Source organism: Coptis chinensis, chromosome 9, assembly GCF_015680905.1.
Source record: "Coptis chinensis isolate HL-2020 chromosome 9, ASM1568090v1, whole genome shotgun sequence".
Classification (NCBI taxonomy): domain Eukaryota; kingdom Viridiplantae; phylum Streptophyta; class Magnoliopsida; order Ranunculales; family Ranunculaceae; genus Coptis; species Coptis chinensis.
In genome coordinates this window covers 41,394,406-41,466,494 of record NC_141464.1, presented here as the reverse complement: position 1 = coordinate 41,466,494, position 72,089 = coordinate 41,394,406, and the positions used below count along the sequence as shown (strand labels likewise).

The 72,089-nt window shown below is 36.5% G+C and overlaps 3 protein-coding genes and 2 long non-coding RNA genes across 9 annotated transcripts; 4 read left to right on the top strand and 1 right to left on the bottom strand.

Moving 5' to 3' along the window:
- Nucleotides 1-16,688: 16,688 nt before the first annotated feature.
- Nucleotides 16,689-18,335, bottom strand: LOC147476061 (uncharacterized). The gene is made up of 2 exons (XM_086585620.1): nucleotides 17,790-18,335; nucleotides 16,689-17,492 (listed from the first exon to the last, which is right to left on the bottom strand). The coding sequence occupies exons 1-2, from the start codon at nucleotides 18,333-18,335 to the stop codon at nucleotides 16,689-16,691; spliced, it is 1,350 nt and encodes a 449-aa protein (XP_086441746.1).
- A 33,590-nt stretch (nucleotides 18,336-51,925) lies between these two features.
- On the top strand, nucleotides 51,926-53,719 carry LOC147476060 (amino acid permease 5-like). Of its 4 annotated transcripts, none has more exons than XR_015207467.1 (5): nucleotides 51,926-52,111; nucleotides 52,590-52,741; nucleotides 53,123-53,261; nucleotides 53,390-53,472; nucleotides 53,583-53,715. XR_015207467.1 is itself a non-coding variant. In XM_086582088.1 (5 exons), exons 3-5 carry the CDS (start codon nucleotides 53,139-53,141, stop codon nucleotides 53,660-53,662), a joined length of 252 nt encoding a protein of 83 aa, XP_086438214.1. In that variant the 5' UTR covers nucleotides 51,926-52,111; nucleotides 52,590-52,741; nucleotides 53,123-53,138; the 3' UTR covers nucleotides 53,663-53,719. The 4 variants fall into 4 exon arrangements, 1 of the variants encoding a protein (XP_086438214.1); XM_086582088.1 differs by having other exon boundaries at nucleotides 53,424-53,472; nucleotides 53,583-53,719; XR_015207468.1 differs by lacking the exon at nucleotides 53,390-53,472 and having other exon boundaries at nucleotides 51,927-52,111.
- An 87-nt stretch (nucleotides 53,720-53,806) lies between these two features.
- On the top strand, nucleotides 53,807-54,598 carry LOC147476059 (uncharacterized). Its single transcript, XR_015207472.1, has 4 exons — nucleotides 53,807-53,823; nucleotides 53,973-54,054; nucleotides 54,157-54,233; nucleotides 54,532-54,598. It is a non-coding gene; the product is annotated as an uncharacterized LOC147476059 (long non-coding RNA).
- Nucleotides 54,599-54,881: 283 nt separating this feature from the next.
- Nucleotides 54,882-60,618, top strand: LOC147476058 (uncharacterized). Of its 2 annotated transcripts, none has more exons than XR_015207469.1 (5): nucleotides 54,882-55,775; nucleotides 55,870-57,286; nucleotides 58,124-59,650; nucleotides 59,759-59,841; nucleotides 59,925-60,618. It is a non-coding gene; the product is annotated as an uncharacterized LOC147476058 (long non-coding RNA). The 2 variants fall into 2 exon arrangements; XR_015207470.1 differs by lacking the exon at nucleotides 59,925-60,618 and having other exon boundaries at nucleotides 54,889-55,775; nucleotides 55,870-56,265; nucleotides 56,727-57,286; nucleotides 59,759-59,847.
- An 8,722-nt stretch (nucleotides 60,619-69,340) lies between these two features.
- On the top strand, nucleotides 69,341-69,868 carry LOC147476057 (uncharacterized). Its single transcript, XM_086585619.1, has one exon. It carries the CDS (start codon nucleotides 69,341-69,343, stop codon nucleotides 69,866-69,868), a length of 528 nt encoding a protein of 175 aa, XP_086441745.1.
- Nucleotides 69,869-72,089: the final 2,221 nt, after the last annotated feature.

The following is a 72,089-nucleotide window of genomic DNA, read 5'->3' as shown; positions in this document are numbered from 1 at the left end:
AGAAATTTATTCTCATAAAAGAAATATTTTGTGGAAGGGACTATGCTATAGCTAATACTTAATTTGGGAGTTCAGTTGTGATATGCCTATCTCACATCACTCGTAGCTCTAAGCTTACTGATTAATTGGTCAATTGGTTAGCCTAAGATTAGCCTGTAACTAAGTATCCCTAAGCAATCTGATGATGTGCTCCACTAGCTACAATTCTAGTATATTCTCTTATACAATCCTATAGATGGCATATGATGTTATCTTTTATTATAGATTGTGGCTCACCGAATAAAATGACATATGATGTTATTTAGTATAAAGAGTTTGTACCTACACTATCTATCCCTATTATTTTGTATCCATCACATGTGAAACAAAAGAATAGAAGTTTTGTTCTTATTTTCTCTTGATAGAAGTGGGAGGTTATATAACTTATTTATGCACCTACATGGGTAAGAAACAAATGGGAAGATAAATGTGGGGTTTTTTTATCTTGTACGACAAGTCAACAGAGAGAGAGAGAGAGAGAGAGAGAATGTAGTTCTGGATTACTAGAAGATATTGTTGGCTTGGAGAAACATTGTCAAAGAGCTTTGGAAGGATTAATCAAAAGGCTTAGCAAAGGAGATTATTTGATAAAGCACGCTTTGAAAGTAAGTTTTTTTACTTATGATTTTATATTCTATTACATACATGTTGAAAGCATACTCTATATGTGCAAAAGATATGTTTTAGCTTTGGGGTTGTTTACATAGGTTGTTTAATTTTTAATCCGCTGCGTTCTATGTAACATCCCCTTACTAACAGTGGTATCGGAGCATTGGTTAGGCTTTCATTACTTGATGTTAATTTGAATTCGTTTTTTCAATTGAGATATGATCAATCCTGAAATTCATTTTCCCATGAACACTTGCTAGTATTTTGATTGTATCTTCTTCGTTACTTATCCGTTTTTAACGAATGAGTACTCGAATCGAAGATGATTCAATTATCTAAGTAATGGTTATGGTCTCATATTTTTTCATGTGGTATGGTTTTTTAATTTGTTAAAAAATGGTACAGTTCCTTGTTTCTTGTTTGCAGTTTGTGTGTTTGACATAATGCTTGTGAAAGATAAATGTTGTATCTATTTTACAAGGAATTGTAGTTTGATACTCAGATATAAGTGACCATGTTTTGCTCATCTATTAAATCTATGAGATTAGTTAAGTTTGAATTAAGTGTTCTAAATTATCACTGTTGTTAGCTTTGCACATCTTTAGAGTTGTTTGGTAATATATGTATGCATGAACTCAGTAAGAAGTATCACATGTTATGAATGTCTTTGCTATGATAATAAGATTATTCATGTATAGAAAATTTCCTCAGTTTTAATATTAAGTGTATATGAGGCCACGGGATACGTCCCAAGGCATCATGATCTTCCGTTGTACACAACACAAGTGAGACAGTGAACTTGTGAGTGAGATACAGGCCAAAGCCGAACTTGATCCTTTATTAGCTCTTTCACTTGTGATTGTGATAAGTTCAGTGTGATGAAGTGGGAGTATTAACACTAAAGCGTGGACTCTCATTCTAATCAGTTTTTTAGCTTGACAATGGGTGGACACTTAACTAAGAGTTATCATACAATAATGCCAAAGCATAGGTGTGCTAATTCTTAGAGATCATGACAGAAAATTGAGTACTCAAAATCAGTAGATGATATGATCTATTGATATATGAGTGGATAGTTACTATTCAGCTAGTTAACACCGTACCTTTTATTGGCCAAAATCTAGATTGTATGAGCAAGTAACTAAGCTTTTCAATGCCTACCTTTTATATGTTTTGAGGGTGTTATATTTAAGGTAGCAAACTGTTAGTAAATGAATACCCACATTCTAGCAGTTTTATGTATGTCACAATGTACTTTTATTTTATTGATAAAATAGATATGGTGACCGGAGTCAGCTCTCTTACTGAAATTCTCAAGGATGAGGAACTTATTAGCACTAACTACATTGATTGGAAGCGTAAGCTTAACATTGTTTTGACTGCTGAAAAACTGGACTTTTGCCTTAAGACTGTTAAACTTGTTCTTCCTCGAAATGCTAGGCCAACTAATAAAGATGAGTTGGAAAAATGGGAGCGGTCTAATAAGTTAGCCAAGTGTTTTATCTTAGCTTCTATGTCTACTATATTGCAGTGCCAACATGAGAAAATGGACAATGCAAAGGACATGTTGTTTAACTGCCTTCATGAGATGTTTGGTGAACAAAATGGTTAGCTCACCAACAAAGCTTAGAGACTTCATGAACATCAAGATGGCAGAGGGAGCACGTCATTAAGATGATGGGCTTCATTAATGAGCATGAAATTCTTGGTGGTGAGATTGATAGTGTCACACAAGTTGACGTTATTCTGCAGTCACTCCCTCAGTATTTCAATTCGTTTGTGTTGAACTACAACATGAACAAATCTGAAATTAATCTTAGTGAGTTACTGAACTCACTAGTGGCTGCAAAAAAATTAGTCAAAAGGAACACTGAAGCAGTTGCTATGGTTTTTGAGGAGTCTGGACCTAGCAAGAACTCAAAGAAAAAGTGGAAGAAGAAAAAGTTTAAGGCAAAAGGAAGTATAGGAAAAGGGAAGGCAAATGTTGTTATTCCATTTGGACCAAATCCAAAGAAACCTAGTAAAGGAAAATGTTTCCATTGTGGGAAAGTTGGTCATTGGAAGAGAAATTGTCGACTGTACTTAGCTTCTCTTGAGAAGGCAAAGACGTACTGCTGAAAATTCAGGTATTAGATATCTTGAAATACATGTTATAGTTGAGTCTAATTTAGTTGATAGTCCTTCTAACTCATGGGTGTGGATTCTGGATCCACGATTCATGTTTGCAATTCGTTGCAGGGGTTCAAAAGGACAAGGTAGCCGAGTGAAGTGGAAAGGAACTTGATAGTTGGTTCATCTGCAACAGTTGCAGTGAAGTCTATTAGAACTCTAGTTTTATCTTTAGCTATGGGAATAAATTTAGTATTAGATGATTGCTATTATGTACCTCAAGCACGTAGGAATTTAATATCTGTTTCAAGACTTATGAATTCTGGTTATTCTATTTCTTTTAATTCAAGTGTTGTTATTAAAAGAGATTGAGTGTTAATTACTTGTGGTAGTTTAGTCAATGGTCTATATTTAATTTTTCCCATTGCTAGTGATGAATGTTTACTGACTTCTATGTCCAATATATCAAAAACCAAACGACGTCATATCGTACCGAATCTACATATGTATGGCACTTGCGACTTGGTCATATTAGTCTTGATAGGATCAAGAGAATTCTCAAGGATAGGCCACTTGATATGATCACAGTAGAACCATATTCTACTTGTGAATCATGCCCTGCTGGAAAAATGACCAAGAAGCCTTTTCCTAAGAAAAGCACAAGGGCCATAGATATATTGGAGATCATACATACTGATGTATGTGGTCCAATGAACATTACAGCGAGAGGGCATTGGTATTTCATCACATTTACTGATGACCATACACGATATGGATATGTTTATTTGATGAACTATAAATCTAAATCTTTTGAAAAGTTCAAGGAATTCAGATTAGAGGTTAAGAAACTAGCAAGCAAATCCATTAAAACTCTTCTATCATATTGAGGAGGTGAATACTTTCCAATTTTTCGAATATTTGAAAGATAATGGAATTATCTCTAAATGGATTGGTCCAGGTACACCCAAAGCAAAATGGTGTTTAGGAAAGGCAAAACCGAATCTTATTAGATATGGTGCGCTTCTATGATGTGTTTAATGTGATACTCCTATATTCTTATGGGGATATGCCTTACAAACAGCTATATATATATATATATATATATATATATATATATATATATATATATATATATATATATATATATATCTATTAGAACTCTAGTTTTATCTTTAGCTATGGGAATAATTTAGTATTAGATGATTGCTATTATGTACCTCGCTAACGAGGGAATTTAATATCTGTTTCAAGACTTATGAATTCTGGTTATTCTATTTCTTTTAATTCAAGTGTTGTTATTAAAAGAGATTGAGTGTTAATTACTTGTGGTAGTTTAGTCAATGGTCTATATTTAATTTTTCCCATTGCTAGTGATGAATGTTTACTGACTTCTATGTCCAATATATCAAAAACCAAACGACGGCGTCATATCGCATCAATCTACATATGTATGGCACTTTGACTTGGTCATATTAGTCTTGATAGGATCAAGAGAATTCTCAAGGATAGGCCACTTGATATGATCACAGTAGAACCATATTCTACTTGTGAATCATGCCTTGCTGGAAAAATGACCAAGAAGCCTTTTCCTAAGAAAAGCACAAGGGCCATAGATATATTGGAGATCATACATACTGATGTATGTGGTCCAATGAACATTACAGCGAGAGGGCATTGGTATTTCATCACATTTACTGATGACCATACACGATATGGATATGTTTATTTGATGAACTATAAATCTAAATCTTTTGAAAAGTTCAAGGAATTCAGATTAGAGGTTAAGAAACTAGCAAGCAAATCCATTAAAACTCTTCTATCATATTGAGGAGGTGAATACCTTTCACTGAATATTTGAAAGATAATGGAATTATCTCTAAATGGATTGGTCCAGGTACACCACAGCAAAATGGTGTTTCGGAAAGGCAAAACCGAATCTTATTAGATATGGTCTGCTCTATGATGTGTTTAACAGATACTCCTATATTCTTATGGGGATATGCCTTACAAACAGCTATATATATATATATATTATGAATAGGGTACCATCTAAATCAGTAGCAACTACTCCATACGAGTTGTGGACTGGACGAAAGCCTTCGTTACAACATTTAAGGATATGGGGTTATCTTGTGCATGTACGCAAGCTTGAACCTGGTAAGTTGGAATTTATAACAGAAAAATGTATTTTTGTAGGCTATCCCAAAGAGACCAAGGGTTATTATTTTTACTCCAAAAATTATCAAAAGGTGATTGTAAATCGCAATGCCTATTTTTTGGAGGAAGATCTCATTCTTAATAAACCCATTGCTTATTTCCTTTTGCTATGGTTTTTGAGGAGTCTGGACCTAGCAAGAACTCAAAGAAAAAGTGGAAGAAGAACAAGTTTAAGGCAAAAGGAAATATAGGAAAAGGGAAGGCAAATGTTGCTATTCCATTTGGACCAAATCCAAAGAAACCTAGTAAGGGAAAATGTTTCCATTGTGGGAAAGTTGGTCATTGGAAGAGAAATTGTCGATTGTACCTAGCTTCTCTTGAGAAGGCAAAGACGTACTGCTGAAAATTTAGGTATTAGATATCTTGAAATAAATGTTACAGTTGAGCCTAATTTAGTTGATAGTCCTTCTAACTCATGGGTGTGGATTCTGGATCCACGGTTCATGTTTGCAATTCGTTGTAAGGGTTCAAAAGGACAAGGTAGGCGAGTGAAGTGGAAAGGAACTTGATAGTTGGTTCATCTACAACAGTTGCGGTGAAGTCTATAGGAACTCTAGTTTTATCTTTAGCTATGGGAATAAATTTAGTATTAGATGATTGCTATTATGTACCTCAAGCACGTAGGAATTTAATTTATGTTTCAAGACTTATGAATTTTGGTTATTCTATTTCTTTTAATTCATGTGTTGTTATTAAAAGAGATTGAGTGTTGATTACTTGTGGTAGTTTAGTCAATGGTCTATATTTAGTTTTTCCCATTGCTAGTGATGAATGGTTACTGACTTCTATGTCCAATATATCAAAAACCAAACGACGTCATATCGTACCGAATCTACATATGTATGGCACTTGCGACTTGGTCATATTAGTCTTGATAGGATCAAGAGAATTCTCAAGGATGGGCCACTTGATATGATCATAGTAGAACCATATTCTACTTGTGAATCATGCCTTGCTGGAAAAATGACCAAGAAGTCTTTTCCTAAGAAAAGCATAAGGGCCATAGATATATTGGAGATCATACATACTAATGTATGTTGTTCAATGAACATTATAGCGAGAGGGCATTGGTATTTCATCACATTTACAGATATACACGATATTGATATGTTTATTTGATGAACTATAAATCTGAATCTTTTGAAAAGTTCAAGGAATTCAGATTGGAGGTTAAGAAACTAGCAAGCAAATCCATTAAAACTCTTCTATCAGATTGAGGAGGTGAATATCTCTCCAATGAGTTCACTGAATATTTGAAAGATAATGGAATTATCTCTAAATGGACTGCTCAGGTACACCACAGCAAAATGGTGTTTCAGAAAGGCGAAATCGAATCTTATTAGATATGGTCCGCTCTATGATGTGTCTAACAGATACTCCAATATTCTTATGGGGATATGCCTTACAAACAGCTATATATATTATGAATAGGGTACCATCTAAATCAGTAGCAACTACTCCATATGAGTTGTGGACTGGGCGAAAGCCTTCGTTACAACATTTAAGGATATGGGGTTGTCTTGCGCATGTATGCAAGCTTGAACCTGATAAGTTGGAATTTATAATAGAAAAATGTATTTTTGTAGGCTATCCCAAAGAGACCAAGGGTTATTATTTTTACTCCAAAAATTATCAAAAGGTGATTGTAAATCGCAATGCTTATTTTTTGGAGGAAGATCTCATTCTTAATAAACCCGTTGATTTGCAAGAAATCAATGAGAATGACCCGTAGTCAGGATGAAACCCTAATGACTTAAATGTCATAAGGCCATTAAGAAGGTCAAAAAGAGTTTCCAAACCACCAGAAAAACTTCAAGCTTATTCATTTAATAGTGAAGTTTATCTAGTTACCCCTAAAAAAGATGACGAAGATCCTTCAAATTTTCAGGAAGCCATATGTGATGTGGATGCATCTCAATGGAAGAAGGCCATGCTTTTTGAAATGAATTCCATGTATCAAAATGGTGTATGGACTTTAGTGAACAAGCCTAAGGATATAAATTCTGTAGAAAATAAATGGCTTTTCAAAAGGAAGAAGAGCGCCATTGGAAATGTGGAAACATTCAAGGATAGACTTGCTGTGAAATGTTACACTCAAATTAAAAGAGTTGATTATGAGGAATTTTTTTCACCAGTTGCTATGTTAAAATCAATTAGGATTTTATTAGCAATTGCCGCATACCATGATTATGAGATATGGCAAATGGATGTCAAGACGCCATTTCTTAATGGAATGTTGAATGAAGATATCTATATGCAACAACCGGAAGGGTTCATTGTCGTTGGTCAAGAACATTTGGTATGCAAGTTAAATAAGTCTATTTATGGCTTAAAACAAGCTTCAAGAAGTTGGAATATCAAATTTGATTCAGCAATCAAAGAATTTGGATTCCATAAAAATGAATAAGAACCTTGTGTCTACCAAAAGGATAGTGGGAGGGCAGTTGCTTACTTGGTCTTGTATGTTGATGACATATTACTCATTGGGAATGACATGGGAATGTTGTCATCGACCAAAGTGTGGTTATCTCAACACTTTGCAATGAAGGATTTGGGAGAGGCATCTTATGTTCTAGGAATCCAGATCTTATGAGATAGGAAGAATAGAAAGATAGGATTAAGTTAAGCCTGCTACATTGACAAGATATTGGCTAGGTACAATATGAGAGAGTGCAAACCTGCCCAACTACCATTTAGGCAAGGGATAAATCTTTCCAAAGATATGAGTCCCAAATCTGTTAATAAGATTGAACAAATGAAAAGATGTCCATATGCTTCGGCTGTAGGGAGTCTTATGTATGTCATGCTTTGTACTAGGCCAGACATATGTTATGCAGTGGGAGTGGTATGCTGTTTTCAAAGCAATCCAGGGGTTACACATTGGACAACAGTGAAACACATATTGAAGTACCTTAATAGGACTCGTGATTATGTGCTTGATTATCAGAGTGAGGATCTAATTGGTGTAGGGTACACTGATTCAGATTTTCAAGTTGATCGTGATAACCGAGCTTCAACATTAGGTTATGTCTTTACTTTAGTAGGTGGGGCAGTAAGTTGGCATAGTGTGAAACAAAATAGCATAGCTGATTCTACTACGGAGGCAGAATATATTGCCGCTTCAGAAGCATCAAAAGAAGCCGTGTGGTTTAAAAGGTTCTTAATCGCACTAGGGAGTGCTCCAATGGCACAAAATCCAATCACTCTCTTTTGTGATAACATGGGTGTTGTAGCTCAAAGTAAAGAACCTAGGAGCCATAGCAAGATGAAGCATGTTGAAAGAAAGTATCACTTAATCCGTGATATATCTGCGCGTGGAGACATTGCTATTACTCACATTAGATTTGAGCACAACTTGGCTGATCCAATGACAAAAGCTTTGCCTGAAAAGACTTTTGTATGTCACTTAGATAGTAGCGATCTAATATGTACACTTGAATGACTTTGAGGGCAAGTGAGAGATTGTTAGAGTTTATGCCCTGAAAAGTCATTTTAGTTTGTGATTGTTTTATAATAAATAAAATAGTGTGACATCATTTTTAGTTATTGTCTTATTAGATCATTCTTAAAAGGGTAATGACCATTTCCATTGAACATGAGATGATCAATGAGGTATATGATACCATTAAGGTCCCTAGGTATATTAAAGGATGGCTAAGTAGTTAGCATTAAGCTAACACGGGAGATTTAGCCTACCGGATTATTATGCCTAAAAGTGTCACAGCTTTGGATAGAGTTGGGCACTCTATTTATATGGTTGCCATGGTGTTAGGTGATTATCATTATTGAAAAATAGTTATATCTAAACCTATGTAGTAAGAGTACTACTCATCAACACGTGGGTGCTTAAATGTACAATAACCGATTACAAGTGAAAGATGACTTTATGAAACTTATTGTCAATGAGAGATATCTTTTACACACAAAATATTAGTCAATAAGTCCTTAGACCTGACGATTTTATTAGTCACTAAATAGTAGTATATTGTCTTGATTAAATCATATTGAATCCAGAAATGGGATTCATTAAATGGTTTATATTGGATAGTAGATGAACTATTTGAGTAACAATGAAAGTCCAACAAGGGATCCATGCCCATACTAAATGGGAGAATATCTACAATTCGGAAATGAATAGATGTTATCAATTAACAAATAGTCCTGCAGGTTAAATGTTTTCATAGTTTTTCTAAAACTGTTATACGTAATATTACAAGGTCGGTCTTTTTTTTTTTTTTTTTTTTTTTTTTTTTCCTGATATCCATCTAGTTCTCAACTTGTCAGCTGAGTAAGCTTTTTATTGTGTATTGTAACGGGTTAAGAATTTTTGGTGAAGAAGAAAAAGGCTTTTAGAAAGGGTGAAGGCTCAAGAGGGGTAATTAGAGGAAATTTTTTATTTTATTTTAACGTTTATTTGGCTGTATCGATCCAAAAAAGGCCTAAATTCTCTCTTAGGATATGATGTGGTGATCAAGCAAGTAGACGTGTGTTCTTTCTATCCGGACATCTTTTGTGTCATCACTCAATAATCATTCAGATGAGGCTTTTGGCTAGATTCTCACAGGATATATGCCGCGATGTGTATTCGGTATGCATCGTTTATTATGCCGCGATGAAGATCATTGATGATATAAATAGGTTGTGTAGGAATTTTTATGGGGCTCGATTTGTCACCAATCACATGCTTTGATTGGATGGGAGGAGTTGTGTTACCCATATGAGGAGGGAGGTAAGGGACCGAGGAATCCGCAATGGTGAATCAAGCGCCAACATGAAACACATCCGAAAGTACTAACAAAGGCCGATACACTATGGGTGGACTGGATACACGAAACTTGATCAAAGGTAGGAATTCCAATGGCAACTAAAGATTCCAATGGCTTTCTTGGAGGGTGTTGTAAATCTTTTAAAAAGAGAGGAAAAAGCAAGATGAAGTGGCTATACACCAAATAGGAGACGGAAGTAACACCAATCCGGCTTGATCCATGGCATCCGAGTGGAATTTTGAAAGATAAGTTCCCACAAGTATTTACTTACAACTCCACATGTCACATAAATGCAAAGGTTTCTGAATTTATAGTACAAGGAGAATGGCACTTTCCCTCGATCGAATTTAAGGTTCACATAAGAGAGATAGTGGAAGAGATCGACTATGGAACAGAAATAATGGGAGGTTTGGATAAGTTAGTATGGACTGCATCAACTCATGGAGACTACAAACGCGAGACACTTATATGAAGGATTAGAGAGGGACAAAACAACTAGTGCCTTGGCATCACATGGTATGGTTTTCAAATCGAATCCCAAGACACTCGTTCATCCCGGATGGCGATTAAAGGAGGACTCAAAACACTAGAGAAGATGAAAGAATGGAATAAAGTCACTACTGAGGATACATGTATATTGTCTTTGGAAGGAAGTGGAGACGTTGTAACATCTCTTTCATTATTATGATTACTCTAAGGAGGTTTGGGTACCGATTATTGGACAAAATGGGATACAATAGAACATGAGCAAGCACATGGCAAACAGAAATCGAATGGGTACAGAAAGGTAAGTGGGTAAAGGGCGAAACAAGACGAATGAGATTAGGATGGAATGGGTTCATATATTGGATTTGGAGAACTTTTTAAATGAAAAAATTTTTGAAAATAAGTCCTTAGTCGGGCACTGATTTCGGGTATTTGTAGAATTCTGAATGATGTAGAACAAAGTTAGAAGCAATGGATATAAGGATGGAAGAGGGATCCGAAAGCAAATGGTTTATTTGAGAAAGGTGGAATGTAGATGTGGTGAACTATTTGAGGAAGAAAATAGGAAGACGGGAAAAAGCGAAAAAGACGAGGGAACTCTAAACTTAAACACATGCCCATAATTTAATGGGTCTTTGGCGGGATGGGCGTGGTTATAAGAAATGATGTTGGTCAAGTCACAATAGCGAGTAAGGGAAGGTCCAACAAGCGGACCATTGCCTTAATAGAGCCGCAAGGCGTCGAAAAAGGGATCAAAATGGCTATTTCGAGGAATCGTGATCTTCGTTCTCAACGGATTCAGCAAATGTAATCTCTTTTTTCAAAAATGAAATCGTTACCCATGGCAAGCGTAACAGATGATGAGGAGCATTACCCAAATGAGAGAGAAACTAGAGAAGTTCACTATTACTCATGTATATCGAGAAGCTAACAAATTTTGCGGATGCATTGGCAAGTAATGTTCCTACGGGTTAGCTATGTAGAATTAGTTCCTAGCTCCTTTTCAGAGGATGTAAAGAAAATCATATATGATGATGCAAGAAGGCAAACTCTATATCCGATTGTAACAAGCTTATTAATCTTTATTAATGAAAAGGGTAGGGACCTCTATAACAACCTCGCTTGCCCAAAAAAAAAAAAAAAAAAAAAAAAGATTCTCACAGGATATGGAACTTAATTGTTCTAATCTTGGCTTCAAAAACTCACTACTATATATACAAACAAATGCTGATGCATGTCATTCATGAAAAGATGCGAAAACTATTTGTTAAGAACAAGTCCTTACTCTATTGCTATAATGAGACTTCTAAACTTTTTATTCATCATAGAAAAAGGAAACAAGATTTTTTAATACTAAATGGAAAAATATTTTTGGTCTTTTTCGATTTTTTTTTTTAGAAATGAAAAATATACTATTATATCTAATATATAGAAAATGCCTAGTTTTTGCAAAATGTTACTATACCACCCCCAAATAGAACTATGTTTTGTCCTCAAAGTATGAAGCGATAATTAAGGAAAGAGATTACCATATAAACATGAGCAAAAATGGCAATACACATGTATTCTATTCTTCATGATGAAAATACGCCACCCCCAAATAAGTTTAGGGCGTGGGTTGTTTAATATAGAACGAGAAATACATGGTTTATTATACTAGGGATATTTATTCTACTATAAAATCTTTTTGGGTTTTTGTATTTTTGAAAACATGAAATGCATGAAAGAAAAATGGAAAATTTTGGCATGATGTATTTGTTTTACCTTCTACTAATATACCAAATTCCACAAGAAAAAACAAAACAATACAAAACAAGAAAATAATATTAAGCATAAAGTTAAACTTATGCTATGTCATACACGTAAGAAAGAAATAGAAAAAAAAAATCCAACTATACGGACACTAGGAATCCTAGTCAGAATCCATGCGTGACTCGTCTCGACGTCTAGAAGATCCTTCTCCCTGGTGACGTCGGGACCTGGCATGTTTATCACTACGCGGGAGCGCGTCTCTGATGCTCTGTAGTGACACTGTGCTGAAAACGTCGCTACTCCTGCTAGAAGGACCGTTACTTCTCTCTGATGGTCCGTTGTTTTGCTATAATGTTACCTTAAGTTTCCCTGAGTTGGTGGAGATACGAATGCGGAATCCTCTGGTCTCTATGGAGGAAGTGAATTCCATCCATAGGCTGAGTGAACTATCGAGTGACATCTTCAAGGAAGTAATCCACCTTCTGGGTCGGGCGTGCTTGCTCAGCGGCAGGTGGAAGCCATAATTTCTAGACACAGTGGGCATAGATAGGACCTGTGGTAACGTCCTTGACCTTTACTAGGGGGTATGGGGCTTCGAACCCCCAGTGCTGCATGATCTTGGTGACTAGCACTGGTAGAGGGGCAGTTGACTTCTTTAGTTTGCAGAGTTGCTCAAAGATAAAGGAGACAATGTAGAAGCTATTCTTCTGCTCTTGAAGAATCTATAAAAGATGAAGCATCTCCTTACCTATATCCGAAGGCTTGGCCAAGTGTAGTAGGTTGTTAGTCATCCAATCGAGATACTACTAATTTGGTTCCTTCAGAGTTTAACTCACGAAAAGAGATTGAGACTTGGGGTTTTTAACCCCCTCAAGAAGTGTCTCTACCATCATCACGTCGATGGTCTTTCCGTTTGGGATTGTTCCGTCTAAACATAAGCCTTCAGAGGAATCCCCAGAACTCCACTCACCACTTCCTTGTTGAACTCCAGTGAGCGGCCATCCTTGACAACCATGATGCGGTCATCCTCCTCTCTAAGCATGCAGTTATAAAACAAATGAGTAAGAGAGGGAAAATAAGCCTCACCTTCTGTACGCACAAAAATGTGTACCTAGGTCTATGCAATTGATTTTAGAGTCGCCACTAACTTTATTAAGGAAAAGTTGAGTAAAAGCTATGTGAAGGACTAGCCCTCGAAACTAGATGATTATTGGGTTTGGGAGTCAAGGTACGATGTGGGAAGGTGTTAGGCACCCATGCTCGCCTGGTAAAACCAACCTTACTTCTATTATAATGTATTAAGATAGGTGAATAAAGAAAGCTTGAAATTTTATTACCAAATTGGATGATCTTCACTAAATTATTTAAAAGAAAATGACTATATGCTATAGTAAAACTAAAAAAACAAATAATCCTAATATGCAATACTAATTAAAATAAAAGAGAAAAGAAAGATGTCACCTTGTTTGGAATGTTGCCTCATACTTGATTGTAGATTGATCGATTGATTGATGATAAACTTGATCTTGAATTGACAACTGTGATTTTTGGATTGAAACAGGTGATTTGAGAAAAAAATAACCTTTGGTAAAAAGAAGTTTCTACTCAAGATCGACGAGAAGAAAAGAAGGCTAAAATGAAGAACTAGAAAGAAAAAATGAAGAACACTGAAGAAAAGAAGGATATTAGCTCTGAATAACTAGGTCCAGATTATTAACTCCGAATTCCTAGCTCCAGATGTTTTTTTATGGGTGAATGAGATCCATATTTATAGATTTTTGGGATGGATTCAAATATGGTAATGAGTTTGATTTAATGGCTGAGTATTGATTAAGAAAAATCCAATGACTTGATATTTATTTTTGTTGCACCTCCTAAATTTGGCCCTTGATTCAAGAGGTGGGATAAGGGGTGCGCTCTTGGCCCTTGGTTTTTGGATCTTTTTGATGGATTAGGGCAAAAAATAAAACCCTACACGTCCTCAATGAGCCCACAATCCAGGGTTTCCAAACATGGCTCCAAAATGGCATATTCTCTAGAATATTCTTGATTTTTGTGATCAAATCAAATCAAACAAATAAGGAAGTTTCTCTAGGTTTTTGGAGGCTTGAGAATGGTCTAGAAATCCTAATGAAAAGGTTTGACACGATCTGGATCCACAGCCCACGAGCACCCAAAATCCACAAAAAGGCCCATTTTGACCATATTTTCAATGCTGCAAATTTCCTTTGATCGGGTCAAAATTAGGCAAACTCTTCTTCACAAAAACTGTTTATTAATCCATTAGGAAGGTCCATGAACTCTTAAAAATACCCTTGGGTCGAAATCTTACTCCCAAAAAGTATTGCACTGAACAGTGCGCTCAACGGGCTGAAACGGGATAGGGCAAGATTAGGGTTTTTGAAATCCAAAAGGAACCTAGGCAAGCTTGTACTCATTTAGAAGGATTTTTCAAGGGGAATTCAAATATGAAATAATCTCATCCAGAGAAAGAGTGGAAAAAACGAGATTTGGGTTCCAAAGGGTTACAGGGGCATTTTGGTCATTTTAAGCTCAAAACTCAGAAATCAACGAAACTTCAGCCATAGCTATAACATGATGAGGAGAGTCTAAAGATGCTAAAAGAAGATGAAAAGAAAGAAGTTTGATGTAGAAATGAAGACTCTAGAAAGCAAATCACCTTATATGATCAAATTTAATTCAAGGCAAAATCGTGAATGCATTATGTCTGGGATGCAAAAATGGGGTGTCTACAGTTTCCCCTCTTTGGCGGAGGTTGCTTGCAACGGAACGGCAAAGCCATGGAGACACACCATTTTTGCCAAGCTCCAGCCAAAAGATCTCATGCAATTTTTGAAAATTCATTTGAAAAATATTTTTGAAAGAGGGCCTTTCCCTGGATATTTGAAATCCTTAATTTTTTTTAAGTTGTTTGTGAAAGCATAGTTGAAAATGGTTCACTCAAGAGAGGATGGTATCGTACCTTACAAATGCGTGTTTTACGTCTTACATTTTTTCAGTAGTCAACCAAAATATCACACCTTCTAATGCGTGCATTTTACGTCTTACATTACATCAGTATGTACTAGGATAGTGGCGCTTAGGCCAAAAAATGGTGATGGATAAGGATGAACAACTTTTTGAAATCAAGGGACAATTTTTTTTTTGAAATCTAATATTTTCAAATTCATTTTGGAAAACTGGTGAAATTAAATGGATAGATCAATTCATTCATGATTTTGACTTAGATGAAAGATTCTCATATAATGGTGATAACCAAACATTGACGAAAGAAAAGACTCACCGGGGAGAGCAAGAAGATCCACTAGGGATGGGAGATTCTAAAGATGAAGGAAGAAGACACAGACGAACACTGATAGGGAAGATAAGAGATGTGCTGGAGATGAAAGATGGATGCTGGGGATGGTGATATTCAAGTTCAATCAATCAATCAATTACGTTCAAGTACTCGAATTGGAAAAGACTGTCACTATGAGTTCAGGCTGATCCATCCGTGAGGCTGTCATAAAACTGACATTGTTCTCGCTAACAATTTTAATGTTGTACAAATGGAGTTACCGAAATGATATTAATGATCAAGTGGTTGCCAATAGTGCGATGAAAAACAAAATTTGATGAATATTTTCTCATACTGGAGGGTAAGAACCCCATGATACTAATATTTGTCATTTTATTTATTATTATTATTTTTTTTTAAAGTTGTTTTATTTATTTATTTGGTCAAACTTGGTCAATAGTCAAACAGGTCAAAACCGACTCAACCTAGTCAAAACCGGGTCAACCTGGTCAAAACCGGATCAAATGGGTCACAACTGGACTGGAGTACTGGACACTCAAAGCCGGGTCCAATTAGAGCAAATTGCTCGAACCAACGAACCCAAACTAGGTGAGGTGTACCGACCTTTACTTTTGGTGCTTGCACCGAAGCAGTTTTTATAAAAATAGATCTTCTATTTAATTGGAAGGAATCTTTGACAATTCAAACTGTTTTGTCTTTTTCCAAAATCAACTGTTTCTGTTTAGTAAACCAAATCGGACAAAATCGAACACTTTCACTCTTTGTAAACAAAATCCACCGCTCATCACACATTCATGTGCACTTTCTAATTAAGCCATCCAAGCCAAGCCTATTTAAACAGGGGAGGAAATATACGTACCTTTGCCAACGTCCAGAGAGAAAAGTGATGGTGCGCCACAGTCCAGACCATGCCATGTTACGGTAATGCATTTTTTTTTTCTCTGTTCTTTTCGAACTCAGTGATTCTTTGTGCAACATATAATGGAATCTCACTTACCTTATCCATAATTGGCAGCTTTACCCTCAATCTAGCGACTTAGAATTTTGTTGCATAGCCTGTGAGACTAGAAAAACAATTTCTTGGCAAAGAATAGGCATGGGACATTATTTCTCTCCACGACAGGTTAGTATAATATACATAATATACATAATACCAGGGCCGGCCCTGCGTTTCAAGGGGTCCTATGCAAGCTCCCGAAAATGGGGCCTATATACTAATTTAAAAATAAGTAGCAAAAAAACTCGCAAAATATTTTTTCTTTCTTGTTTCTTCCCAAATCACTTGTGACTGCCCCAGGGGGGGGGGGACATGGAACCTAACCCCATTGATCAAGCATCACATAGTTCTCTTAGCACAATAAAACTAAAAAGAAAAGTACATTAATAAACTATTAACCAAAAATAGATCTTGATCCATTTCTACTTGCGAAATCACTGATTATACTTGCATAGTCAATTTTCTCTACCAACCCCTTCTCAATGGATAACATGGCTAATCCATTTAATCTATCTTGTGACATGCTTGACCGAAGGTAAGATTTTATCAATTTCAACTTTGAAAAGCTCCTTTCTCCAGATGCAACTGTAACTGGTATAGTGAGTAATATTCTGTAAGAAATCCATGCATTTGGAAAACAACTAACCGTTAACTTCAAATGATCCAACACATCAGCTGCCTTCTTTATGCCTTTTGGCAAATCTTCCCTCAAGATCTTTCGTTCAGAAAATAACTCTCTCCCATCAATATCAGATACTATGTCGTGCTTCAGATACTTTTCAAGGTTCTCACAAGAAACTTTTAAACTAGCATTATTTGCAGACTTCAACTTCTCCAAATCATACAAAAACCTGAAAATTCCTTCAAAATTTTGAAATTCTTCAAATCGACTCTTTAATGAGGAAAGAGCTTGGTCTACTATATAAATGAAGTAGTGGATTATGAACAACTCTTTCGCAGATTGTGGCAATTCTTCAGTGACATTATCATCAAATTGTCTCTTTCTACAAATGATGTGTTTTTCACGAAAAACGGGTTCAACTTGTATATCAGCCACGATCTCCTTAGCTTCCACTATAGCCTCATCAAATCCAGTTACTCTATACCTTTCAAAATATGAAATGAGTCCTTCCAACTTCTTTATAGCTACATCCATATGCATGTCTTCTTTTTGCAAGAGTTTGCTAACATAGTTAACCTGTGACAATACATTGTACCAAATAATCATACCAACCAAAAATTCAAAATTTTCAAGCTCATGTGTTGTTAGAGACTCAGCATCACTCTTTGTTTTTGGATCATCACTAGTATCAACCAAGTGAAATAAAGCATCTCGAATCTATGGAGCCTGCTCTTTTATCGCTGCAACACTGTCTAAACGACTTTCCCAACGTGTTGGTGCCAATGTCTTAAGAGTAAGACCACCTTGAACTTTATCTTTAAAAACTTATCATCGCTTTGTAGATGAAGAAAACACCAAATATATACGTTGTACCACTCCGAAAAAAGATATAGCTTTTGGACAAGAGTTCGCCATATCACATAGAGCAAGATTAAGCGTGTGACAACCGCATGGAGTATAGAATGCTCTAGGATTAACTTCGAGCAATCTATTCTGTACACCTTTGTGTTTCCCTTTCATATTGGATCCATTATCATAACCTTGGCCTCTTATATTACCAATGTCGAGTTCAAGAGTATCTAGCATATCTTTCAGTTTATTAAAAAGTCCTAAACCTGATGTGTCATCCACCTTCCAAAATTTTAGAAAATATTCTTCTATCTTCGTTGGACTCGTTGAAACATCCACACACCGTACAACAAGAGATATTTGTTCTTCGTGACTTATATCAGGTGTACAATCAAGGATGATTGAGAAATACTTTGCATCTTGGATTTTCTTCACAATCAAACATTTAACCTCACCTGACAACATTTCTATCAATTCATTGTGAATCTTGTGACCAAGATAATGATAGTGAATTTCACTCTTTTGAATACGTTCGAGGTGTTTCCGGATAACCGGATCAAATTTACCCATCATTTCATTTATACTCAAAAAAATTCCATTATTATCTTCATAAATCTTTTCATGCTTCCCGCGAAATGGCAAATTATTCTTAGCAAGAGTTTTCACAACAACAAGTATCCTCTGTAACAATTCTCTCCAATGTTCCCTTTCTTTCGAAATCTGTTCCTAAAGATGTTTATCAATCGTTTCATTCTTGCCAAGTTGATCCACCAATTCAATCCAATATTTTAGACGTCTTTTATGAGGAGGAAGTTGTTCATGTTGTTTAAGCTTTGTTGTGAGATTTCTCCAATTGTCATATCCTTCATCAGTCAACTGAGAGGTATTTGCATTTTGCTTGAATAACTTACAACAGAAGCAATATACCTTGTCTAAAGCGTGTGAATAGACGAGCCAACTTCTATCTTGCTTCTCCCCATTCTCCAAATATCGAGTGTAATAAGTGGAAGAAAAACGCCTCCCTTCAGAATTTCTAGGAAAATTACCACTATAATCTCTTATTGGACCCTTTTGTACTAGTAAGTCTCTAAAAGTTTGGTCAATCTTATCCCAATTTCCTGGATCATAATAATTCACCGGTCCCTCATAATCATTATTAGCTTGTGCATATTCTTCAATCACCACATTTCCATATTCCACATTATCCAATTCTTCACTTTCTTCATTAACTCGTTCCTTATTTACCAACTCTTCAAACCCTTCATTAATCCGTTCCTCAATTACCAACTCTTCATACCCTTCAAGCATTTGTTCATCATTTATTTCTTCTCCATTGCCATTGTGATTCTCATCTACCTCGTTAACGGGATTTGCATTTGAACTCTCTTCTTGTTTCGTGGTCGTAAAGAACTTTTTTATAGCTCCTACTTGAGATTGAGCCATTGCTTCCATTCTTTGTTTCTTTTTCCTTTTTTCATGACCAGAGGGATACGTTCTAGTGCGTGCCATCGAAAAAATCCGACAAAACAACAACAACTTGATAATAAAATCAACTAAAAGTAACTAAATCAGCTTGTTTTATGAACTAAAAGTAATAAAATCAAGTGTTCAATTTCCTAGGCATTAAGAGATTAAGAGATGATTCTTACTTGTTTTATGAACTTGATATTGTTTCATTCTGTGGGAGAAACAGTTTGGGTTCATTGGTATATGGTTTTTTCTGTCTTGTTCAGTACTTGTCTTGATTTCGTTCTGTTTTGTTCTATGACTCAAAAAAAGCTAAAAAGAATCAATTTGGGTTTTCTTTTACGGTTGAATTCTGAAATGGACTTTTGTGTGGATGTGGACCTTTTTTTATATGCGTGGGCTATATCATAAGTTGACATAGTAGTGGGTTGAAGTGGTGGACAGGGCCCTTAAAATTAGCAAACATTTGGGGGCCCTATGCAAGGCATTAGGCAACATAGGCCCAGGGCCGGCCCTGCATAATACAACTATGTTATTAGTGGAATATGCATGAGTGGTTAAATGATGATGCATGTATGAACCAACTTATTTGAATGATATGTTAGTAGAAAAAGTACATGGTTTAGTTAGGATATATTGGCTTCAGAATTTTCTATGTGCCAATGGTGTCATCCTAGATTTTTCATCATAAGCCATCCAAAGCAAACCAAGTTTTCGAAAACAAATCATTTTTTTTTTTTTTTTTGAAATTCATTTTGAAAACAATGTGAAACAAAACATTTTTTTATCCACAAAACAAGAAATACCACAAATGATTGCATCACAAGTAAAGGTGGGGGAATGAGTTACCGACAAGAATGTGAGCATGAGAACGACCATAGGATAGAAGTACGGTCAAACTTGGCACCTATGAATTAGATGATATTATTTTCCTTTTGATTGCTTGACCTTCACAAAGTACTAAACGACACCCAAAAACTTTCTTCCAAAACAGATAGAACATAAAGCATAGGACCAATCTTTTGGAGACAGCTTCCTCATACATCGCAATCACTAGTAGTGAATCCTCCAATGCCTTCCATTTTTATTTATTTATTTATTTGTTTATTTTTTAAGTGGAAATTTTATTGATATTGATGAGGAATTTTATAAATAATTAGGACAAACGTGCAATAAGCTGCGCCGCAAGTCCTTTCTGGATAGCAAATCCTATTCTTCTAAAAACAAACTCGTTAGAACCAGCTATCATAACGTTACCGTCCATAATTTTCTGAAGTCTCTTGAGAAGCTCAACAACCTGTTGTTCTAAGAAACCGAAAGTGTCGAAACTAAATGGAATGAAACAATGTTGGTTAGCCATGCAAGCTTCCTCATGCTTCTCCATCTTCCCTATCGCTACTCTCTTAGCTGTTTCTCCCACCTCAAAGACTCCATTCCCAAGCCCTACCAACGGAGAGACACCAGTTACATCAACACATGCATGTCTCCCCTTAGACCAACTGTATATCAGTATATCCATAGGCCGAAGTGTCGATCTGCCCTCATTCGGATCAGTGAGAAAGTTAACAGGAGCCTCTTTCTTCACTTGTACCCCAGCCCTCCAAAATGCATTACACAAAATGTCTCTAACATGATCATGTCTGTATTTAAAACCAGAAAAATGTCTACAATGTGCTACTTAGTCCCCAAAAGCATCTAATCTACTTTTTTTGCATACAGGACAAAGACCCCCGTCAGAGTACAGAGGAATCATAAGACGGTACCTGAGAATGGCACGATACTCCACCTATGACATACGTTGTCCCAGTCCCTCCATCGGAATAGCAAGTAGAAAATCTTTTGCATGTTCCGACTGCAATCATCCAATGATTGCTTTCTGAGGAGTAGAGAACTCAAACTCCCTCTCAAGACTAGCAACAATCTTACCGTAGAAAGCTTCCGCCAAAACTTTTTGTGGTTTTGAGTGGACGGTAGCATTCACAGCCAGAGAATCAAAATCAAAATCGGGAAGACATAGACGCAATGCACTGGTAGCATCACCAAGGATCTCACCCATAGGCACTGGACCACAACTCCTAAGAATGTGGTTCTGAAGCTCTGAAGTCTGAAAACGGGAGGCCACAAAAGCAAAAGCAGAGACATCAGAGGCACAATAGATACCTAACCCACCAAGGCGCTAATGGAAGTGTCGCTAAACGCCGCTTTACCGCAAATCACCGGGCCAAGACCATCGAAACTATAATGCCCCTGCGAGAACCATGCTTAGAATGTCGATCAAAAGTCTTAGCTGCCTTCCTAAAAAAAAGTGGTGGACAAGTACGAACTGCAAAAACCAACTTGGAGAGCCCAACACAAGCTCATAAAAGTGCTAACTCATACTGTGGATCCTCCAATGCAGCTAAACGGTCCATTGAAGTCATAGCCTTTTCAACACGCTTACGAGCAAGACTCATGACAAAAGAATAATCAGTGATAACTGCCCCTCCAAGTAACCTGACCCCATGCTGAGGAGAAGATAAATCTGAAGGAAAGAGACCAGGAGTGGAACGACGCGGATCCAGTGATGGCCAAAATATCTCAGTCTTGGCCACATTAAGAACCAACCCATAAGAAGGCCCTTCTTCCTGAATGATCCGCAGAGCTGCCGCCACTTGTTTTGTATCCCCAACTAGAGTCCCATCATCTAAGTACCAAGCCTAGAGCAATAATTGACAACTTGACTGGATCTGTAGAATCAGAGGGTGCAACACCAGTGCAAATAGAAGGGGACCCAAAGGATCACCTTGTTGAACCCCAGAAGCAGACCATATGTAATCATCCCCCAAGTATAATCTTGCAGGCTGACAATACAAATACTCGACCCAAGGGGAAATAGCGGGGCAGCGAATGCGAACCTCTCTCAACATAGTAGTCCAATCAACCATATTAAAGGCATTCTGAAAATCTACTAGCAACATAGAAAGAGATGTACTATCACCGTTAGCACATACCATGTGATTAACATCATGCAAAATCGCCTCTGCTCCACCAGGGACACCAACCCCATACTAAAAATCCTGCAAGTACCCTACCACCTCTTTGGAAACCCCTTTTATTGCAATTTTGGAAACAAGACGTCGCCAAACCATACCCACAGCTATCGGACGAATGCTATTATCCGGCTTAAGAAGTGGAGTGAGCAGAGCACTCGCTATGAATTCTGCTAACGACTGCGGACATTATCCCTGTAACCACAGATTCACCACCAAAGCCAAAGCATCTAACAAGTTAGACGATATAGCTACTGCAGCACCACTCATGGCATCTAACAAGTGCTGAGCACGGAGACCATCACGACCATAAGAAGTACCTTTCGGAAACGACTTAATACATGACAATAAGGTGTCTCTCTCTACTAATAAAGGCGGCTCAGCAAAAAGAACCGTTAGCTCACAGGTGGTTGTCGCATCGGGTGTTTCTCCTTTAATGCATGTACATTCTCTGTAGTATTGGAGGCAATCCCTGATGATGATAACACTTGTACTGCTGCAGCAAAATGTCCATCGATAACTTTCTATAAGCATCAACGCACATTCTGAGTGTGAACAGATTTCCTAGTTGACTAGATTGAAGGAGGCTCTATTACAGACTCTAAGAGGTGAAACATCCCACCAGGCTCATTCCATGTCGTCAAAGCATGGAGAATCTGCTTTTGCTGAAGGTTTTTTCTAGTACCAGAACAACGTTCTTGATGATTCTATGGTTGAAAAACTTGCAGAATACAGTGCGGTAGAAGAATGAGACGAACCCAGGGCATAACTGAACCAGGATCAGCCTTAATATCCCAGAGAGCATATTTCAGTGCACCAGAAAAAGTCAAACGACAAGCACGTGGTATACTTTTCACAGTACGGAAAGGTATACGGAATGTACTATCAAGTAACGTCTCATCAAGATGCGAAACCTTACCAAGCTGATTAGGGGTATCACTGTCACCCCTGTGTGTCGTGAGTGTAAGGTCCATATTGTTGGGCTTAGAGGGCGGCTGTGGTATGCCCATAATAACACATGCGGGTTCTCCAATCTCCATCAAAGCAGGCGGTTCTATGGTATCATCTGGATGACGACACGGTATCACAAGTGCATGGATGCAAAGACAAATGCCACAAATCCATTTGCCTAATGACTTTAAGGAGTTCTCTAGTGACAAATACAGTTCACAATCATCCTTAATCTCATCTCGTACCCTATCAATACTCAACTGACAATCCAAATGTTGTTTATCGAAATGTGTGAAAATATAGGGAACAGTAAACCCATTACCGTTCACTCCATTGGTGCATCCAGTGGAGATGGTGGATTGGGTTTTGGATAAGTGGAGATGGTGGAAGATTGGTGGTGGCGGTGGCAATGGCAGCACCAAGTTAGTGCTGGTGGAAGGAGACGGTGGTGGAGTGGAGTGAGGTGCGACACAAGAGGTGCGGCGTGGAGAAGAAAATGTGAACAGTGCGGGTTTTTTTTTTTTTTTTTTTTTGCCTCAAGTATTTCTCAACTAGGAGATATAGTGGACTTAGAGATCAAGAGTGGACTTTCATAGGACTATAATGTAGGCTTAGGTGATGGGTTCAGAAAGAAAGGATAAAACAAAAAAATATTTTTGGAGTAGAACTTGTCATATAAAGGGATGAGTAATTAGAATGAGGTAGTGAGATGATGATACGGATCCCAAATCCCAAATGAAACTACCTCTTGTTTAGGTTTTCCATTTTGGACCGGTGTTGATTATTTTGTGCAACTCTAAGCATCTTGAGTTCTGACGGGTTTTTTTTTTTTTTTTTCCGACACCTTCTTGGGATAAATGACATAGGGGTGATTGTGTTCGTGATCAAATATGGATGTAATGATGCCCCTGGACTATGACAAGTTCTATAAGAGTGGGTATGGGTAATCTATGGGTAAGCCAAGGATTTATTAGGCTTCCTAAAGGATATGGGCTTGTATTGTGGGAAAACAAAAGAATATGCTAAGGCTCAAATGGGCTTCAATCGGGAACATATGATATTAGGTGGGCTTATGAGGCTAAAAACAAAACGATCAAAGATGGCCTATTCCATCGTCTCTCTAAGATTTCCACTATACTCTTCGTCTTAAAATAAACAAAGTTGGGTAAAAAGTAGTACCTCTTTAATTAGTCGGCATTGATAGGATTTTCCATGTAGAATCTTCATAGTGAATGGACATTCACTGTTGGGTTCGAACTTTCTAGTTCATTGATTCCACTCCAGTCTGGATCCGTTTGCTCAGCTTTACTTGCAACAATCTGTCTCCATTGGTATCTAAGTCCTAGTAGAACATCAATGCCCTCCTTCATATATCTCGGCTCTCAAGAATGTTGATCATAGATGAACTCTTCTCAGCATTCTGCTATTTGATGTAGTCAGATTCGAGTCAGTTGACTTCTTTGATAGATAGCTCTCATGTCTTCGATCGAGGCTAATGATGCAATATGGAATTTGCCCTCTCCACGGTAGGGTAGCTGGTTGGTTGATTGGTTAAGTAGCCATTGATTGATGGAATGCAGAATATTCCCCTTCTTTAGTAGGGTAGTTGATCAAATGATGTTGTAGAGCTTTTCCCTCTCCACAAGGGTAAATGCATAATGCTGAATGCTGATGTTGATGTTAGTGATCTTAGACATTTGAAAAAATCTTCTCAAACATAACCGCTGAACTTTCTTCCTCCTCAATTTCTTCTTCTCGGTGAATGATTCTCTCATCTTCGAACAATGAAAATCATGTACCCCCTTAAGACAATAGATTGTCATAGGTATGATCAACACTTCTATGGATTCTTTCAGTAATTTGATCAGGCTTCAACGCTCAGAGGGGATCAAGGTTATACCAATCTGCACATAATGTGGTTCATCTGTGGTGCCAAGGTTGATGGTATTTGTCTCCACAATGACTAGCATCTGTCAATCCTCAGACTGCTCATAAGAAAGAATGGACTCAGTAGCTTCATTGTCCATTCCTTCTTCATTCTCGGGGGGAGGGGATCATAATAATCTACACAAGTCATTCAATTATCTTGCACTAAGGCAAGTGGGTAAATCATATTCTGTGAGATTTTGAAAACTTATTTTATTTTATTTTTGTATTTTTGAAAATATATGAATTTTTTTGGGTTTTTGAAATATTTGAATTTTTTGAATTTTTTAAATATGACTATATACAAAAGGAGTTAGAACAAAAAGTTTCACGGCCTTTGAGCCATATCGGATTCATCCGGTGGCTCAACCTAAGCAATATGATTCTGGGGATTGGATCAATAATGACTTGCGTTTCCTAATCATCATAGTCTCCATCAATGAATGGATCATCATCAAAATCTAAGGTCTCTAAAAACCTTTCCCAAATCTTATATTGCGTTTGGGAGTCAGAAAGTGGCATGTTCTCAACATCCACTGGAACTGGGTCAACAATAGATTCCATATTCAACAAATCATCCAAATCAAGTATGGTCTGAAGGTCCAACTGGACATGATAAGGAGTGACAGTCTCGTCTCCTGGGTCAGTATCTAACCCGGGGGAACTGGCCAAAGTAAAAGATGGAGTATAGTCCATACCTGACGAGGAGGATGTCGATCCAACCTCATTTATCAAACTAAACTGTCTAGCCTCATGATCCAACCTAAGTTGGCGATATCCTGAATTGGAATTAATATCTAGCTCTGAAACAGTAATTTCTGAGTTTGGATTTGGGTCATCGTCTTCGCCCCAAAATATGTTGGAATCAATAATAGTATCAATCTCTGCCCCTAGATCAGGTAGAGCCAATCCGAGACAATTCACCATGGCACTTGAATTGATAAACAATTATGACAGTCTTTCCACAACCTCCTCAGTATAGCCTAGCCCTTTTCGATCATCTTGACTAGGAATCTGTAGCGGTTATAAGATGCCGTTTTGGTTTTTTCCCAGTCCAAGTCCTGAAAAATAATTCTATTCACGGAACAACTGAGTCGTCTTGGGATTTCCATTGCAAAATGGGGTAGGGAGCTTCTCCTTGTCGGGTGCTCTAAACTCCACAATCCCTAATGGTTCCTCGGTGTAGTTACACTTTCCTTCAATCATTGGAATTACCTTATGCTCTTCCAAAGAGTCCAGATCCTCCGAATCACCAGTGATGCAAATAATCTTCCCTTGCCATAAAAACTTGAGCTTTCTGTGAAGTGTAGATAGAATTGCACCGGCCTGGTATAGCCACGGTCTGCCTAAAAGGAAATTGTAATTAGCCTCGATGTCTATAGCCAAGAATGTGACTTTGAACGTGACTGGACCTATTTGGACATCAGTTGTGAACTCACCAAGGACTTCTCTTCTCTGATTATCAAACCCATGAAGTGAAGTCTTCCGGGTGATCCTTAGTGAAAGTGAAGTCTTCCCAAGGATGATTCCAATGGCTTTATGGTTGTTGAAATTGACCGGCGCAGATATTTAAACCAGATCCGTTGTCAATAAGTACAAATGGCACCTTATGGTTGTTGCAATGCACCGTAATAGTTAACGCCGAAGAATTTGGGTTATTCCATGATGCCATGGTCAAATCATCATATTCCATCGTGGAAAATGTTATGGAGTTTGTCTTCCGAGGGAAGCAAATCAGACGCGCCAAATCGTTAAATTTGGATAAAAGCTGGAACATGAGCTTGGTTCAAGACTTGAAGAATTTCTTGCCTATGCCTATGTTGGGGTGATGCCATTTGTAAACCCCATATGGAAATGTTGGACTTGGTTTTCTGCAATTGTTGGATTACTTTATTACCAGAACATGCTTCTTCGTTCAAGACTTGAAGAATTTCTTGCCTATGTTGGGAAGGTCATGCTGTAAACCCAAAACCTGATCCTTCTATAAGTGTGGTGGCTTGTATATCCTTCCTCCTCTTGTCAAACCGTCAGTCTCAACATATTCCTCTACCAAACTAGGTTCTAATTGCTTCATCTGATGTAGTGAGATTGCTGAGTCATCTTTACTTTTCTCAGGCTCAATTAACTTCTTCCCTAAAACCTCCTCGGTATCGTGACTCTTGGCTGGCACAAACTGGACCTTGGGGATTGTGATAGGAGTTGGGATCACCTGCTGCTAAGTTGGATTCTGGGAAATCACGGGTCCTTGAGGTTCTGACCCAACTTGTGATGCCGCGGATTGAGATGTATTCAAAGGATCTACCCATTTCATAATGGGCCTTTGCATCACAAAGGATTCCAGATGCTCTCTAGTCAACTTGAATGGCTTTTGATTCTATGGAGTATGTAGAAATGACATCACCACCTCATTTAGTTGGATGCCTCTAGACTTTGTTTGCTCCATGCATCTTCTAACTACATCTTGAAGATTAACTGGCCTTGTGGTGCTAACACTGGACTCTTGCTTGATAGGAGTAATAAAAGAAGGGCAAAAGGCAAGTTTTCACCCTCGAACTTGTCAAGTTTTACCACTTACCCCCTGAACTTCACTTCAGGCAATTTTAACCCTGGACTTGTTAAACGTATCCAGCTCCATTTTTCAGTTCATTTCCGGCACTTGAAAAGTGACGTGGAATTATATTTTCTGACGTGGCAAAATTAGAAATTCCACGTCATAAAATATAATTCCACGTCACTCTTGGTGCTAGGAAATGTACCGAAATATGAAGGTGGATACGCGTTTTACAATCTGAGGGGTTAAAATTGCCTAAACTGAACTTTAGGGGGATAAGTGGTAAAACTTGACAAGTTTGAGGGTGAAATATGCCAATTTGCCTAAAAGAAGTTGGATCTTTAGTCTTGACCGGCTCTAATGTGTGAACTCCCCCATTATGGTATGGCAATGGATTTGTTGTCACATTCGGAGTACCAAGATGTGAAACATCAATTCTTCCCGAATCAATCAAATCCTGGATCGTATGTTTAAGAGCACCGCACTTCTTTGTATGATGTCCTGGAGATTGATGAAAATCATAGTGTTTTAAAGTATCATACCAGTACGGAATTGGATTTGGAGGAGGCCTAGGTTGCAATAGTGTAACTAGGCCTTGCTGGATCAAAACCTTGAAAATGACCGACAATGGATACGGTAGCTCTGTGAACTGCCTCTAAGGCTTGGGGAACCCTATATTTTTGATATCCTTGTTATCTTGGAGGATATGCAATTTTATTGGAAGAAGGGTTGTTTGCCACCTCCAACTGAATTTGCGTATGTGGCTGAGGTTGAACTTGTGTAGCAACCACATTGGTTTCTTTGTTGTTCACCGTTACAGTGGGAGGATTCTTCTTTTGCAGATTAGATCCTGTAGACATTAAGCTGATGGGAGAAATATTGCCAGATGATAACCCATCTTCAAATTGTGATCCAGCGGCAACTAAGGCTTGATATGTCGGATGATAACTAGCACTTAGCCTGGTCGCATACTCTTGGTTCAAACTCTTTATAACCATCCTAATTTGCTCCTGCTCCATGGGCCTATCAATGATTTGGGTCACTTTTGTCCTCCATCTTGTAATATACTTGCTAAATCTTTCATTCAGACCTTGCTTCAAAGCTTCAAGTTGCCTTCGGCCCATTTAGATATCAGTGTTGTAAGAGAAGTGAGCTACGAAAGCGTTTACCAATTCAGGCCAAGTCTTGATTTTTTGCATTTCAGTATTCATTCACTAAGTAAGGGCTGCACCCTTAAGACTCCTCTGGAATAGTTGAACCATTAGTTCTGGCCCGATTCCCATCGGTTGTAGATAACTTGCATACATACAAATGTGGGCCTTTGGACAACCGTTTCCCTCATATCGCTCCATCTTTGGAAATTCGAATCCATGTGGTACTCTAATCTGTGGATATGGACACAGATTATCAAGGTCCAAGTTTTCACCTTTCATCTTGGTCATTGCTTCTTTCAATTTCTTAATCTCCTCCATTATAGGGTCAACCTGTGGTTGGATTGGGTTTTGCACTTGGTATTGGGGGTTCGTGTAGAATAGCGGTTGTGGAGTTTGTGGAAAATAGGTTGGGGTTGGTAACATGAATGAGTTGGACATCATGGTTGTAGTTGGAATTTGGTTTGGGCTTTGAAAAGTTTGATGAGTGGATGGTTGAGGCATGTAGGTTGGGTTATCCTGAGGAAAAAATTGGGACGGAGTATAGGTTGGCATAGGAACATACAATTGGGTTGATCTATGTGTAGCATACGGAGTGAGTAATGAGGTTGGTAGAATGGTAGGGTTAGGACTAACCATGGGGGGGTAGTGAGATACCTGGTTGTTATGGTTGACCCAGACTTGGAGTTATTGTAAACTTTGACATCATCTTGAGAAACATCTTTTCCATCGCCTTCTCCATCAATTCCTCTTGACTGGTAGGGGTTGACGATTCACCAGAATTACTTGTATGTGGACTTCGGATGTTCACTGATAAAATTTGTCCTTCAGATGGAGGTGCTAGTGGAGAACTTCCTTATGGCACATACATCTATGATGAAGATATAGGTGGCAGCGATAACTCTTGAGAAGAACCGTCTGGTAGATTCTCCATTTCAATCAGCGAGTTAATGGTTGCACGAGATAACCTTAACCCTGGTCTTCTATTCCAACTAGCTTCTGGATAAGCCATCTTCTTTCCTATCTTAACTGAAACACCTCAAAGAAAATGTAAGTCTGACTCTCTAAGGATGTCCCCAGCAGAGTCACCCAAAAACCTGTACGCACAAAAATGTGTACCTAGGTCTATGCAATTGATTTTAGAGTCGCCACTAACTTTATTAAGGAAAATTTGAGTAAAACCTATGTGAAGGACTAGCCCTCGAAACTAGATGATTATTGGGTTCGGGAGTCAAGGTACGATGTGGGAAGGTGTTAGGCACCCACGCTCGCCTGGTAAAACCAGCCTTACTTCTATTGAGGTGTAATGTATTAAGATAGGTGAATGAAGAAACTTGAAATTTTATTACCAAATTGGATGATCTTCACTAAATTATTTAAAAGAAAATGACTATATGCTATGTAAAACTAAAAAAACAAATAATCCTAATATGCAATACTAATTAAAATAAAAGAGAAAAGAAAGATGTCACCTTGTTTAGAATGTTGCCTCATACTTGATTGTAGATTGATCGATTGATTGATGATAAACTTGATCTTGAATTGACAATTGTGATTTTTAGATTGAAACAGGTGATTTGAGAAAAAAAACAACTTTTGGTGAAAAGAAGTTTCTACTCAAGATCGACAAGAAGAAAAGAAGGCTAAAATGAAGAACTGGAAAGAAAAAATGAAGAACACTGAAGAAAAGAAGGTTATTAGCTCTGAATAACTAGATCCAGATTATTAACTCCGAATTCCTAGCTCCAGATTTTTTTTATGGGTGAATGAGACCCATATTTATAGATTTTTGGGATGGATTCAAATATGGTAATGAGTTTGATCCAATGGCTGAGTATTGATTAAGAAAAATCCAATGGCTTGATATCTTTTTGGTTGCAACTCTTAAATATGGCCCTTGATTCAAGAGGTGGGATAAGGGGTGCGATCTTAGCCCTTGGTTTTTGGATCTTTTAGATGGATTAGGGCAAAAAATAAACCCTACACGTCCTCAATGATCCCACAATCCAGGGTTTCCAAACATGGCTCCAAAATGGCATATTCTCTAGAATATTCTTGATTTTTGTGATCAAATAAAATTAAACAAATAAGGAAGGTTCTATAGTTTTTTGGAGGCTTGAGAATGGTCTAGAAATCCTAATGAAAAGTTTTGACACGAGCTGGATCCACAGCCCACGAGCACGGGTCCAAAATCCACAAAAGGCCCATTTTGGCCATATTTTCAATGCTGCAAATTCCCTTTGACCAGGTCAAAATTAGACAAACTCTTCTTCACAAAAATTGTTCATTAATCCATTAGGAAGGTCCATGAACCCTTAAAAATATCCTTGGGTCGAAATATTACTCCCAAAAAGTATTGCACTGAACAGCGCGCAGAACGGGCTGAAACGGGATAGGGCAAGATTAGGGTTTTTGAAATCCAAAAGGAACTTAGGCAAGATTGTACTCATTTCGAAGGATTTTTCAAGGGGAATTCAAATATGAAATAATCTCATCCAGAGAAAGAGTGGAAAAAATGAGATTTGGGTTCCAAAGGGTTATAGGGGCATTTTGGTCATTTTTAGTTCAAAACTCAGAAAACAACGAAACTTCAGCCATAGCTAGAACATGATGAGAAGAGTCTAAAGATGCTAAAATAAGATGAAAAGAAAGAATTTTGATGTAGAAATAAAGACTCTAGAAAGCAAATCACCTTATATGATCAAATTTAATTCAAGACAAAATCGTGAATGAATTATGCCTAGGATACAAAAATTAGATGTCTACAACTTCCAACAAAACCAAGGGTTCCCATCCTCTTCTTCTAATCTCAACTTTGAAGTGCACTTCAAATAGATCGGAATAGAAGAAGTCTTGAAAATTTTGCTCTCGACACTATTTTAAGAACTCGAGCCATTTGGAGTAGGAATTGATGAAATTGGGGTTTCTTGTTGGAATGGGGGTTGAAAATGGGGTCGGCTATAAAAACTTGGAGTGGTGGTGTGAATAGGTGTAGGGGCGGTCGTGAGCTAGAAGGGGACAGGCGCGAGTTGGTGTGGGCAGCTAGGGTTGGGGATTTTCACGATGGAGAAGATGGAATGTGGGTGGTCGTGTGGGTTAAATAGTTTGATGGCACGTGCCTCTTTAAAGAAATTGAAATTTTGGCTCAAGCCCAAATAAAATTAGGAAATTTTGATCTTGTCCTCAGTGTCTTGCCAACTTGAAGAACCGATCCGCGCTTTGTTACTCGTCCGATCTTGACCCGTGAGGTACCAAAACGATCAGCATAAAAAATGCAACATAACGGTATAGGGTACACTCACATCCAATGATGGATAAAAAACAAATGATGGAAAGAACTTTACAGGAACTGTAGAAAAATATGTGCAGATAACAGAAAGAAAATTTTAATTAATTTTTTTGGGGTTTAAATAAGTTTGATTGAAATTTTAAAAAGGTGGGTCGTTTTAAGTCAGATTCTCAAGACTTGGAAGTGTTTGAAAACTCAAGTCAATCCCAACCAGATAGCTGGATTACTCTCTTAGACCGAGCGTAATGCACTGGGGGATAACACATGTAGACTTTATAAATAGAATTATTATAAGGTTGAAGACTGGGGTAAGTTGGTGTTTGACAATTCAAGCACCCCCTTCTCTCATAGCTCGTCTCTTACGTGCGTATGAACTCTTACCTAAACCAGGAATGATTTTCGGTATATCTATCCATATCTTAAGTTGTAGTTCTCTAGGTAATGCTTGCACATGATCATTGAAACTAATCCATCTAGTCTTGCTAGGTGGAGGGTTTTTGTTTGCTACAGAAGACATTTTTGAAAAGTTTTTCAGAAACGAGAGAGATTTAGAAAAGGAAAGGATTTAAACGAGAAGGGAAAGATTTTTACGAACGGAAAATTTTGAAATTTTGAATTTTTTTTAGTCTTTTAACATCAGATTCTCGAGACAAAATAGAGAGGTGGAGGCAAAATATAGAATTAAACAAGAATAGTATCACTTTGGGTTACTCTATTTGTTTAATTCTCATTTGGAGACGCCTCGTTTTTTTAGTTGGTTTTCTCATTCAAAATATATCTCTATCCATATAGAGGTTTTGCCAAGAAGATAAAATTATACGTTAATCCGGTGTCACTTTGGTTACTCCGAGCGTATAACTTTCATTTTTATATCTTCTGATTTTGAAAACTATAGAGTAATATTTTAAGAAACTCGTTCTCAAAAGCAGTGATTCTAGATGTTTCTACTTGAAAACAAATCATAACAGATAATCTTAGGCAACTTTCATGTCGGCTCTGTGGCGAACCCAATCTAGATAGACAGAGATTCAGCTAGGTGTGTTGGGGGATTTACTGCGCAAGACATGAAATATCCTAACCCGGGCGAATAGCTCGGTGATATATACAACCCTTAGTAAGCAAAGTTGATGTCAAACCGCCCCTAGATTACATTGTTCTAGGGGTTAGTCTGTGTAAAATCCATTGCCCATTTTGAAAAATCACTTAACTATTGATGTATCGAGAATCTATCATTAACAACACAAAGAAAACGAACATTTTTGAAAAAGAAGTGTAAAATAAATAAAAAAAAATTTGTATACTCATTCCATAGGTTCACACTTACTCCAACGACGAGTAAAAAATATTTTACAAAGAATATGCGAGATATACTGTGGACTAAGGATTCAACACTTACAACCACACCCTCCAAGTGGAGAGGCCTGATTACCTTATTAATGTATCCCCTTAATGCAAAAGATGGAATGGAATGGGAAAGGAATACATCATAAAAGAGGAGTCAATCCTCTTAGATGGAATGATTAAGAAAGAGGTTTTAGCGCTCTAGCTTCGTTCACGTTGCTTGTTGCTTCAAAGGCTGTGTTTGTTGGTTTATGATTAGAAATAGCCTAACCTAGGAATACACCTTTTTGGGTTTTATCTTAGGCTAACAAGTTTAGAGATTGTTACATGGATGCTAGGATTTGGGTTTGCTGTTGCATGACAGATAGCATTATTTCGGTAAGCTTATCTGTTTGGACACTAGTTGATGGTGTAATGGGAACTAAGTTTCTTTGGTTGTTGATAGATGGGTTTTGATAGTTCTGGTTAAACTAGGTTGGAACCAATACTCTGTTCTGATTGTTATAGGTACCTTGTCCTTGTCCTTGTCCTTGTCTGAATGTATTTGTTGGTTTGTTGAAACCTAGTGGTGTTTGGTTTTGCGGTATAGTAACATTTTGCAGAATGTTGGTCCATGCAAAGTTTGGATGTTGTCTCCATAGTACATTTGGTACATTGAAAACATATACTTCTTCTGGCTGAAGTGATGATAGGTTTGTAATCAAGGGACAGGTGGCATCTATATGATTTAAGCTTAGACAGAAATTGCATGGTGGCATTTACGTTCATGACAGGATTAGGGGTTTGATCTTTTTGTTTGGTTGTGAGGGCATCTATCTTTCTTGTGAGGGTTTCGATTAAGGTTTTGATTTTTGGATATGATTTCACCTCAAAATTACCACTAGCCTTAGATGTACTGGGTTGGGCTATTATGGAATTGTTTATGTCGCCCAATGGGTGCTCTTTTCAGCTTGGTTTTCAAGAAAGGTTAAGGCTTCAATTGCACCTCTATCCAAAAAATTATAATTACTAATGATGTCGAGGGTTACTTTGTGTTCTGGGAGAAGGCCTTTGAAGAAACATTGGACAAGAGTGGATTTTTCTAGTTTATGGTGAGGACATGAATGGAGTAGGTTAGAGAATCTATCCAATGCTTCAGAAAATGTCTTACTCGGACTATGTCTGAAGAATTGTATCTTGATTCTTATCTTTTCTGTTTTCTTCGGTGGAAAGTACTTCTTCATGAAGGAGAACACAACATTTTCCCATGTATCGAAAGAGTAGGCCTTCTGTGAAAAAAGTCAAGCGTGACTCTTACCAGCTAGAGTGAAAGGAAACACTCATAGCTTAACCTGATCGTCGGTGATGACCGGATGATGAAAGGTATTACATACTTCATGTATCCAGCGTAGATGCTCGTACGGTAACTCATGTTCTAACTTGTGGAAGATGGGTAGAAAATTGAACACGTTCGGTGGAATGCAAAAATCGCTCGTGAGCGGTGTGAGTCGTATACAAGATGGAGGCCCATTTTGCAATGGTGTGTGGAAGTTGGAGAGAGGCTCTTTTGCTTGCACTACTTCGTCAACCATCTTATGAGATGGAGGACTATAAACAGGAGATTGTCTAGGGCGATGAGCTCTCCTATGTGAATAAGTTTTATTCTTGCTAATACTAGAAGTGCCTGAACGCAGTATCATAAACTATCCTAACATGCACAAACGGTGCAATGTATGCTCAAGAATTAGAAATTCATTTTTGTAAGTATGGAGTTTTGAAAACTTTACTTTTGGTCTATATTTTACTATGCCATGTTCAGAGGAACAATTGGGCGCGAGACTAGGATGGCTCTACTACACGTCTCAGAAGAGTAGGAAGTCACTTCACCAAGTGGTGTGCTACCAAGAATCTCACTCACGATGAATCTGGGGGAGGGGAGTGAGGAAGGTAGTTGGTCCACCATAATTGAATATGGTAACTTATTACTCTAAATCCTCGTGGCTATATTTTTGTCTTTTTTCTAGAGGAGCGTGACTACTTTGGGCTCTAGTTGATTGATTTTAATTCATTTTTTTTTTGGTATAGAGCTTTCAAGAATCAAGCAACATCCAATTTACCTACATTGGGTAATGACTTCCCAATAGTTGTTATATGGCTCGGGTTCAGCCTTATGCGCGAATGCAAATTGCAGTGCGGAAAGTTAATTTCAAACAATCACGTAAGCATGCTTGAACACACAAGGTATCCTCTTACTTGGGCTTCGAGGAGGTTTAGAATTTACCTCTCAAGCCGTGCTTACACGCTGTTTGAGGAGAAGGCGACGTCGATTGGCGCGTGATCTGAAAATCAGGCCCAACCTTTCGAGTTTTATCCTGTTTTAAGTTACAATAAAGGCCCACTTAAAAAGCCCACAAGTTGGATTTTTGACAATTTATACAAATTTACCTTCAAGGGCCCAAACTTAATACTAAACTAATATTATACTAATCTAATTAACTAGTTTTAGATTGATATATAAACTAGATTAACTAGAGTTAAATGGACTTAGAGTGTTGATTACCAAGTTGATTCATAGTGTGTGAGCTATGATCCACAATTTTTCTCACGCACTTGAACTTCCCAAGGCAATTAAAACTCTAATCTCTTACTAAGTATATAACTTAAACCAAGTTTAACTCATGTTCATCATATAGAATCAATAAAAAAACCAATTTTTCCTAATTTTTTTTGTTTTTCCTTTTATCTCTAACTATTACAAACAAGTTTCACTGACTTCTCCTACTCTATTACAAAATCTGGGCTTGGAGTACAACTATTCATCAAAAACCAATGAAGCTGCCAAAAAACTAGACCCACTTCTCTGGAGGTGACTAGGCGGTCACCCCTAGCCCACTTGTGGTCACCTGTCGGTGCCGGTGAACTTCAGTCGTCTTTTGGCTGTGTCTTCAGCTCCTTTCCAATTTTGTTGTCTCGCAACCTGATTTGTAATTAAGAAAGTAGATCAGTACCGAGAAACAATAAAATAAAATGACAAAAATTGAAAAAAAAATAGAAATGGAGAGATGAGAATGATGCTCCTTTCTTAGATTCTCAACCAATTACTCTCACTCCTTCAATCCATGATGGCATCACCATTTGAAGCTTTAGATAGTGGTGGTAACTTCAAAACAATTTGTTTTAGAAGTGAGGTTCATCCTAAATTGTTTAGAGTTTGAGTAAGGGAGATGTGAAGACGAAAGGTAGACTCTTGTATAGATTAGAATGGTTTTAAGCTAATGAAAACTTAAAAGCTTTAATTGTTGGTATTGAAATGACTTGAAAACATGGAAGGAAAGATTGATTAAAACTTGAAATAAGAACAAGTAAATAACAAGTTTAGGTTGAAATAAGAACAAGTAAATAACAAGTTTTATTGAAAGGAAATAAAACAACAATAAAATAAAAATATGAATTGAAAAACTAGACAAGAAATTAAACAAACCAAATGGTTTGGATCCTAAGACAATGGATGGTTTCTATCTCCCTTACTTTTGGGTTATATACCCCTACTTTTACCTTTTACAGATTTGCCTTTCTCCATTACAAATTAGACACCTCACACTTCACTTTTTCTTTTGTTTTTGCTTTTGCTTTTTGATGTCTTCTTGGCCAAGGTAGGTTTTGGGAGAATGTCATATTTTGAGATAAAGGCCTCCATCTTTGGTCTTTTGAATTGAGAGCTTTGACCTTTGACCATTGACTTTGACTTATTCAGTACTTTTCCATAGTAACTACTGGTCTTCATAATAAGCGTGATTAAGGCTCCTTTTGGTGTTAAGACGCAACTCTTATGATAAGTGGTATGAAATACTCCATAACCTGAAAAATACAATAAAAGCTATGAGTTGTCTTTTTGTTAAGCGTCAGAAAGGCTGTAATGTAGCAATATATGGATAATAAAATGCACATTTGGGAGCTGATCAATAGCCACAATGAATGCTCCAGATTTTGAATCTTGTCCTCCTAAGAAGCTTGGATTTCAGTCATCAGCTAAGTCACCATCTTGCTTTATACTGAAAAGAAATCAGATAAATGAAAAAACACTCGCAAACCCAAGAAAGGATTGTACTTCTTTGTTTTCACCCATTACATCTAATGCACACAATTGCCTATTTGATCCATTTGAGCCGCGTTGCTGTTTATTGTTATATTCTCCTACACCTTGTAATGGTAAAGCAGGTCTTCTCTTGTGACTTGGCTGGGTGACTTCCTGAACCTCTAAAATATTGTAATATGATAACTTCAGTCCCATTTGATCAGTGGTTGTAGCCGAAATGGACTGGCATTGTTCTCTGCTCCTATCATTTGAGTTCCCAAAAAGTTTATGCATGATGTTTCTCCTTTGCATCGTTGTTGAATCTATAGATATGTTCTTCCACCTCTCCATGTCCAGAATCTGGAACCACGTACCTTTGTCTCTCTTTGGGTACTAAAATCTATTCCTTGGTGAACTCCAACAACATAAGAGCATTCCCAATGCAGGTGGATATGGTGGGAATGTGACTTTATTCACCTCCTTATGGTTCAAAACTTTTGCCCAATGCAAAGGTGAATATCTTGGTGACTATTTTCCCAAGTCAAAACGAGGGTGAAACCTTCAACCGAGATAGTGGCTGAGTTGTGAACTTCGGACGGGATGTTGGATTCCGTCTCGTGTGTTTTTAAAAAAAAAATCAGTTTTTTTTTCGGACGGGATGTTGGATTCCATCTCGCGTGTTTTCAACTTTTTTTTCATTTTTTTAAACTTCAGACGGGATGTTTCATTCCATCCGGCGCGTTTTTTTCAATTTTTACATTCAGACAGAATCTAACATCCCGTCCGAGATTATTTTTCACCTTTGCATTGGGCAACCTCACCTTGCTTTTCACCTAAACGGTGGAAAAGAGGGGAAATACTGCCTACGTGGAGGTGAATATTTGTGACTTGCATTGGGAATGCTCTAAGGTAGTTCGATTGTTCCTTGTTGAAGCAATCTCTCGTAGGCGTCAAAGGCTCTAATTCCATGACCTTTGTTGTAGTAAAATCTGGGAAGTTCTTAGCTTTTTTATGAATATGATCAAATACAGTTTCTTAAGTTACTGCACTAAAGCTACTTTCTTCAGATTCAGCAGCACGACCAACTTGGATAAAGAAAAATAAATAGGTAAGGTTCCATTAAATAGGCAGATAACAATAAATGGATTGTACATATATAATCTCTGTACCTTCCATCATGTCCTCCTTAAATATCCCTGCCTCTTGGCCTTGATATGATATGTAGAAATTGTATCTTCATCGGTACCATAATTGTGATTTTCTGGATCTCCTGGTTCTGAATATGAAATAGTTACAATGTCTCTGTGCGGATTTTATCTCTATCTGAGTCTGGTACCTCAGTAACCATGTGAAGTTCATTCCGACTCTCATATGGATATCTACCTTTACATATCGATATCTCTAATATAGAAGAATCCATTACATCTGATGGAGCAAGCACTGGGAAACTCTTTGCTTTTCTACGTATGCGATCGAAAATAGTTTTTTTGGTTATGGTGTCACATCTGTTTTATTCAGCTTCATAAGGAAGAACTTGGTTTGGTAAATATAAGAAGGGTGGGAGGGGTTCTAGGGACATATTTTATCTTAACACGTAAACAAACTCAAAATTGTTAGGACATTTATAAGTTTTGAATTAGGCTAATTTTTTGTAGTTATGATCTCCCAACTATTCTAAACATTGTCACAAATAATAAAAAAATTCAAACTTGCCAAATGTAGTTAACAATTTACAAAATTTGGCTAATTATAGACTATTCATTTTCACCATTTTGGATACTATATTTGGCAAGTTTAGAAATTTTTTATTTTTTTGATTATTTGTGACAATGCTTAAAATAGTTAGGAAGTCATATCTACAAAAAAATTAGCTAATCCAAAACTTATAAATGGCTTAATGATTTTGAGTTTGTTTACGTGTTAAGATAAGATATGTCCCTATAACTCCTCCCATATAAGAAATGTCAAATGAAAAAAATATAAAGGAATAACGCAATAAGAAGAGAAAATATAGAAAATTAAAATCAACTAACCAAAACCAATTTTATTTCCAAATTGCATGAATTAAGATGGACATACGGCTAATTCCACTTACCTTAATACTAAGGGTGTGTTTGTTTACCGGGAATTGGACTTGAGGAGTGGAATTAATTAGAATCCTTGGTGGACTACTCACTTTTGGTCTGTTTGGAGGCATGGAATCCAATATAATTGTATTCTAAACGGACTCCAATTCCTTTTATTAAGTCTTTTTGAGGCCCCTGTTAATCCAAAGGAATCCTAGACTGTGGGAATCAATTTCTTATTTCTAATCCAAAAGTAGGGAAAAAAATAAAATGAAATGAAATAAACTAAAAGTTGGAGTCTATTAGAGAATTCTATATGGCAACCAAACACATTAATTTAAATAGGAATTGAATTTGGATGATTTCTAAACATTTGCCAAACACACATTTTATAAGTTGGAATCAAATTCTATTATAGTAGATTCCATTCCAATGGTTTCCAACTACATTCTATTCCTAATTAGTTTCCAGTCTCAGTTGTCAAATACACTCTAAAGTTGAAATTTTAGGGTGTTTGATCTATCTAAGAAATTTTAGAATTACTAAAGTTGAAGGATCTAATCCTTCTTACCTTATTACATATACTATAGTGAATTAGATGGTCATATAGACAATGTTAATGGCAAGTGCAAAGCATACAGAAAGAGTGCATGAAGAAAGCTTTTTTTTCTATTGTCTTGCATATATTCGAGGAGAGACCAACCTAGTAGCAGACAAAGTTGCTAAATATCAAAAAATAATATGACTAAACAAAATGCGCGCCCTACATCTAAATTAAACTTTCAAAGGAAAAACCAATAAGTAATATTTCAATTGAATAAGCTATGCATTATTCTCGCTGATTTAAAGTTAGCTATCTTATGACATTGCTAGGCCAAGAAACGACTTTGAAAGTACTTGTAAGTGAATCAGTTCTAGTAAGTCTATGAGAACTTCATCAATAAATATGCATTTTTTACACTGTCCCAACTAAAATAATCAAATAGTACTGATACTTTGTTCAAAATAAAAATTCATAATATTATTTTAATCCTTGACAAACCACTCAAGCTGAAATTAAGGGGGAAAGTAAGTTTTGTTCAAATCAATTTCGTTGTTTGAAACAATGTTATTGAAAATACGACCACTACTTGTTAACAAAATACTGCTATAGAATGCAGAAAATAACGTAAAATATGAACATCTAACTTAGATTGGAATTTTTTTTTTGAATACATGTGATTCATCAACCTGTCAAACCACACCAAAGCTTTAGTTATAATAGCAAGCACACCGATACAGCTAGCTAGCTCATTGAGCAATTCCATGGATTGATTTTTAGACTCGCACTAAACAAATTACCAAACAAAAGCAATAACAATAACAATGATGTTAAACTAAATATTAAATAAATTGGACTAAATCATAGAAGTATCACTGAAGAAGAATATACTTATAGAGACATATAGTACTCACATGTTTCCTTCAATGTGATCACTTCAGCAAAAGGTGCATCTGCATCCAAAAAGTTACAAATACTATTAATCTCTACTTCAAGAGTGTCATTACTACTGTAAATTCACGGAAATAAGAGTACTGAATGGATTACAAAACTAGTGTTAGAAAAATGGATTTGCACAAATCCATTGAGATATGAATGAGTAATTTGTCTCCCAAGTTACCCCACTTGAGATGAAATGGGTTTCTCTTGAAATAGTACATAAAGTAAGAAAAACCTTTTGAAAGGGTGCACTAGTTCGAAATAGTGCATTATGTCGAAAATGTTCGACCTTTCAAAATGTGCACTGGTTCGAAACAGTGCATCATGCCGAAAAGGTGTGCCTTTCGAAATAGGCACTGGTTCGTAACAGTGATTTATGCCGAAATGGAGTGTCCTTTCGAAACATGTGACTTTTCAAAGAGTTACTTACTTTTTCCCAAGAGTCACTGTGTTGTTTCGAAGAGGCACCATTCACCTATAAATAGTGGATGAATTTGGAGAGAAAGACACACCATATCACACAGAGTTCGATCTTTCTCTTCTCCCTCTGTTCTTAGTCAAATACTATGTTGTGTTCCCTGATTCTATAGAATTGAAGTACTAGCTTTCTATAGAAGAAAATTCATTTTATCTTGGGAGATAGTTTCCCATCAACCTTCAAGCACCGTGAGGGGAAAATCTCTCTTAAGGACCTAGTGTATCTACACTAGGCTTGGATTTAACTAAGAAGTACAAGACACTTACAAGACAAAAGGTTTGTATAATTTGGTAATTGGAAAAGAGTAAGTACAATTAAGTTGTATATTCCTAACAACTAGTAGCTTACCAACTCGAAGCCGTTTTCAGAGTCTCCTATCTTAAAGAACTAACACTGCCAATCTGATTTCTACCTTATCTAAATACGAAGAAACGATTGAACAGAATAAGAAGATGTGGAAATCTATAGAACCATTCGATGGAATAGTCACACTCATGTTGTTCAATCGTGTCGTCTTGTAATATTCTCTTCACTATCAAACCTCATAGATTCTATTGCTGGAGCCTGAGTGTCCTTAAAAGAATAAAACAATTCGAATCTGCAGATCCTTTGAACCAAGCACAAGGAGGCGCCAAGGTTGATGAAATATCCTAGTAAAGCTTCTGAAGTGATTTCTTCTTCATCTGTATATAGAAAATCTTTTGAGTGAAAGATCTTTCGTGAGGGGAGTGTTGGGATATTTGGCCTTTACAAAGCCAATGAAGGTTTATTGATTATACATGATGATGTTTAATTAAATACATGAATCTTATTATTATGCATATGGGTGAACTAATATCATATGATGAAACCATAAGTTTCATAGGTAATAGAATTAGAACAATCAAGCATATGAAGAGTCATGTGCTGGAGATTTGATTGTATCTATTTACCTAGAATACTCACAGTTAGGGGTGAAGTCAGACGCTTCACTTATAAGACTGTAATATACATAACTGCTATATGATAGGATGATGATATCTCAATCATTTGAGTATGACTCTAAGTTTGTATATTGGTGTAGTCACATGACTGACACTGAGGGGATCAAAGTGAGAACACACTATAAATTCACTGTTAAGGTTAGTGTGCAGATCTCACTCTACCAATTAATCCCTAGACTTAAGGAATTGTGAAAATTCATTGTGTCTCAAATTTATTACTTTGAGACGTTAAAAAGTAATGTCTATTCATATACTAGACTTAACGTTTTGGATAATAAATGTAGGAGGTCTTGAATCACGAATTCTAATAAAGGATCCACCACTCTACGGAGTTATGTATTAGGAAATTGTGACATAACTAATTGAGCTCAAACCCAGCCGGTATAAGAAATAGTTTCTTAATGCTCAATTGATGTTAAATGTCAAATTGGGTCAATTAGACATGGGTGTGACAGTGAAGAACAAATTCCCAATGGTCTAATTGTGAATACAAGATAGGTGGAGGGACTTAGATATAATTAATGGTAGGAAAGGACTTTCTTGAAAGTTCCAAGGGCCTTATTATAAATATGGATTTGTTAATGGGCACTTTCCATATTAAAGAGATATATATTAAAAGGGTTTTAATATATCAAGTACAAGTACTTGTATGACAAGGACCTGTCTTCTTAAGATAAGACTTGGAATCCTAAGTGGATCCCACTACACACACATCTACGTATTCTCAAAGTTTCTCTATATAAGAGAATGACTTTTTAGAGAAATGGACTATTAGTCTTTCCAGAAAAAGTACAACTAAAAGTAGGAGAAAAGCCAAAGTGTTTTGTAGTGTGTTGTCTGGTGAATACTACTAGAAGGCTGAAGACTACGTGATTTGGATTCAGCTTTGGAAAGTTTTTATTTACTGTCAATCTCCAATTTCGGCGGCTTTGAAGGTATTTTTCTTTTAATTATTTTTTTGATCAATACTAGATTAGCATGTTAAAGATGTAGGATTAAAGTAATCCCAACAAGTGGTATCAGAGCGGGTCATGCTATTATCTATTTTTTATTTGTTTTTAAAAAGAATAATCAGATCTGAAAATTTTATATGAGATACATGGTAATTTCATATCTGCATGTTCTAAGTAATAAAGGTTCAATTTTTTTTAAGTATTAGTACATACTATAATAATAAAAAAAAAATGATAAAGATGTATATGGGTTATAGACATGGTTTATTATTTAATTAATATGATCACATGTTTTATTTGGAGGTTAACATATATTGATCGTTTTTTTTTATCTGGCTATGATATGTTGATTTCGGTTACATGCGTATATTGAAGTTTTTACAGTATCGGTTTTATCCTATAAAATATTGTTTACATAAGATGCTTTGTATAAAGTTCTTTGATGTAAGACAATAGGTGCTTTTAATTCATATTTTTTATAAGCATAAGCATGTGAGGAATGGGAATTTTTTTCGAAACCTGCTGTAAGAAAAAAAAAAATAATGGGAACATCTTTATCTTTGCATATAAGACAGAAATCACTTTATGAAACATGGACCACCCCCCTACTACATTCTTAAAGGAATGCATGGTTCATGAGATGCATGTTATGTGCTGTACTATGGTATATGCATGCATGACAATTTTTTTTGAACAGTAACTTTTGACTTGGTTCTATGGGCCATATAGTATATGTATAAAGTGTTGACTTTTAAGCACTAATACCCTCATTCTATATAAAGCAAGTGGTAAAGGCATTTAATTTACGAATTAAATCCTTTGCTACACCGTTATCAATTCAATAAGAATTATATTTATAGATGTGATTAATATGATCCCTACGGATAAATTAATTGCATGCTAAAATATTTTTGCCTATTGTCTATTCTCAAGAAGAAAAATTCATGTATGGCTAGTGGGAGTGTTTTCCCTTACAGATTCATTATCTCGCAGTTATATTAATGAATTATGATGATGGTACACTTGGCTAAACATAGTTGACAGCCCTACGGTTTGTGCAATTATGTTTTAGTAGCAAAAGTAATAATAATGGAAATCATATTATATGTATGTAAAATTGATGGGTCTAGAAGAACTCGCCTGATTAAGTTGAATAATTTTGATGCCCTACGGATAAGAGATTATTCATAAGTATTAAGTTTCCATTGCTTATATTTGTCTTATTGATACAATATGGAGGGTGTTGTATTTTTATTATATAAGCGGAAAATTGGTTTATTAAATTCCCAAAACCAATATTAAATGCATTATAATAATTTTTGTGTATATGTAAATGTTCCAGATATGTCACTATCTATTCTCAATCCCTTAGCATCTATCTTGACTGCTGAAAGTTGGGCTAAAACAAAGGGTAATTGTTACCATTGTGAAAAGCCTGGTCATTGGAAGCGGAACTGTGGGGAGTATCTGTTTTTGAAACAAATAGATAAAGAATGTATGCAATCCTTTATTCTTGAAACCAATTTGTTGGTTTTTCCTTCTGACACCTAGTGTGTGGACTCAGGGGCCACTAACCACGTTTGTAATATATTACATGGGTTTCAGGAAACAAGAAGGTTGAATGAAGGAGAGGTGTACTTGACACTAGGTACAAAGGCAAAGGTTGCCGCAGTATCAGTAGGAGTTTATTGTTTAGCATTAGGTGAGAAAATGTTGGTTTTAGAAGACTGTTACTATGTTCCAGAGATAAGGAGAAATTTGGTTTCTGTTTCTGCACTTAATAAGTCAGGATATTCCACTTCATTTGATTCAAAGGTTGTAATCAGACTAAATGGAAAGTTTATTGCCTCTGGTACTTTAGAAAATGGTCTCTATATACTTTCTCCTATGCTAGAAATAAATGATACTGTTGTTGGTAATTCATCAAAGGTCTTGCCTCAAAAGAGGAAGTCAACTTCTTTTAATCTAACATACTTATGGCATTTAAGACTTGGTCATATCAATCTAAATAGGATTGAGGTTGGTGAAAGATGGAGTTTTAAGTTCACTCTCTTTAGAACCTTTCCCAACTTGTGAGTCTTGCTTAGAAGGAAAGATGACTAAGAGATCCTTTAAAGCTAAGGGGTCAAGAGCCACAGAGTTATTGGAGTTAGTACATACCGATGTATGTGGACCTATTAATGTGAAAGCAAGAGGTAACTTAGAATATTTTATCACTTTTACTAATGATTATTCAAGGTATGGTTATGTGTATTTGATGCACAAAAAGTCTGAATCTTTTGAAAAGTTCAAAGAATTCAAAGCAGAAGCTGAAAAGCAAACTGATAAACCAATTAAAACACTTCGATCAGATCGAGGTGGTGAATACCTCTCAGATGAGTTCAAAGAGTAATTAATGCAAAATGGGATTTTGTCTCAATTAAGTGCACCAAGAACTCCACAACAGAATGGGGTTTCTGAAAGAAGGAACAGAACCTTATTGGATATGGTTCGGTCCATGATGAGTTATTCAACTCTACCTATATCTTTTTGGGGATACGCCTTAGAAACAGCGATATATATTTTGAATTTGGTCCCTTCTAAGTCAGTTCCTAAAACTCCTAGGGAGTTATGGTCCGGGCGAAAGCCGAGTTTACACCACATACATGTATGGGGTTGTCCTGCGCATGTACTAAAAGGAAAGACTGACAAGTTAGAATCAAGAACTGAAGTATGTATGTTTATAGGGTATCCAAAAGGAACTCGAGGTGGTTTATTTTATAATCCAAGAGAACAAACAGTGTTTGTGAGTACAAATGTGAAGTATCTCGAGGAAGATTATATTGTGAAACGAAAACCTCGTAGTGAAATGGTCATTGAAGAAATGACGGCAGATACTCCTGGCAATGTTCAATCTGAATTAACTCCTAGTTTAGATGAAAGCCTTCCAAATGAAGTTCCGAGTTTACCTGAACCTACTCCAGTACTTCGTCGTAGTGGGAGGGCAATTAGACCTCCAGAAAAGTTAACCCTATTAGGGGAAACTTTCTCTGTTATATAAGATGATTAGGATGTAGATCCTATGAACTACGAAGAAGCAATTTTTGACATTGATTCAAGAAAATGGCTTGAAGCAATGAGATCGGAAATGGAGTCCATGTATTCCAACAATGTCTGGGAACTTGTAGATCCTCTACCAAATATTAAGCCTATTAAGAATAAATGGTTATTCAAAAGGAAAAGAGGAGCCGATAGAAAGGTAGAGACTTTTAAAGCGAGACTGGTGGCGAAAGGATTTACTCAAAAAGAGGGTATCGATTATGAGGAAACTTTCTCGCCAGTGGCTATGCTTAAGTCCATTAGAGTCCTTTCGATTGCTGCTCATTATGACTATGAGATTTGGCAGATGGATGTAAAGACCGCCTTTTTGAATGGTACAATCAAGGAGGATATTTATATAGTCCAACCTGAAGGCTTTATAGTTCCTAGACAAGAGCATAGAGTATGCAAGCTAAAGAAGTCCATTTATGGCCTTAAACAAGCTTCAAGGAGTTGGAATGTATGTTTTGATCAAGCAATCAAATCGTTTGGTTTTGATCAATGTGAGGAAGAACCTTGTGTTTACAAGAAGGTTGAGAGTAAAATTGTTATGTTTTTGGTTTTATATGTAGATGATATACTACTCATTGGGAATGATGTAGGAAAATTGTCTACGGTGAAAATATGGTTATCTAATCACTTTGAAATGAAAGATTTAAGTGATGCAAGCTACATCCTAGGGATCAAGCTTTTGCGAGATCGCAAGAATAGGATGTTAGGATTGTCCCAGTCGGCTTATGTTGATAAGTTATTGGTCAAGTTTGCTATGCAAGATTCCAAGAAAGGCTTAATGCCTTTTAGACATGGAATTTCTCTTTCCAAGGATCAGTGTCCTAAAACACCTGAGGAAAAGAAGAAAATGCATGCATGTCCTTATGCTTCGGCAGTAGGAAGTTTGATGTACGCCATGTTGTGTACTAGACCGGACATTTGCTTTGCAGTTGGGATGGTCAGTAGATACCAGAGTGGTCAGTCTAAAGAGCCTAGGTATCATAAGAGGTCAAAGCATGTGGAGCGTAAGTATCATTTGATACGTGAAATTGTGCAGCGTGGTGATATTACAGTTACAAAGATTCCTACAGCTGAGAATCTTGCAGACCCTTTTACTAAAGCTTTGCCTATTCATCCTTTTGAGAGTCACATGGATAATATAGGTCTTAGAGTAGTTGTTAAATGGCTTTGAAGGCCAGTAGGAGATTGTTGGGATTTTTGGCCTTTACAAAGCCAATGAACGTTTATTGATTATACATGATGATGTTTAATTAAATACATGAATCTTATTATTATGCATATGGGTGAACTAATATCATATGATGAAACCATAAGTTCCATAGGTAATAGAATTAGAACAATCAAGCATATGAAGAGTCATGTGCGGGAGATTTGATTGTATCTATTTACCTAGAATACTGTGATTAGGGTGAAGTCGGATGCTTCACTTATAAGATGTAATATACATAACTGCTATATGATAGGATGATGATATCTCAATCATTTGAGTATGACTCTAAATTTGTATATTGTTGTAGTCACATGATCCATTAATCGAGGGGATCAAAATGAGAACACACTATAAATTCACTGTTAAGGTTAGTGTGCAAATCTCACTCTACCAATTAATCCCTAGACTTGAGGAATTGTGAAAATTCATTGTGTCTCAAATTTATTACTTTGAGACGTTAAAAAGTAATGTCTATTCATAGACTAGACTTAACGTTTTGGGTAATAAATGTAGGACATCTTAAATCACGAATTCTAATAAAGGATCCACCACTCTACGGAGTTATGTATTAGGAAATTGTAACATAACTAATTGAGCTCAAACTCGGCCGGTATAAGAAATAGTTTCTTAATGCTCAATTGATGTTAAATGTCAAATTGGGTCAATTAGACATGGGTGTGACAGTGAAGAACAAATTCCCAATGGTCTAATTGTGAATACAAGATAGGTGGAGGGACTTAGATATAATTAATGGTAGGAAAGGACTTTCTTGAAAGTTCCAAGGGCCTTATTGTAAATATGTATTTGTTAATGGGCACTTTCCATATTAAAGAGATATATATTAAAAGAGTTTTAATATATCAAATACAAGTACTTGTATGACAAGGACTTGTCTTCTTAAAATAAGACTTGGAATCCTAAGTGGATCCCACTACACACACATCTACATATTCTCAAAGTTTCTCTATATAAGATAATGGAGTTCGTCTACCACAAGGATATCCTTATAGGGATGCCAACCGAGACCGTTGGATTCGAGATCTAACGGTCCGAAAATCAAAAACAAACCCATATTCTCTCTCTTCCTTTTTGTTTTTGATTTTCAGACCGTTGGATCTCGGTCTCGAAACACTCATCCCTATAGGGATATCCTCGTGGTAGCCCAGATCTAAGAGAATGACTTTTTAGATAAAGGGAATATTAGTCTTTCCAGAAAAAGTACAACTAAAAGTAGGAGAAAAGCAAAAGTGTTTTGTAGTGTGTTGTGTGGTAAATACTACTAGAAGGCTGAAGACTACGTGATTTGGATTCAGCTTTGGAAAGTTTCTATTTACTGTCAATCTCCAATTTCGACGGCTTTGAATTAATTATTTTTTTGATCAATACTAGATTAGCATGTTAAAGATGTAGGATTAAAGTAATCCCAACAGGGAGAATCAAAGGTTTTGGACGGGGAATGGGTTTTTTTAGTTTTTTAGTTTTTTGTTTTTTTGGTTTAAGTTGTTTTAACGTTTTTGGGTTTACGTAAATTTCTATTTTTCTCTCATAGTTTTTTCTTAATCGCCCTGATTTTCCGTGAGTAAAAATGGGTATTTAAAATTTACTGACGTAGACACCCTGATGAACATGAAAAGGGACTGCTATTATATATATATATATATATATATATATATATAAAGACCCTTCAAGGCTTCAACACATAAAATTTTCACCAGAACACCAGAGTTGCCCGAAATCAACTGGCCAAATTTAGGGGAAGAAATTTCTTCTGACCGCTCAAGTTCATAGGTTACAAGCTCATAAGCTCTGTAAAGGAGTTGTTTCCGTTCGAAATACGAAGTATGAAATCTAGGTTAGGTTTAAAGTCCATATTGGTTGTGGTGCCTATGCCAATCAATTTAATTTAACCATACATAATCCATCAAAAAATACATTCAATTTCTTTCAATGTTCAAGGCAAATGAAGTGGATTTTCTTTAGGAGCAAGAGACCATCTCCACGTAATGTCAAATCTTGGACCTATACATTTCATGGTGTTTAAGCTTTTTCACTTACGCATGGCCCGTGAGATATTGAGCAATATGATGGTTGTGAGTACCACAAACAACTAGCCATGCGGGAAAATGCTTTCATTTCAAGGAAAAGTGGTGGTCTCAAAAACATGTACTTAACAACAAATACAAGTTCGCAACAGAGCCTTGTATGAATGGCCTAGAGCAGTTATGTAAGAAAGTGAGGACGTAATTAGGAACTTCATCTGGAGCAGAAACCAAACAGAAAGGAAGCTTAATTGACACTGTGGCATGGGAATTTACTTGTAAAACGTAAAACCGCATAGAGGCAGGAGGCGGGAGGCGGGAATTAGCATTCAAAAACTGAGGGACATCAATCTTTATATCATCTATCGAAGTTGGCTTCAGTCCTTTCACTGAAAACAATTATTGGTACAAATTTATGAGGGAAGAGGTCGGGTGGACCCCAAAGACTAGGTGTGGGTGTGGTCCTACTTATGTCTCCGAAGCCTCTCCTAAATCAAAGACCATTAATACTGAGTAGTTGAGAATGCTCCCAGTGACCCACGTCAGCCCCCTTTTTTTCTCTGAGACTGACACATCAGATTTTTCTTAAAAAAAAAGTAAATATACGCCTTTTTTTTTTGTAGATTTCAATTGTTCGTAATTCAAAATAGATAAAAACCCCATTTTTAAATCTTATCTCCAATCTTAAATCTTATCTCCATTCTTAAACAAAAAAAAACCTTAAACACGACATGTGTGCTTCCTGGAAAAATAATCGAAGCCCCTCTTAAGAATGAAAGCCTAGCAGTAATTAAGAGGATAAAGCTCAGGAGAAGCCACCCACTCTCGGTGAGATGACTCTCGAAGATTTCTGGTCGGGGGTCTTCCGCGATAAAGCTGCACACGATTAGCAAATCATAAATGCTTTTTCAGCAAAACTATTTAAGCCGTTTCATTATATTACGATGTTGGGTCCTTCTTGAATTATTGCATTTTGAGGATAGTCCCGATCACGCAATTTAAGAGTTTTAACTTGAAAGAGTATTTGGTATTTCAGTGTATGTTAGTTGTAATATATTGGTGTAAATCAGATTGTTTGTTTCATTCAGGTGGTTGGTTCTTTTGGAATTGTTGTATTGTTGTAAGAACTGGTTTTGAAGAAAAATGTCGTAGTAATTTAGCCGAGTTTCTTTGTAGAAGGGTTGGTTACGTGGGAAAGATGAGGATAAGAACACAGGCCCTATGTTTCCTAGGCTTCATGTTAATGATGAGAGAAAGGAGGACCAAGGGCACCTCCAAGGAACAAAATGGCTCTATATGAACGACTTAGTATCCCTCTCGAGGAGGTCAGGCCTCGACATTGCCTCTGTGGCTAAACACGCCCCGACTATATACCTCCTGTGGCATCGTTGAGCGAGGTGAGTTTTGAGAAGCTAAATGGTTTATTTGTCCGAAAGCCATCATGTCATTTGGTTTGTCATTTTATTGTTTGTTTCTTTGGTGGGTTTACTTATGAAGTTTAGTTTGAATTAACATTCTCTTTTACAAAAGAAATCGGTAGCTTTGTTTTTTTTTTGTTGGTTCTTTATGAATTAATTTTTCCGTATGACGTGTTATGCCTTGATTGGATCTTATTGTGGTTCTTTTAGTCGAGAAAGTAAAAAAGATAAAATATGAACACGATATAACATTCATAAATTACCCTTTCAAATAGTGAAACACTTCACCGTGATCGGTTCCTTGGTCATCCTAATCATGGCACAAAAGGCTATAACCATAATTCAAATAGTTTTGTATATGGAAACAACCACGAGTCATTGCTTGAACAGCAAATACAACTTAATATGAAAACATCACAACATTTACCAAATGAATGCACACATGATACCGTATTTTTTGTGTTTGCTAGAATTTGATTTGTCATCGAGTGCAATTTAAAGCAGATGTAAAGTAGAAACTGTATGAAAGTAGGTACGAGAACTGTGATCGAGGAGGTGTTTTTATGGGTTTAGAAATTATAGAGCATAGTACAAATAGTTTATGTGCTGCATTGTGATAGTAAGTAGTAACCCATGTGTTTTTACAAAAAAAAAAAAAAAAAAAAAATCTCTTTTATTCTATGGGACTCTAACAGTCTATATTTCAGATTGGATCTAATGCTAGCACTGTTTCTTCTAAAGCAGAACTCTCTCAGCATCAAAGTTGTCCATGAAGTTCTCTTTCATTTTAGTACCGTGTTTCAGATCAAAGGCTTAACGTGAATCTTGAAGCAATCTTACACGAATTGTCCATATTGATCTCATTTCCAGGTACGTTGACATATTGTATTGATGCTTGAAATTCTTAATTTGAAATGAATCTAAACTTAGTTTCAAGTTGTACATTGTAGCTACACATTTTGAAATGTAATCAGAATCATCCAAGATAAAATTCAACCTTGAATATCTGACACAAGCACTTGCAAAGATGCCCCAATGCATATGCATATTTTTCAAGAATATTAGAATTTCCAAGTTTAAGGGAAAAACCAAGTTGAATGGTGGTTTTCATGCCACTTTTTTTCTTTTTCTTTTTTCCCTTTTATGTCACAATTTCTGAAAATCATAATTTCAGTGTGACAGGGTAATTTTGAGCATAAGAGGACAACCAAGTTGATGAAACTATTAGTTTCTTCTGTTTCTGTAAATTCAGTCTTTGTTAGTGGTGTTACCATCTTTGAGTTGGTTCTCCGCAACCGATCTTTGCATTTGTTTGGGCTAAATTTTCCTCTCAGAATCGATTCGGCAGGGGACTCCTCATGAATAGAGCTTCTTCTAGACCAATATCTTCCTATCTCTTGACCGTTCAGCCAAGCTAGGCCTTTTCCCATGTCTATCATGTCCAGACCAATCGGTTCATCTCCAGATGGGAGATCTACAATGGCCTGCAATATCAACCAGGTTTGTTTTCTTAAAGAACCGAATAATCAATTTCTTAAATAGGCTAGAGAGGATTACTGCATCATTAATTTCTTTACTATTCCATATACACGTGGTAGAGTCCCTCATTGTGTTATACACTGCATTATTGCCTTATTGTTCAATATCCTTAACACCATAATACTGCACTCACCTTATACCATGTGAGAGGCTGATCTTTAGGTGGCTCTGAACTTGATTACCACTTGACACTATTCAGGCCAATTTCATGGTAAATTTTAAGGTGCTCTCCCTCCAATCCAATCTGAAAAGAAAGAAAGCATTGGATTGCCTTATGTGGGTTGGGAAATGATGGACTAGCATTTTAACTTGCGTTTTTTTGCCTTCTTCGGGTGCGTGCAGATAATGATATTGGTGGATGACGCTGGGGGAGCGTGGGCACGCATTGATCATTCACTATGGAATGGTTGCACATTTGGCTGATTTCATCATGCCGTTTTTTCTCTTTATTGTGGGTGTTGCAATTGCTCTTGCACTTAAGGTACGTGCTAAATATAGTGACGATATGTTCAAACCTCAAAATATACAAATAAGCTGATAGGATGTCGTAAACACACTTCACCTCAGCTTCAAATCTGATAAATAAAGTGTCAAACTTTAAAATGAAAGGGATGAGTTCGAATTTCATAAAGGATGTCAACAGGATTTAGATGGTGACATTTTCGATGATGATGGCCGCGTTAAACGAACTGGTATTTTTATAATTAATTTTTCATTATGTTTTTTAAGTAGTTGTTTCATTCTTTGTTTTACCTGTATCTTGATTTCTTATGGTGATTGCGTTTGCATGTTTTTGGTGAAGGGACATTGTTGACTGCAAGTGCACATATAATAACTGCAGTTATCGGTTCTGAGGTGCTCTCATTAGCATGGGCTATATAGCTCAGTTGGGTTGGATAGCTGGCCCAATAGCCCTCATGACGCGTTAGCACTCATTACTTTGTTCACTTCTAACGTTCTTGGCGATTGTTACCGATCACCGATCCACTTACGAGGGGAAGAGAAACTATACCTACAAGTGATCTTTGTGGGAGCTAGCTTAGGTAATTCTAATGGGCTTTGTCATCCTATAAATCCCTGGCTAGCATATTTCATAGTAGTGTATCCATGTGTCTACATTACTGCGCAAGATTAATTTTTGAAACCGAATGAAGATGATCTCATATTTAGCTGTTCTACTATTAATTTGCAGAGAATCCAAAAAGTGGGAGATACGGTTAAGAAAATTATCATTAGAACGATAAAGCTTCTCTTATGGGGAATTATTTTGCAAGGTAATCTATGGAAGAAATTTAGAAATAAAAGTTCTGCACAAAATATTTCTTATTGTTAACTTTTCTGGCTTTTTTCTAACACAACTTTCTATATGATTGAAGGTGGCTACTCTCATGCTCCTGACGACCTCTCTTATGGAATTGACATGAAGCAAATCCATTGGCGTGGCATTCTTCAGGTTTGCTAACCCTTTTTTTTTGTTCATATTTTAGAAAAACAAAACTGTGAAAGCCCGAGGGAACTAAGGGTAAATTTCAACTTGGGCTGTATTTAGACCCATAACATGCAACGACACAAGTTTGGGTTGAGTTAGCAATCCTACTCCATCCTACGATTCTAAATGCATGATTTGATCCACAGACTGGTAACTAGGCTTGGGCCTTTCTATGCCAATTGATCATAGCAAGAGCTATCTAATTTCTTAGCCGATTGCCCGATTCAAATAATTTCTCAAGAATTCGTTATTTTACTTGCAGAGAATTGCTTTGGTATACTTGATTGTCGCTCTAATAGAGACTTTCACTACAAAGGTCGGACCTACAAAGATTGCTTAAATCGGGACATTTCTCCATTTTAGGTGCATATCGTTGGCAATGGTGAGCAATATAAGATGCAAAAGATAAAATATAAGAAGTCTTCATCGAAGAATGCAAAACTTTAATGGCTTATTATCAATGTTCGGGCTTGCGGGGGTTTATCTCCTTTCTCATTTACATGATCACAACATTCTCATTGTATGTTCTCGATTGGAGTTACGAGTTTGATGAGGATCATCGGATCAAGAAGTATATAAATGACGTGTATATTCCTATCTCTCCTATGTGTTACATAATTTGTTATCATTATCAAAAAAAAAAAAAAAAAAAACATAATTTGTTACCATTGTTGACATTATCGCAATCGAGATGCCATAATACATATTTGTAAGTAAATTTTGTTTCGTTGAAATGGTATTGTATATGTCTTGATTTGGAGTTTTGGGGAGCTTCAACTTCTTATTTAGCATCCTTTGCTTCTGTTATGTTTTGTTTGCATGCGTGTGTAATGACTAATGAGAGTAAATGAGTAGTGGTACACTACTTAGTAGTTTGAAACAAGATTCAAATGATATTGCGTAGGAATTTCGAACTAGCAGGATTTAAGTCAATTAATAACTATTTATGGTATTTGTGTTAATGGACAAATGTGTTTTTTTTGTTCGATGATTAGTATTTCCATTTTTATCAGGTATTTGATGATTTTGAAAAACCAATAATTCTCAAGTTTGGCGAGAATGCTCCCAAGAAGCCACATCACCCCGTTCTATCAATATAAATATATTATTTATTCAAGTGGATTTTAGGCTTTTGAGTCTTTAGCTATCTATGTAGTAAGTCCGGCCATAGGCTGGGCCAAATGGCTAGTTAATACTGAGTAGTTGAGAATGCTCCCAGTGACCCACGTCAGCCCCCCTTTTTTCTCTGGGACTGACACATCAGATTTTACCTAAAAAAATAAATTCTACGCCCATATTTACGCCCTTTTTTCCGAATTCAATTGTTCGTAGCCCATAGATAAGTAGATAAAAACCTTTCTTAAATCTTATCTCAATTCTTAAATTTTATCTCCATTCTTAAGCCGTTCTTAAATCTTATCTCCTTCTTTTTCATTTTAGTATCAAAAGCTTAACGTGAATCTTCAACCAATCTTACACGAATTGTGAAGGCAAGAGAAAGGATGGGTAAACATATTATTCATGATAATCTCTCTTATTCTCAACAGATAAGAAACAAATTAAGGCGGCAGTATGAATTTGTTGTTTCTGTGAAATTTAGGGATGTAAGGATTAATGTGCCCACAGCTCCTGAGGTTGGGCTTTACCTGGAGGAGTGTTTCTTTCCTTCATATAATCAGAAGTGGAAAGACACGCACGAAGAAATTTCAATGGAAGCCTATGTGGAACAAGCGGAAGACTTCAAAATGAAGCAAGTGTACTCTCATATCGCTTCCATGGAGCAGAAGGAGGGTTCTGTGGCTGTTTGGCTTCACTCCCTAAACCTTCGAAACTATCCTGATTTGCATTTTGTGGAGGATAATGAAACTTGCACCATTGGAGAAAATGTTCAAGTTGAGAGCATTGGCGGCAAAGTATGATTGGCTCTGCTACATCATCTATGAGGAAATATCAATGTTCCAAAGTGGATGCCAATCAAGGACTGGTCACTAACTGTGTATGTGCCTTACATTTACTTTTTGGATACTAATTATCCTCCACTGAGCATGCATCTGGACTCTGGAGTAGATTTTGTAGGAAAAACAAATATGGATCCAATTTGTTGCAATTAATAGTAACAATTACTGCCTTTTGTTAAGGATTTTTCTTTGGACTTGCTTGACTTTCTCAAATCATACTATGAATTGCTAAAAAGGTTCAAAATACTCTTCTTGACCCATGGACATTCCGATATTCCTCTTGATTTTAAACTAAGTTCAATCTACATTTATAAAGTTACAATGCTTTCAGCTTCATGGTATCAGTAGTCTTCTCTAAATACAGATTGTTTTTCATCAAATGTGGTCATTATCTTTTCCAAGCTCTCTAGAAACCAAAGGAAGGATGTACGGATAGTGCCCCAGGGAGTTAGCGCACGGGATTGTACATGATTAACTTATCTTTGGATATTGTTGACAGGAGCTTGCGGCACTGTTTCCTTTGGATCCGGCAAATCCTAAACACCAACTCCAGCTAAAAATTCCTCTTATCGAAAGTTACATCTCAATATCTGTTTAAACCCAACTCCTCATTTCTCACAAAGAGATCAACAATGTCACCAACTCAAAAACACGAATCACAGCCAACTCGGAAACCTCTCCAACCCAAGAACTTTAATACAACTGAAAATGTTGTAAAAAAGAAGAAACCAAATGATCAGGAACAATGGTTTGAGATATCTTTAGACGGGAATGTGAATAAAGAGAACAACCCTGTTTCTCCTGTAGTGAAAAAGATTGAGCCCTTTGATTCTTCACTTGCAGAAGAACTGAATGTGATTCGTAAGAGGATTGAGAGGTTGAGAGTGGAAAAAGACAAGACGGAGAAGTTGTTGAGAGAAAAAGATTTACTGTTGGAGATGGAAATGAAGATTGAGATTTACTGTTGGAGATGGAAAAAGATTTACTGTTGTGCAGAACGAGGTTGAAATGGAGATTGAGAAGTTGAAGAGGTTGAAGGAACTCGAATCATACTGCCGGGTGAGTTTTTCAATGCGTTTTTGCATTTCATAGTTTAGTAGTTTAGTGTAGGCATCATTTGGCCTGCACTTCTTTGCAAACCAGTTGACGGAATCAGGTTGTTTGCACCAGAACCAACAGAGATATTTGCAGATGATTGCTGATACCCATTTGAGATGGGTCCTGCGGAAGTGGATTAGAAGTGAATTTGTTATTTGGCATCAAAAGAAGTGTAACATACTAATTAATTTAGTTGTTGTGATGATGCATGGCAGAATAATAGGGTTGATTGAATTAAATAACCCGATTATCGTGTGACCACAAAATGGTGTAATTATTTATGAACCAATAAATAACTGTTTTTCTGTTAGTTACCACACAACTTTTCTATTAACTCACAAAACTATTTACATACAATCATTGGTTAGATTCAAGTTATTTGCAGTTCCAATCGACAAAATATCGGGCTTCAAAATCTTGTTTCCATGCCTTCAAAGGACCAACCTCCTTGACATTATTTTGATCATCGATTTGGTTTCGGTGTTCATGAACGGACCTCTAGCATAAACCCCATTAGTTCAGTTGGATACATATAACCATGAACCCTTGACATAAGCCCACCTTCGTGGAAGAAACTGACGCGGAAATAACGGTCATAAGTGGGTTGCACTTCAGGAAAGTTTTGAAAGTATCTATTTGCTTACAGTCATTCAATTCTTTAATTCTCTTTGTTATTTCAGTCTCTAGATCTTTGCTCTAAGCTCTCTAGAAACCGAAGGAAGGATGTACGGATAGTGCCCCAGGGATTTAGCGCACGGGATTGTACATGATTAACTTATCTTTGGATATTGTTGACAGGAGCTTGCGGCATTGTTTCCTTTGGATCCGGCAAATCCTAAACACCAACTCCGTCGAACCAACTCAGGAAAGTTTTGAAAGTATCTATTTGCTTACAGTCATTCAATTCTTTAATTCTTTTTGTTATTTCAGTCTCTAGATCTTTGCAAGAGCATTAGCTTATTGGTAAGTCGTGTCTTCCCAGGAAGCCACATCCACTCCACATTTCCTTCATAAATCCTAAAACAAGTTTTAAAACCTACAGCTGATATATGTATAGACTCCTCTGTTAATAATAGTAGATCACATTCTGTTTGGATCACCAAACAAAAACAAATTAATAGGAGGGGGTTGTAATTTCAGACATACGCTACTAAGAAAAGGGTAAATGAACACTTCATCACCACCATATAGCCGCTACATTTGCTGTAGTTAACCTTAACAACCAGCTATCCTACTTCAAGCTGCATGCAGTGATAGATGACCAATTATAAGCTATATCGTACACCCCTCTGAGTGGATCTAGCTGTATAATTTTTACATACAATTCATCCCATCGGTACATCCTGAAGAGTCTATGAATGGGCAAACCAAGCTGTTTTCAAGTATTGATAGTGAGGTTATGGCCACAAGCATCTTCAATTTGAGCATCAACACCAAATGCAACCTTCTCCATGTCTTCAAGTCCACTTACATGAAATTTCTGTCACTGTACCAACTAGCTCCCATACCAGCTGTAGTATTGTGCCATATTTACACGATACGACATGTACTCCACATGAAATGGCCCGAGATTTCAGCACTCTGTAACTTTCAGACTTAGTTTCTCTCCTTGTCACAGAGTATACACTTAACATCTGTTACCATTGAAATGCACATTCTCCCTCTTTTTTGACCAGCCCCAACAGTTTTGATGGGCATGGAAATTCTAGCATTGGTATGCGAGATTTACTTTTGACCTTACAAAAAGGGGGGCTTCGGGATTATTGGAATTTCGGTGTTTGAATAGCTAATTGTTGACAGGAGCTTGCGGCACTGTTTCCTTTGGATCCGGCAAATCCTAAACACCAACTCCGTCGAAACCCGAGCAAGATTTGAAGAGTTGAACAATGACCTATTCAGGAAGACAATGGGACCTGTACCAGAATTCCCAAGGTTCAACAACTCCTTAGGGATTATTTTGATGGAAAGGAGCCAAACAAGGGTGTTAACCCCGATGAGGCTGTCGCTTTTGGTGCTGCTGTACAAGGAAGCATCCTGAGTGGAGAAGGTGGTGAAGAAACCAAAGGTGTGTTTTTCTTCTCACAGTGTACATCATTTTATCAACTATAATAAGAAGCAACTCTAAGTACTAGATGTTTTTTACTGACATTACATTGATGGCTTTGTTGCGGATATCCTTCTCTTGGATGTGGCTCCTTACCCCTTGGTATTGAAACCGTGGGTGGTGTGATGACTAAATTGATTCCAAGAAACACTGTTATTCCAACTAAGAAATCCCAAGTCTTTACAACTTACCAAGATCATCAGACTACTATTTCCATTCAAGTAAATTATATGTACACAATGCATTTCGAATATAAGTATAGTAGAATTTGAGCTAAATGACATGCTGCCAACCTTCATCTAATGGATTATTGGTATTCTTTTTTAAAGGTTTTCGAAGGTGAAAGGAGTCTCACAAAGGACTGCAGGGAGTTTGGGAAATTTGATCTTTCCGAATTGCCCCAAACACCAAGGTTTGTAAGCACGCCTTTCCAATTTGTTACAGACCCATGTTTTAAAGGAGAAACCTAATAATAGTTTCCTTTCATTTGAACAGGGGAACTCCACAGATTGAAGTGACATTTGAGGTTGATGCCAAATATGTACAACTTGAAGAATCAAATCAACGACAAGGACAAGCTTGCAGACAAGCTTGAATCTGGAGAAGGAAAAGATTCAGACTGCTGTCAAGGAGGCTCTCGAGTGGCTCGATGAAAACCAGTCTGCTGAAAAGGATGATTATGATGAGAAGCTCAAGGAGGTAGAAGCTGTATGCAACCCAATCATCATCACTGCTTTGTTTACTAGAGAGATCTGGTGGGGTCAGGTGTTGGATCGAGGAGAAGGAGAAGATGAGGATTCTCATGACGAGCTATAGGCGATAATTTCAATTTCTTTAAATGTCAAAAGAGATCGAAAAGAAGAGAAGCTCCCCATCAGAGAACAGAGATGTAGATTCCCTTTTGGCTTTTGTGAATGCCCTTAGATGAGGGCATTTGCTAGCATTCTCATATAATGCTGATTAGCGACGCAGCTTGGACAGAAAAATTTCAAATGAAAATGAAGGGGTGCTGTAATGAATCGGCCAGGCAAGATGTCGGAGAATGTATCTTAGTTCGTTTATACATTTTTTGTTTCAGTACATGAGTCACAAGTGTTAATAGTGAAGTAGAGAGAGTTCCTCTGAAAATCTAATGTAAATGTTAATGGTTTATATTGTAATATATTGTAATGAACTCCTCCCTTGCAAATCCAACTTCTTTGCGAATTCTGTCAACCACTTAATTCGCATGTGCAGACGTTTACAAAACCAAGTCCAGCGTCCATCACAGATTTAAATTGCTCCATCACAGATTTAGAAATCCAATTTGAAGGCAAGACAACGGAGGCTCTTGCTGAGATAACTTATTCTCCTGTGAACACTCATCTTCATAGAAAATCTTTGCAATAAAATCGTATAAGATTCATATAACTATATATTTTAGGATAGTATCATTATCTGATAGTGTAATTAAAAATACTTCTAATTACAGTCAAATTACAAAACAAAATGGACTCTTCATCCTATTCCTATGCAATATATACATACCAAACACAATATGTTTTTTATTAAACTACTATAATTAAAAAACGCAGGTCATGGCGAATCAAACATACAACAAGAAGATTGTGGAGTATGAAACAAAACACAATGTTTCACTGAAGAGTGCACTTACAGAAATTCTCAAAAAAGAAAAGATTTATGAAGAACCAATTTACAGTTCAATATTTGAGAACTATCAGTACGCAGCGGATGTCGCAATCAATGTGCCTATACTAAGAGAATACCATAAAGATCCAAATTATCCTATCATACAAACATCATTTGGAACATATCAAACCAAGAAAGTCAATTCGGGGAAAATATTGCTGCAGGAAATGCCATACGCTATCTACAACAGATATACAAGTTTGAAGTACTAGATGTGAACCACAACGAACTCATGACTAGACGTGAAGAACTCTACGAAGCAAATATTCAAGTAGAAGAACTTCATATGCAGATTAAAGCATTGAAAAAAGATAATGCTTATTTAAAGGGAATAAACGAATACTTGCTTATAGGCGGACCAAATATGGAAATTGACGACCTAAGAATTCCCGAGTAAATATTCACAACCGATTGGAAGATCCAGTTTTAGGAAAACAATGTGATTCTTAATATTCATGTTCTTAGTTTACGTAGTGAATTTTGTTATTTACATCCTAATAATGTTTATTAATAAATTCCATCTTTTTTTATTACTCCTTTGTTTTGTTTGTAGTTTTACATACACAAGTTACACAACCAGTATATTAGCTGGAATAGATATTGAAAGTAAGCAGAGAATAGCCCATTTCAAATTGAAAGTAAGCAGAGAAGAAGCATAGAGTCGACTTTTATATATTAGAAGGTTACAAGGTCGACTTCTACTTCTTTAGATGTGAAAAATCTTACTTTAGGAGGATGCATCCCAGCAATATGTAGTGTCTCCGATATGATTAGCAAATGATTTGTTCAATGATATGATTAGTAGAGGAATCTCAACAGATTTGCGATTGTATAATATGTTAATAGATGTTGTGTGCAGAGAAAGTATGGAAGATGCCATTGACTTATTCAAGCTGATGGTACATAAAAATGTGGTACGACCACGGTACATATATAATACCTGATGGGCCGGGTATTACTTGCGAGAGATCAAGTTGAAGGCGCTAAAAGTTTCAACTCGGCCGGTGGGTAGAGGTTGCGAACCCGATGCTTATAGCTATAACATGCTCAAGTTGAGAGCATTGGCGAAAAAGTATGATTGGCTCTGCTACATCATCTATGAGGAAATATCAATGTTCCAAAGTGGATGCCAATCAAGGGCTGGTCACTAACGCGTATGCGTGCCTTACATTTACTTTTTGGATAGTAATTATCCTCCACTAAGCATGCATCTGGACTCTGGAGTAGATTTTGTAAGAAAAACAAATATGGATTCATACTTTGAGCATGCCTACATGAATATTGAATCTCACCACTTTATTTGAGCCTCTGTTTATGCTTACTGTTTTGTTATGCAACTGATCCATTTGTATAATTTTGTGGCAGATCCTCAATTGCTATAACTTATGTGTGTTGCCTAACAATGTCAGCCCCAAGAAGTAGCATCCTAACACATTATAAATGATGTTATTGACGTACTAATAAAAAAAAATTGCAACCGAAGTCGTACATAAATAATCTACCAAGGAACTTATGGAAAAACCCAGTCAAGCTGGAAAAGTTTAATCTAATTGTAATACATGAATCAATGATGACGTATGGGCAAGGAGATGTGTTTCCTCAGCCATCTGGTTCCTTTGGGCACGAGCTCTAGCCTGAATAGTCACCAAGGATTGCATACACCGGAGGGTCCTAGCAGCCTGTTTTCTCACAAGGTAACCCCTTACAAGTGCTTGCAACTTCACCAGTCCTTTCAGTGCACAAAGCGCTTTCCTTGCCTGTTGCAATGGAAGATCTGAGAGTTGATTTATCTAACACGAGACTTCTAATTGGTAATCTTTATATTGACAAATGGTGATTGTTTTGAAAATTATACCGGATACCCACGGAAGAATGCCTCAATCGATTGAGGCGGCCTCTTGAAAAGCACTTGATCTTCTTCTTGAAGTGAGCGTAATTGGTAACGGCAAAGCTGCCTGTCTTCAACTTCCATGACCCTGTCATTACAGATACCCCTGCCTCATCCGTATTATCTTTAGACAAGCTCTACCGAGCTTTGCTTTATTATCAGCTCCATTTGATGAGTGAGAGCAGCTCCAAGGAAAACTGCGATGAGAAAGAATCCAAAAACCGGGAAAAGAATTTGGCTTTATTGATGCGGTCATCTAAGAAATAGTTCAGGGTAGTGCACGCTCCACAAATACATTTATCACCATAATCCATAAAAAAGTATTCAGATGAAATATATTGGTTTGTAGATGGTACACCGGTACTATACAACAGACCTATAACAACGATTATGCTTGAGGTGACGACCTCGGTTACTAACAAATCCTACAAAAGCCCAAGCATACCTTGTGTAGACAAGTTTCCTAGATCGAGAAACACACCACCAGCCATTGCCAAGCAAAACACGGGGCGGTTCTCGCAAAACGTAACCAAGAGAATACGTTAATCGATAGCGACAAGAAGTAATTAGGAGTACAAAACAATAAATGTTAAGATTAAATTAAATACACACAAATTAAATAACATTATCTTAATGTCCAAGGATAAATTTAAGAAGTCTTATACAATTAAAACTCTAAAGCTAACTCAATTCTTACACAATTACAAATCCTATAGTGTCACATATCTAAACTCCCCAACGCCCTTACCACAACAAGCCTTCCAGTATAATATTTATACTAATACCATAAAACCCATCAGCAAGAAGGGCACTGGAAGACAACCCAAACGTGAAACAAATCAGTGTCAAAATCGGCAAAGCACCACAACAAGCAATCACTCTCGGCGTGACGAGGTAATCCACTGGGTCAGTACCAAGAACTCTCAATGTATCAGTCTGCTCCAAAACCTGCATTGTTCCCAACTCCGATGCAAATGCACTTCCTATACGCCCCAAAGGTTGTCTGATCAAGTAAGTCTTTGTCCAAGAAGACAATTTCTAAATCATTATCAGTTGCGATTGTGAAAAAGCAGTGACTATAAGAAGAGTTAAAGCTTTAGCCAAAGAGAGGAAGAGTTATTCAGGTTTACCTTATGGATGGCGATAAAATATATACCTCAGAATTGCTCTCGGTACAATAGGCGATGTATTCTTGCACTGAAAAAAGAATAATGAATGCGAAGTGTTAATTTTTTATTTTACACAATTGATAAATATTCTAACAAAATAATATATTGAAGGGTCTAACCTTATAAATATATTGAAGGTTCGACCTTATGCATCATAGAAGAATTATGATGTCTGCAAATACAAAGAGCAACCATAGGGAAAAAGTGTTAAAAGAGCATAGAAGAAAACATCCACAGCTAATGGAATATCAAAGTCACACTGGTATGTAACTTGAGAAATAAAAAAATACCATTTTATACTCTCATTTGATTTTAAGATATTGTATAGATATAAGTAACTGATATCTATATTTTTCTTTATGCCTTTATTACAGAGGAATTGATACACACACAGGAATTAAATGAGCAATGAGCAATCATTTAAGCAATAGTACTGGTATGAACTTACTGATTTTATAATGACAAAACAATTTTAATATCCTTTCCACAAGAAATGGCTAAAGTTGACCCTTTTTTGGTATAATTCTCAAACAGTCAATGTTGAATCTACAAAGGAACAGACTGCTAAAATAGCTCGGCTTAATCGAAGTCATTTGTTGGCTTTAAAGAAACGTAATCGTTTGTTGGCATCCAAGGAACACAACTTGCGTTCAAATAAAGGTAAAATTGTATTTTATATTCGATTGAGGATTAATTAAAGTTTTTGAAATTTCATATTTTTTATTACACAGGCCAAATAGGTACTTTGAATCTTACAGATGCTATGCGTCGTATAATGACTTCAATATCTCAAATCACAAATATCAGTGAAAGGAATAAACGTTTGCAAAAGCAAAAAAAAATTCATCGTGATCTAAGCAAGTATACTAACAGTGATGGTATGTGTTTTCTTCTTCAATTTTGATATTTTATTCAAAATGTTTGCCAAATTCACAACTAATTTTTATATTTTAGGAGTTCATGACTTTGGACCACCAACTGAAGAGTGTATGTATTGTGGAGCAATTCTTTGGGAAGAAGAAAGAAACAACAAAGGAAAATCATCTGTTCCAACATTCTCTATATGTTGTGGAGAAGGAAAAGTTCAACTTCCCCTATTTGAGGCTGCCCCTGAGTTTCTTAATAAACTCTTAGACTTGAAAGGAGGAATAAGATCTACTAAATTTAGAAGATATATATACGGACATACAACTCCATGTTTCAATTTACTTCAAGCAGGAGGGAAGATAGATAAGACTATTAATGATGGAGGAGGTCCGTTTTTTTGCGTTTTTGGATAGAATAAGTGGGCAAAATCATCATAAAATTGGGTCTCTTCTTCCATTCGAAAATAAGCCTCCTCAATTTAATAAATATTATATGTATACGATACTCAAAATGAATTGAAGAATAGAATGCAAATATTCAATGAATATAATGAACTTCATGATCCTACAATTGTTGATGGATTGATCAAAATGTTTGATCAACACAATAAAGTTGTACAGTCTTTTAGGATGGCTAGAGACAGATTTAAAGAAGATCAAATGATTGATGTCCGCCTAAGACTTATTAATTCTCGGCAGAGTGATGGAAGACAATACAATACGCCAAAACCGGCAATGAAGTTGCGACTTTAATTGAAGGGGATGGATTTAATGTTAATGATTTTAGGGACATAATTGTTGAAACTAGAGGAGGTTTGGAGAGAATAAATGAATTGCATCCTAAATTCATGGCTTTGCAATATCCTTTAATGTTTCCCGTGGTGAAGATGGCTATAGACACAGGATTCCTTATAGAAGATTTCCTAATAGTGAGGAAAATGAAAGAGTTTTTAATATAGATGATCATAAAAGAGATCACGGTTAGTATGAGACAATATTGGGTTTTAGACTACAAAGAAGGACATTAGAAAGTCGACTACTCTGGATAGGTGGGACGTTACGCCGTCAAGCAGTCATTGTTGATGGTTATACATGTATAGAAGATCAAAGAATGTGTTGGTATCGGACACACCAAGAAGAAATTAGGGCTGATTTATACAAACAATGTGATGGATCAAATTGGTCGTAGGTATATAAGTAATATTATTTAATTTTTTAAATTTTATTTCCATTAGCTTATTATGATTTGTTTTAATCTATCAATAACCCGTTTTAAAATAAACACAGGTGATACTACAATGACATCAATTGGTAAACGTTTGATCCTTCCATCAACATTTACAGGAGGCCCTAGATACATGATCTGAGACCTACCAAGATGCTATTGCTATATGTAGATGGGTGAGGACCACGATCTTTTTATTATCTTGTTACTTGCAATCCAAATTGGAATGAAATTCTTAGTTATCTACAAAAAGACCACGGACTATTGCCTAATGATGTTCGATGTTGTTGTGTCGAGTATTCAAAATGAAGTTGGAATGCATCATGAAAAGATTGCATTATGGAAATCATTTCGGCAGAGTCATTGGAGTTATAATCACATACCTTTTTTTTTTTATAGAATAGATAATGTCGGTAAGACTATAAATTGACGAGACGAAAAAACAAAAAAATGTGAAACAATAGTTAATAATTTATTCATAAATGTGGAATTCATGTTTGCTATTAACTGTAAAATGTAAATTTATGTGTTTAAACATCCTATATTTAAACAGGGGAGAACACTTACAGATTTTCTCCTATATATGGTCCAACAAATCTGCACTCAAACTTTTCTCTATTTAGAAGCAGTTGAGCTATGTGTTTTTTATGGAAAACAGTGCATTGTGGCTAAGATAATATATAGTCAAAGTTGTTAGAAACCCGGATCGTGAATGAAGAGGAGATGGGAGAAAAAAAAGAAGCTGACTTCACCGGTGAAAAAACACACTAACCATTATTATTTTGAAGTCCGAAAGCACCAAATTTTAGCGAGAAGAAGTCCGAGCACCCACTCGGGCATAGTTGGTAAATGCTCTGATCGACAGTTAGACCTTGAGAGATACTCAACTAGCTGGTGTACATGTTGAGTCATTATCATTAGCGAGGTTCTTAAGTTAGCAAAGACTCTTGATTAACAAGAATAATTCCCCAAAGAAATGAAAAGCGTGCTCATAGAACTCAGCCACAAAAGCGAGAACTAGCATCCATCTAACGTAAAAACTACCCATTTTGTGTTGTGTCAGTGTCATTTATACTTAGTTAATGTACTTTAGTACCCTTTTAAATTCAATTTGTTAAGATTGATGCTTACGGTTTGTCTCATTTTTCGAAAGTGATCCATCTATTTCACTTCTTAATAGGAAGATATATTTCGTACTTATTGATAAGATCATATACCTTTATAATTATTTAAAAGACTGCTACTAAATAAATTTTTCTTTTTGTGTGCGATTATTATGCGTTATTGAATTTCAAAAACGAGGACTGCCACATGCTCACATTTTATTGTTTTTTACATCCGGAAGATAAAGCTAAAAGTGCTTCGGATATAGACAAGATGATATCAGCTGAATTGCCAGACAAAGCCAGTGAACCTCTACTGTATGATATTGTAGTCCAAACAATGATTCATGGTCCGTGTGGTGAGAAGAAAAAGGGTTCTCCATGTATGGACACTAAGAAGAAGAAATGCACAAGGAAATTTCCAAAGGATTTTTGCAGTGAAACGACATTTGATGAGAAAGGTTTTGCAGTTTATCGAAGGCGAGATAATAAAAGAACTGCAATGGTGGGTTGTCAAAATCCTGTTGAAATTAACAATCAGTGGGTTGTTCCTTACAACCCTGAACTTACCAAAGAATTTCAGTGTCACATCAATGTTGAACATTGTAACCGTTCACGGATGATTAAGTATTTATTCAAGTACATTTCAAAAGGGCAAGATCGAGCTACAGGTATTGTTGAAGAAAATAATGTCTATGACCAAGATAACCAGAAGCGGGTCATACATCAAGTTGATGAGATTAAGCACTATCTAGACTTCAGATATGTATCTGCATCAGAAGCAAGTTGGAGAATTTATGAATTTGACATCGGTCTGAGAGATCCTTACGTTGAAAGAATGAGTTTCCATCTTGAAAATCAGTGAGAATATTGTTTTTCGTGCAAATGGGGATCCAAATTTGAAATTGTTGCAAGTGAAAAAAGACAAAAAACTATGTTCACTGAGTGGATGCGTATTAATGAAAAAGACCCGAGTGGAAGACATCTTACATATGTTGACTTCCCTTTACAATTTGTGTGGGACAGAAATGCAAAGGTCTCAATACATTACAATTTCCAAAAAAAAATTTATATTTGAAATTACATATAAAATTTATATTTATTCATAACATACATGTTTATTAATTTTTTCAGGAATGGAAAAGAAGAAGCCAAGGATTGAAGATTGGAAGAATATTCTATGCTCAGCCAACACAAGGGGAAAGATACTATATGCGTATGCTTCTAAACATTGTAAAGGGAGCTAGAAATTTTGAAGAAATCGAAGCATTAATGGTATTCTCTATGATGATTACAAATCACTTGCCGCGGCGCTTTGGTCTTTTACAAGATGACAATGAATGGCATCTTGCCATTAAAGAAGCAGCTGAATGGTCTTCCAGTCCATCATTACGCCAGTTATTTGTAACACTCTTAGTGTTTTGTGAGTTATCCAATGCTATTGATATGTGGAACTACCATTGGGAGTTACTATCTGATGATATCTTAAGGGCTAATCCAAATTTATCTGAATCGGAACTGGAAAGGAAAACACTTCTTGAAGTTGAAATTCTAATGAACGAGAATGGGTGGAGTCTAAAAGATTATAAGTTTGATATCCCAGAACCAGATGAAGTTGAGAACAGAATGATACAAGAGGAACTAAATTATAATTGCAATTTACTCTCCTCACAGTACTTACAGCTTCATGGTGGATTGAATGTCGAACAAAAACGTGTTTGATCTTTGTCATTAGCTATTTGTTGAAAGTAATCTTTGGAAGTCTCTTCTTTGTATATGGAAGTGGAGGAACAGGAAAAACTTATCTATGGAATACAATAATTGCAAAGTTAGCCCGAAGAAAAAATAGTTCTACCTGTAGCATCATCAGGTATAGCATCTCTTTTATTACCAGGTGGTCGAACTGCCCACTCGAGGTTCAAAATTCCCATTCAATCAGATGAATCTACAACTTGCAATGTTACACTAAAGATGCATTTGGCAAAACTCATTCAGAAAACAGATTTGGTCATATGGGACGAAGCACCAATGAGTAAGAAAAATGACTTTGAGTCTGTTGACAAGACATTTAGAGACATAATGTCTGTCATTGATAAAAGCTTGAAAGATAAACCATTTGGCGGGAAAACAGTTGTTTTGGGAGGTGACTTCAGGCAGACGCTTCCAGTTATAGAAAAAGGCTCAAGAGAAGCTATTGTATCAGCTTCAATAAACATATCCTACTTATGGCATCACTTCAAGGTTTTTCGTCTTTCCATAAACATGCGTTTGAGTAGAATAAATTCTACATCACCAAGTACCCAATCCGATGTAGAATTTAACAATTGGATATTAGCTATTGGTGAAGGAAAACTGCCCAGTCGATCATTATGCGAAGGGGAAGAACCATCATGGATTGAAATACCCGAAGATCTAATTATTCGTTCAGAAGGAGATGGGATAGAAGAGATTGTAAATATCTGTTTATCTGAGAACTTTCAAGGAACTACAAAGATGTAGAATACTTGAGAAGTCGATGCATTCTGACACCTACGAATGCTTCTGCAGATGAGTTAAACAAATACGTTCTCTCATTAATTCCAGGTGAAATACATGAATACTTGAGTGCAGACACATTAAGTGCGGCATCTGATAAAATTGCAGATCAAGACATTTTGTATCCTACGGAGTTCCTTAACACTCTTCAAATATCAGGGATTGCGAATCATCAAATTCAACTAAAAGAGAGAGCTCCTATCATGCTTATTAGAAACATAAACCAGAGTAAGGGACTTTGCAATGGTACTCGGATGAAAGTGACAAAAATAACAAATTATGTCCTAAAAGCAGAAATCATTACTGGAGTATGAAGTGGAGATGAACACACCATTCCTCGGATTGTGATGAAGTCAGAAAATAAAAATTGGCCTTTTGTCTTTAACGAAAGATATCCAATAAAGCTTTGTTATTGTATGACAATAAACAAAAGCCAAGGCCAAACTCTAACCGGCGTTGGAGTATATCTCAAAAATTCATATTCTCGCATGGGCGTTATATGTTGCAATTGTCGCGTGTGACTTCACGCTCTGGCTTGAAGATTTTATTAAACGACAGAGAAGACAAATTGCATCAGCATACCAAAAATATTGTCTTCCAAGAAGTCTTCAACAATCTTCCTTGACATTCTCTACTCATCACTGTCATTGTAAGTTTTTTTTTATTTACCTTTCTCTATTACGTTGTTACTGTTTTTCATTTGTTGCATACTATTTTTTGGAAACTCCTTTCACCAGTTGTAGCTGTTCACATTTTCTCCATTGATTCCTCTCCTCTCAACTTCTCGACAATAGCTATGGTTTCTGACACTCCATATTTTCAATTGATGTGGATAGTTAGGTTTCCCTGATTCCCTTAATCAAACCACCAGTAATCTATAGTTATAATAGTGTCCTTTTTATTATTCCTGTCTCATTTTCAATTATCTGCTTTATTTAAATTTTTGTATCGAGTCATTTCGAATGTTCCTATGACACATTTCTTTAACATACTTTTACACCTGTGTTGGTAAACTAATATTATTTCATCTTTATCAAACAGTATTCTTTCTTCTAATATATATATTCACTTCCAAGTAAAAATTAGGCCACCTCATTTGAGGCAATCAGGTGTTTGTTTTGACTTTATTTCCTATCTCTACAGTAAAACAAGAAGGTGGAAGCATTAAATCAACTACAATAACTACCACAGCTGAAACTCAAGTAGCAACTCCAAAGAAGAAACAACTACTTACAATGCAGAGAGGCGGAAAAGGAATTGTCTGCTGTTGTTAGTTAGTTGGTGGTGGAGAAAGTAGGAGAAGATATAGCGGAGTAAGACAAATCCCACAGGAAAAATGGGTAGCAGAAATAACAATGACTCTGAGTTTTGATATTACTTGTCATGATTATACCTCTTTTCGATTGGGAGGAGTGTTTTCATAGAATCTTGAACCATATATACATTTAACCGTAGGAACATCATATGGCGGATAATGTTGCCCCGGTAGATGGTGGTGCTTTTCGAGTGGCACTTTCGTGTTTGCTATTGTTCTTCTCGTTTTGGTTTTGTTGCATTAAGTAGCTATCTGTTTCTTGGTTTGATCTGTATTTTCTGTTTGGGGTTCTCTTAGATGGGAGTGGGGTGTTCTGTAGTTTGGTCTTTAGACTATTAGCTTCTAGCTAATTGATGTATCTATTTGCATCATACAAATAGATTAGAAAAAATTGGATATTATCAATTTATTAAGTTTTATTGGTCGAAAAGATATAAATCATTTCTGTTTTATTTTCTCCTCATTATGTTGACACTTGGTAAACTCCATATCCTACTTACAGAAACTACCCACACTTTTACAGTTTTACCACATTGTACTTACAGTTGCCATATAACAAGTACAAGATGCTTGCAGCATTTTCCTGATGCTTGCACCAAAAATACGATCAACGCAAGAATGAGGAACCCATTGACGTGTCAACAAAAAGGCTAGAGTCGTCCGATTGTATCTTAGATCTTCCTCCTGTCACCACTGTGGTGAGTCCAAATATATTCCACTAAACCATAAGTGGAACACTATATACGCCCATTTGTCGAACCAAATGTAATTAATCACGCTGCCAGGCAAAATTACTATCATTTTTTGTGGCATTTCTTGACGCCCAGGAACTGTTCTTTGCCAACCATGTTCCTTCAGGAACACCCCTAC

What these genes read in the sequence shown, in the direction of transcription:
- LOC147476061 (XM_086585620.1), bottom strand. Translation starts at nt 18,335, where the DNA reads ATGGGTAAATTTGATCCGGTTATCCGGAAACACCTCGAACGTATTCAA. An exon ending in CTATATCTTTTTTCGGAGTG is followed by an intron (nt 17,493 to 17,789) that starts GTACAACGTATA and finishes GTATTGTCACAG; the next exon opens with GTTAACTATGTTAGCAAACT.
- LOC147476060 (XM_086582088.1), top strand. Translation starts at nt 53,139, where the DNA reads ATGACGCTGGGGGAGCGTGGGCACGCATTGATCATTCACTATGGAATG. An exon ending in CAATTGCTCTTGCACTTAAG is followed by an intron (nt 53,262 to 53,423) that starts GTACGTGCTAAA and finishes GGATGTCAACAG; the next exon opens with GATTTAGATGGTGACATTTT. An exon ending in TGGCCGCGTTAAACGAACTG is followed by an intron (nt 53,473 to 53,582) that starts GTATTTTTATAA and finishes TTTTTGGTGAAG; the next exon opens with GGACATTGTTGACTGCAAGT.
- LOC147476057 (XM_086585619.1), top strand. Translation starts at nt 69,341, where the DNA reads ATGCATTTGGCAAAACTCATTCAGAAAACAGATTTGGTCATATGGGAC.